This window comes from Strix aluco, chromosome Z (assembly GCF_031877795.1).
Source record: "Strix aluco isolate bStrAlu1 chromosome Z, bStrAlu1.hap1, whole genome shotgun sequence".
NCBI lineage: Eukaryota > Metazoa > Chordata > Aves > Strigiformes > Strigidae > Strix > Strix aluco.
Window position 1 is genome coordinate 34,093,612 of NC_133971.1, and position 72,089 is coordinate 34,165,700.

Genomic DNA, 72,089 nt, shown 5'->3' on the forward strand with positions numbered 1-72,089 from the left:
AAATGTAATCAGTAGTGAGGATGAAATGTTGTGACAATGTATCCAACTTCCCACGCTTAGCCTTGTTCAAGGCTGAGAACCCAAGTGTTTGGCCTTGTAGAAATTCCCTTGGTTCTCCCCCCGCCCCGAGCCCTGGCCAGGCTTTGGGTGGAATCCAGCAGGAGGATGACACCAGATGTTTCCGCTCAAAGAAAAGAGCAAGTCATTATGACTTGCTGGTTTTTTGTATATAAGGCTGGACCCTCTTGCCATGACTTTGGAGGCCTCACCTACGGATGGATGCGTTGCATAGGACTTCCCACTTGCAGGGAAAGGTTCTCCAAATCCTTGCTGTAACCGGGACTCCCCAGTGACTGTGGGTCTGGATGTTGGTAACGTATGCAGGTGGTGATGTATCTTTCTTAATCACTATTCTCCCCATCATGTAGTAAGGATTAGGTGTATTGCCTTGCCTAAATGTATGTATTAATAACTAAGTGTACTATTCTGTATTTTTCTTACTGCTTATTTTCTGTATTACTTAGTTATATCCTTTAGTTATTAACAGTAAAATCAGCCTACTCTTTTCACTCTGGTGTCTGAGTTTAATTGGCATCCTCAATGAGCAGAACATCTGGACACAAGAATCAAATGTACATTAAGTAAGTTTGCCAGTGATATTAAACTAGGAGGAGTTGTGAACTGCCTCAAGAGTAGAGAGGTCTTACAGAGAGATCTGGATAAACTAGAGAGCTGGGCAATCATCAACCACATGAAATTTAACAAGAGCAAGTGCCATATTCTCCAGTAATCCTGGTTATACCTACAAATTGAGGAATGAGAGGCTGGAGAAAAGCACCAAGAAAAGACATCTGGGGGTCTGGGTTGATGACAAGTTGAATATGAGTCAACAGTGTGCCCTTGCAGCCAAAAGGGTCAACCATGTCCTGGGGCGCATCAAGCACAGTATTGCTAGCAGGTCAAGGGAGGTGATTGTCCAACTCTACACTGCACTGGTGCAGCCCCACCTCGAGTACAGTGTGCAGTTTTGGGCACCTCAATATAAGAAGGACAACAAACTATTAGAATGTGTGCAGAGGAGGGCAACCAAGATGGTGAAAGGCCTCAAGGGCAAGACATGTGAGATGCAGCTGAGGTCACTTGGTTTGTTCAACTTGGAGAAGAGAAGTCTGAGGGGTGACCTTATCACAGTCTACAACTTCCTTAAGGTAGGCAGTGGAGGGGAAGGTGCTGATGTCCTCTCTCTGGTGACCAGTGACAGGACACAAGGAAATTGAATGAAGCTGCAGCAGGGGAAATTCAGACAGGACATTAGGGAAGGGTTCTTCACTGAGAGGGTGGTCACTGGAACAGTTTCCCCAGGGAGGTGATCATGGCACCAAGCCTGTCAGTTCAAGGAGCATCTGAATTATACTTTTAGACATATGTTTTAGTTTTAGGTAATCCTGTGAGGAGCAGGAAGTTCCACTTGTGATCTTTGTGGGTCCCTTTCAAACTGAGATATTCTATGATTCTAAAATCAAGACAGAGGATCTGTCCCACAGGACAAAAATACAATTTAGATAGCTTCATGTACATGTTTTTGTTTACTTAAAGAGAAATCTATTTCCCTGAAACACAGATTAGTCTACCAAATCTGGCAACCCCAAAGATTCAATAGGGTGGCCTTAACATAGGCATATTTTTTAATATTTGTAATTCAAGAGTAAACCCATTGACTTGCATGCTGTTATACTGATGCAAAGACTGTGGGAGGTGAGAATCAGGCCAGCAGATAGTAAAGCATAAATTCGTGAATGCATAGAGTACATTATATAATTTATTTTCTGGATGTTTCTCATCTGGAACAACAGAAAGATCTTATTTTCATTATGTTTATTTACAGTAGGGTTCAGGGAACTTTTTTAGCAATAGGAACACTTTTTTAAAATTACCATGAATTTTTGCATTATTTTTTCTTACATTATTTTGAAAATCTTAACAATTCAGGCAACCTGAAATCTTAAAAAAAAAAAAAAAAAAAAAAAAAGCTTTCAGATCTTCTTTTTAAAAAGTCTCTTCAAAAAGAAAGTTTGAATACAGTTGAATCATTACCTTTTTTATAAGGTGTTTCTTGTATAAAAAAGAACTCTCCTTTTATAGTTCAATATTGCATGAACAGTAATATAAATGTAAACTTTTACTTAACAAGCTGTTCGTAGTTCGCATAGGAAGAACTTCAACATGATCCTTGCTAATTTACAGAATGGCACAAATCAATATTAATTTGAGGTTATACAGAAGCTGTCATCCAAATATTCATAGATTAAAATAGAACTGTAGGACACATTTGGGGGTAGTGGCAGTGAGAAGGATTGTGATTTTTTTGTGTATGGCTTCTTTTGGCTTTCTTTTCTGACAAGAATAACAATTTTTCTTTATCATCTGCACTAAACAGTCCTGGGAAATATGAGAGACACAAATGCCGTTGCATGTGTCTCAAGCAAAGGACTTCCAGATGGTCTGATTATATTGACGCAATAAGGATCCTGGCCTAAAATCAGTGGACCTACGATTATCATACATGTCTCTGGGATTTTTGCTTGACTGTACAAAACCCTTGCAAAGTTCTCTGATCAATAATGCTTAGCTTTTAAAGTACTGATGAAATTATTTCACGGAGACCTTCCGGTTTGCTGTAACAATATCTTGTTCTCCCAAGTTCACCACACCACTTTCCGTGATTCTAGTTGCTATAAAGGACCTGGCACTGAAACAGAGTGGCTGGCCTCACTCTCTCAACCCCCTGACATGCGTCAGCTGCAGCTCCGTGGATGGACTATTCATACTCTAAGTTTCATGCCTAAAAGCTTTTTCAGTGCTGTGACAGGTGTATGCAGCAATACCCTGGGCCAAAGAGCAACAGGGCACTTCCAGCACTGCTATCTGCATGGCCAGCAAGTGACTTGCTATCAGAGTTACAGCAACTGGCTCAGCTCGCACACTTTGCTCTTTAAAGAGGAGGAAGGGGTATAAAAATAACAAAAATAATTGGGGGGGGGGGGGGGGGGGGCGGGGCACAAGAGGGGGAGAATCAGCGTGCCTGCAATAAAACCTGTTTGACAAGTGGGAATAAAATTCACACTGTACGTATACTCCTATCCCTGTTAGAAAGTGATCTAGGGTCACAGAGCTCTGGAGACTACTTTATTTCTTTTCTCTTTTTTTCCATTGCTCTTTTCTCTTTTTCTCACTTTTTCTTTTCTCTTTTTCGCTTTTCTTTTTCTTCTCCTCTCCTCTGCTCTCCCCCTCCCTCTCCCCCTCCCTCTCCTCCTCCCCCGAAGGAACACGCTGCTCTCAGGCCCCGGCCGGCCGCTCCCGGGCGGGGGTCGCATGCCCCGACGTGCGGGGCCGCCGTACCGCCGCCGCCGTGCCGCGCCTCTTCTCCAGGCATTACGGTAGGAGGGCCGCGCCGCGTCTCTTCCACCTGCCAGCGGGCTTTAAAGTTGCAGCCGGCCGCGACGCGCGGTGATTCGGATCCCGGTGCTCGGGGCGGGCGGCAGCTGCTGGGCCGCATCGCGGTGCCGCCGCCGCCGGAGCAGGGCCGGGGCGCGCCCCGCCTTGGCTTAGGGGGAGTTTTTCTCCGTCGCCCCCGCCTGCCTGCTTTCGTCTTTGCACCCGGTGGCAAAGGAGGGCCGGGGAAGGGCGGGGGGCTGGTTCGCCCAGGAAATCCCCATGTCTGCGCCGGTTCACCTGCGCGGCTCGGCCGCCGGTCCCGGCGCTGCCACGGATTACCGCGCCTCCGCGCCCCTGCAGCGGCCGGGCGGCCGCGGGTAGTGCCGGCGCCGCCGCCGCGGGCCCCTCCGGGGCAAGCCATGGAGCCCAGCGCCCCGCCAGACCTCCGCGACGTCGAGCAAAAGCTGGGGCGCAAGGTCCCCGAGAGCCTGGCGCGGCCGTTGCGCGGGGAGGACCTCCCGGGACGCCCCGGCGCCGCCGCTGCGCCAGCCCGCGGCACTGCCGCGGCCCCCGGCCCCCGCCGCCGCCGCGCCGCCGCCCTGGCCAGGCTGGAGACGAAACTTCACCTCCTGAGGCAGGAGATGGTGAGTAGCCGGGCGCTGGCCGGAGGGCCCTGCGGCAGCGCTCGGAGCGTTCGCAGCCCTCCCGCACAGCTGACTCCCTCCCGGCGGCACCGGCCCTCCGTGGGCAGCGCTCCCCGCAGGGTCGGCCGGCGACGCGGAGGGCTTTCCCCCCACCCTGCGACCCGGCGCGGACGCAGGAAGGCGGTGCTGCCCGCCGCCGAGCGCCGGCGCCCCGCATCCCTCCGGTGTGGCCACGCCGCGGCCGCCGCGGGCCGGTGCCGCCGAGGTGGCAGCGGGGAGGCGGCGACCTCCGCTGCTGCCCCGGTAAGGAGGAGGCCGTTCGGGTGAGGGAGTGCGACTTGGCGCTCTCTCGCAGAGTGGCTTCTGTGGAGTGGACTCGTTGCTGGCTTCTGTTCCTCTGTCAGCTCGTTAAAAGTACTGAAAGCTGGCGTTTCAATAAACGAAATAACGCACTAACCGCTCTCTGTTGTAAATGCATTTTCTGCATCGCACCTGTTTCCTGCTGGTGATTAATACCAAAAAAAGACGCTGGATGTTTTGGGGGTGAAAATTTGGCCTAGTCTTCAGTGACTCTATTTCTGGGCATTGGTCTTCAGGGACTTATTTTGTTCCAGACTTTACAGAAGTTGCACTGTAATTCTTGAACAAACAACTATTTATAATTTGGCTGAGAGGTTTTTTTTGCCAGTGGTCTATGACGGGACCATGCTGTATTTAGTTCTGAACTTCTGACTTGTTTACTATCTTAATGCAGGTCCTTGTCTTACTTTGTATGTCACCATCTCAATTTTTTGATGATTTATCTTTTGATGATGCTGTAAAACTGGCTTCATTTTTTTAAAGCAAACCAGAAAACCACTCTTTGCAAGCAACTAGTGAACACTCAGCAGATACGATTCTGACAATGCAGAGTACTTCAGATGTGTAAGCATAGTTGGCTTCCACTTGTATTAGGGTGTAATTGTTATGTGAGATCTCAAAAGACTCTCTTTGGTAGCAGCCCTTTCCATAACTCTTGCCACTAAGCTTATTTGAAAACAGTATGGAGTTTGATCTTGTTGGATGACGATTTTGCTGGCAACATGTTGAGATGACTTTATGCAACTATCTTGGAACTCAGCATTTACAGCAGTCAAAGCAATCTTCTACTATGTGAACAAGTATAATGCCATACAATCAGTCCCTGTGCAACCTTACATATATATATATATATATATATATATATAAGCAAAAGGTGGGTGGATTTGTAAAAGTTTTCAAAGAATAAGCTTGATAGGGGAGAAGGAAAGTCAAGAATGGATATTCTGAAAGTTAATAGCCAAGATGATGACCTTAATCTTGAGAGGTAATTTATAAATCACCCTATTGTTTGGCTTCATATGGTTTAAGAAATCGTCACAAATCAAACTGTCAATGTATTTTGGTGTAACAATCACTGTGAATTTCAGTTTTAACACCAAGTTCCACATCATCAGCATATGTCATGTTTATTTTTGAATTTTAAACTTGCACAAGGGTTGTAGAGTGACCTGCAGGTAGCTTATAATGTAAAACTGTTAGGAATGTTGGACTACATAGGAAACAAATATGGTAGCCAGAGTTCTTGGCATGACTGTCTAGACATATCATGACAGTTAGGCATATTAAAGGACGGGGGTGAACAAGTGACTTGCCCCCATCACCTATTCCTTTCGAGTTGGTCTCTTCACCGGCTTTACACTTGCAAGTTTCATGTCACAATCTTTACTTTGCCTCTTCTTCCTCCTGCCATCCAGTTTCCCTGTTTTCCCTCCCTGCCCTCAGCATGAACATGTTTTAGTCCCAACATCCTTGACCTCTCCAGTTCTTTGTCACTTCGATGTCTGACTTTCACATCTGACCTCATTGATCATGCTACATAAGGGGAGTTCTGTTACACGTCTCTTCCTGTTTGACTTCTAGTCTCTGTACGCTCATTAAACCACCAATATAACGACTGCTTGTAAAAGGTGAAGTATTAGTACTCTGTCTATGTATTTCATATGCTCTCAGCTATCTTCTGTAATCCAGAGCATGAAAGTGAACTGTCTTCCTGGGGCTTTCCTCTACTTGCTTTAGCAATTTAAGGATTTTCCTCAATCCTTCAAGTTTTGTCAAATTCTTAATCTGTCACTTTCCCATATGCAGTTTTCTTTGTGACATTGTACGGATCTGATCATTTAAGAGCAACGTCAGGTTTTTACTTTTTCTTTCTATGTTTCTTTTTCTTTTTTCTACACATTACTCCTAGAACAGAGCCAAAACTTCTATCCAGCTTATTTCGCACCTCTTTGCAACATATTAGCCTTTGCCTTGGCTTAAAGGCCTAAGAGACCTTGAACATGTAGAAAAGTAGTTTATAGCTGCTGCAGTAGTAAACAGATGCAGAAAATGGAAAAGATTAGAAGTTTAGAAAACCAAGTGTCATTCACCAAGCTATCTTTTTCTAGTTGTGCTATGATGGCAACATCTGCAGCCCACTTTGAATAGACACATCTGTGAGTTTTTTGCTTGGTTGTTTCAGACTTGAGACAAACATTTTGTAAGTATTTACAAAACAAGGTTATTCAGGCTTTTCTATCCACATATAAAAAACTTGACACTGGTTACTGTGCTGACATATGCTAAGCGTTACTGCTTCATTATCTTCTTGTATTCTTGTTTTTGTTAATAATATTTTGGACAGATGTGGATATTTTCTATTTAGTTTTTTGTTTTAAACTTGGCTTTATACAAATTGTGCAATTATGCAGCTCAACTTGTGTCCTTTCCCACGGCTATTTGTCACAATGACTGCGTCTGTGCTGACAAATTTCAACTAAATCTGACAAACAAAGCAATTTTATAGATACTGCCTTAGCATGTTTTGACTTACAATTGCGTTTAAATCATGGTGTTCCCTTGACATCCTATTGTTTAGCCCCTGACAGTAAAGAACAAGGGAAGCATACCTGAACCTGTTCGTAAAGCTTGGGAGTAGATACCAAGTCAGCTCAGGCAGCATATAATCTGTCCAGTAGCCAGAGGAAATTAAAACATACAGGAGTGGAAGTAGGCAGAAGTTTTTGTTCATTTAAAACTGTAGGGCCATCTCCTTTCCTGTCAGTGAATACTTTTGTCCTTCCAAAGAAACTGATCTTCTCTTCTTACGTCCATCTTGTATATGAGAAGTTAGGGCTTATCTCACTTCAGAACAAAGTAGCGATATCTGTTGGACTGGATACTTCTGAGGAAGAGAGAGATGGTGGAAGCTTTGAGAACTTTTATCTCATCCAGTTGCCATGTCCTTGGCCTGGAAAAGCATGGTTGAAATGGTGGAAGTGATTACCTCCCCTGTGTCATCTGCTGAAGGGGAATGTTAAGAGATAAGCATATTATCGTGTCAATATTTGACTTGGAAATGCTGTGAGTTAAAGCACCTGACAGATCGGTGGTTTGTGTGTTGTGTGGGTGGCAATTGTACATCTGGCCGAAGGCCTGAAGGCTCGCATCTTGCTTCTTCAGATCCCTTTGCTGTTCCCAGTGTGTGGTTCTTTTCCACTTAAGCCTAATTTTGCTGGTAGTCAGTGGGATTACACACAGAGCACCACGGAGTATCTTTCTTGAAATGTGGACCTGTTCAGCCAGGTGTCCTTCCCTTTCTTTACCTTCAGTTTTCCCCACTACAGTAATGATGGAGACTGTGTTGGATCCTGTAAACCTTTGAGGCACAAGGCCATCAAGTAACAGGAGAAGCAAGATGTAATTGCTAGTGTGGGTCAAAACACTGTGCTCTGGCCAGCCTAGGATGTGATGACTGCCTGTTACTAGCCGATGTGCCCTTTATTCAGTATGAAATTTGTCGCAGTGTTAATGTTAAACTCTTTCTTTCTCTGGTATTTTAAGTGGAATCTTCCACTGGGGGATTAATAATAACCCTTTATAGCTGCACCACTGTTTCTGGTGTATCATGCTCCTGAGGTCACCATTCAATACATTTGACTTCAACAGCAACACACTGCAGTAAATAATCAGTGAGGTTCATTCTGCAGCCCGAAATGATACTGCTTCAGAAGCCTCATTTCTCCTTCACAAGTTCTGGGATTACTCAAAGGGAGATTTTCCTTAACACTTGAAGAAAAAGAGTGTGGTGGGGTATTTTTCCTCTTTGTTCAAAAGTTTCCCAAATCAACTCTTTATTGCCTCTTTGAAAGCTGAAAAAGCTAAACAGAGTATAGTCTGCATGATGTATAATTAAAAAAAATAGCATGCTTTGCATGAAAATATTTCAGGCAGAAAAGCTAAACTGTGTCTTGGAAGTGAGGGGTAAATGGCAGTGCTGGGACTTCTAGATGAGATTCCTTCCAGTGAACGCCACTGAGAATCAAATATTGTTAATGAGTCTGAAGGCCAAACTGGGTATTCTGAGTGCAGCAGTTTTTAGGGTGAAGGGATAAAGAAATGGAAACAATCCTATTGTTAAGAAGCTGAGCTTGTCAGATTTACGCTAAAGCTATTTGAGATAGAGGCATATTCCAATTCTCTCTCATTAGTTGAGATTTCTCCCCCTTTGCTCTCCTAGTTCTATTTCAGTATAACTATTTTTAAAAGACTAATTAACATGGAGCCCAGACAAGATGAAGCAAAAGTAAAAGTACTTTTTACTGATTGGAATTAAGGCAAATAGGATCATTATGATGCCAGTCCTTTTCCTTTCCCTATTCCTAACCCTTTACCTATCCTTTCCATATAAATGAAGTTGCAGGGTGGAGGGCAGAGCTGCTATAACTCTATTTTACCAGCTCTTAAGAGTTTGAACAATTTTAGATTTGCTTAGATTTATTAGAACCACAGTTGTGGGGAGGTCTGCCTTTATTAGTTTCTTTAAACAACCTCTTTTAAAAAAGTCAACAACTATGAGTTGAAACATCTCTTTAACAGATGCTGTAGGTACAGGCTGCTACATTCACTGTTTTGTATGATAACATCAATTGACTTAACTGAAGCCAAGATCTGGTTCAGTGTGTCTAGTCAGCAGTGCAAAGCTGTGTATCAGATGCTGGTTTTTCTGTTAGATTAATTGGAATTTTTGCCTAAAAACTTGATTGAAGATAAAATCTTAAATATAAAATTACTAGTGGCTAAGCCTCAAGCCTGTGTAGGAGGGTTTGATTAACCTTGGTTTCTTAGTGCGCAGTTATTCAGTGAATCCCTAAAGTGAGGCTCTTAGAAGTAGAAAGAAGGCATACAGAAATAGAAATCAACTTATTTCCCCAAGCTCTCCTGAAGTTCACTGACGAAGCTGGTAATCTTGGATCTTGCTAATGAATTCTTTCCTTCATACCCTCCAATTTGCATGATGTGGTGAGGAGTTTGTAATTTTTGCATATAATGCAGACTGGGCAGTGATACCAGGATACTCAGGTTAAAAGGGATTTGTAGATTGATCCTTAGGGAAAATGGACAAATCTAGCAAGAAAAAATTGCAATCTAATTATAATACCAGAACGTTGTCAAGCTTTCCATCTTTTCAGATCATCTTTGGAAGGATGAGGTGAGCAAAGTTATTTAAATTAATGCGTATTTAAACATGGCAAAAGGATTTGAATTGTGGAACATCTCTATGTTGCACTCAGTCACTGCTTCTGGCCATTCTCATTCAGCTATAGCAGGCACTGAAGGTTTTAAGTCCCCAGGAAGTACAGATGAATATGTGCTATACATTATTAGCTATTGCTTGACCAAAAGTCTGTGAAACATTGGTGATACCTTACCTAGCAGCATCAGTGTGAAATACTTCAGTACAAGTGCTTCTGTCTTGTGTATGGATCGTCGCAGCAATGTCAGGGATACTTCACTCAAGACTTCCATTTGGACTGGCCATGTACAGTGAGACTTTTGCCAGCCATTATTTCGAAGAACATATATTATGGTTTCATGATGTTTCTTTCCTGAATACTTTGTTTCAAGGTAGAGGAAGCATTTTGCCTTTGAAGTTGCTTTTTAAAGTCTGCTGACAGTTTGTAACAGAAGACGTGAAGACTAAACCCCTTCTGCATAGAGCTCTACAGTTTAAGTGACTAATAATAACTTTCAGCAAACAGATTACAAACTTTCTGATTAAATCAGCAGAACAGCATGATTTTCATAGAATAGCCTGGTCTGGAAGAGACCTCAAATATTATCTCGTTCAACCTTTCATTGGAAAGGGAGCCTGGATGAGATTATCAAACACGCTGTCCAATTGCATCTTGAAAACCTCCAGCAATGGGAACTCCACCATGTCCCTGGCATGTTTTTTCTGGTGATTGATTGTCCTCACTGTAAAAATATTATTTCTTATATCAAGATGAAACCTCTTGCGGTACAACTTGTACCTGTTGACCCTTGTATTCTCCATGTGGCTCCACGTGACCAGGGGGAGGACAGTGGGATGGACAAGATCTTGGGAGGGGACACAACCAGGACAACTGACCTGAACTGACCAAAGGGATATTCCAGACCATATGACGTCTGCTCAGTATAAAGCTGGGAGAAAGGATGAAGGGAGTGGGGTTACCCTTGGTCTTCCGAGGCAACCACTACGCGTATTGGAGCCCTGCTTCCTGAGAAGGCCCGACATTGCCTGTTCATGGGAAGTAGAGAATAAATCTGTTTTCTTTTTTTTGCTTCCGCGTGCGGACCTTTGCTTAGCTTTGCTTATATTAAATCTGCTTTTGTTTTACCCACAAGGGTTGGGGGTTTTTTCCTATCTTATTTTCTTTCCCCTCTTTGCCCTGTTGCGAAAAAAAAAAAAAGAAGGGGGGGGAAGTGATAGAGCGACTTGGTGGGTACCTGGCATTTAGCCAAGGTCAAACCACCACACTCCTTGTGAAGGGAGGGCCTCCATCCTCTTTGTAGCCACCCTTTAACTACTGGAATAATGTAATGAGGTCCCCTCTGAGACTTCTTTTTTCTAGAGAGAAAAGATCTAACTCCTTCAGTCTTTCCTCACAAGGTAGGTTCTTCATCCCTTTGATCATAATCATTTTGTATGCATAGTTTGTTTTTTGTGGATACTTCTGTTTAACAGTAATTCAAAAGTTTCTTTCGTGTGTGAGCAGGAAAAACTTGAAATCCACAGTACCAAATACATATATTGCACAGAGGTGATGGCCAACAAGTGCATTTCTACTCTTCAATACTTTTTTTTTCTTCCTGACAATAGTTAATAGTTAAAGTAGTAGTATAGTAAATAGACAATAGTAAATAAAGAAAAAGGATACATTTTCAATTCATTTTTTAAAGGTTACAAGATCCTCTGTCTATTCTCTGCCTTCAGGCTCAAAACCTAGTAAGCTTTCCACAGTGGACACATTTATTTCCTGTGTTTCATTTCTGTCTGTGTCCTGGGACAGAGGCTGGATACTGGAATCTGGAGCAAATGAGGATGAAGTTACAGGAGTGAAAAGGCAGAGGATCTGAGCTGTTGAAAAGAAATTGAAATTTAATTAAATTGGGTGCAATTTCTCTCTTGGATTTTCACCATGGAAGTTGGGCATCTTATATCCAAGCAATTCCAAAAGATGGTTCTCTGATTACTGTTTGTAAAGATGAACAACTCTGAAGAGAAAATTATGGGCAATCTCATAACAAAAGGGGAACTTTTTTGTTAAGAAGGCAGACTTGTAGCCTTTGTTTTCCAGCCCTCACTCTCACAAGCAGTCACAAACATTTACCCGTGGTGGATTACATTTTGATTTCATGCCAGTTGTTCTCTCTGTTGAATCTTGGCTTCAATCACCCACTTGTCCTTACTGATGTGGAATGGGACCTGGTATCTAGTCGGACAACTGGAGCCTGAGGTGGCATCCATGTATCATTTAGTTTCTTAATCTGAGAAGTCAGTAACTACTTGGGCAGCAATTCTAGGCCACCTCGGATCAGAGGATCTGTCCCCTACACAGTCTGTAATCTTCTGTATAGATACTTTTAAATTCTTACTGAAATACAGGTAACAGGCAGTGCTTGAAACTTTAGCATGGTTTTTGTGAACGCTAACGATCTGTACTGGAGATATATAGAAAACTGATGACTTTATAAGCTGTGATGGCTCAGAAGTAACTTGACTAAATATTGCTCTAAAATAACTGCAACAAAAAAGGCTTTTTTCAGGCTTGTTGGAAAGGTATTACATTATTTACAATGCTGAAGAAACTGTTAACTGCAGCTGTTAAAAGCAACTGAAGAAAGAGGCAGGAGAAACTTGAATTTGGACTGATGTGTGAGGGTTTCCATCAGCACAGCAATTCTGAAGAACAAGATTACTCAGTTTTGGCTGATTAATATTCTGAATGCTAAGGGGAAAGAAAAAAAAAAAAAGAAAGAAAACAAACAAACAAAACCAACAAAAAAACCAAACTCTGTTAGACATTATGTCTGTTTTCTTTCTTGTTAAGAAAGTCCATATGTATTTTGGTCACTTAAGCTGTTCTGTCTTGCTGACCTTGTACAGTTGTTTTCAAGTACAGTTTTGAAATATCATCCTTGTCATTGGATAACTTTAGTTAATGCCTAAAGGGAATCATAGAACTAAGAATTTTAAACCTGTGAATCTTGGTCTTTTCGACCACTTAAGAAAAACATTAACTTTTTTGTGGAAGACAGGATAAGTTGTTCAAGGACTAGAGAAGGATTGGAGAAAGAACTGAATAGAAGTGACTGCTACAGAGTTTGAGGAAGAGGTTGAAATATCTGTTCTGAAACATATGGCTGCAATAAAAGCAAAGGAGGAGATTAATAATTAAAATAGTGATGTTTCTTTAATGTAGAAGATAAAACATCCCTGCACATCTGTACCTTGCAGTTAAGGATATGACTGTGAGAGGCTCTTCCTTTATCAGCTGAATGGATATAAACCAGATCTAACTGGAATTCCTTCTGTGCCTATACTCACTGTAGTAATGCTGTTTATGAAATAGTAAGCCTTGACCCAAGGGTAAGTTGCTTTCTGAACTTGATTTTACTCTGTACCATGACTCACAGAGTATACAAATGGTCTTGGTATTCCTAGAGCCAAGTATACTCTTATTTTGAGTCTGTAGCAAGCTGTAGCTGGGCTAGGAGTAAAACCTACAATGACAGAGACAGTATTTTTTAATGCGTCCATTGAAACACTTGCATTGTAATCCACATGGTATTACTATTTGTTTTTCTGTAGTAGATAGGTACCGGACTAGGATATTTAATTCAGTAGTTGTTGAATTCACAGTTATGTAGTGGCTTCTGTCAAATTAAAACATCGCTAAGGATTGTGCCTGCAACATGTCTAGGCTCTATTTTGTAAAGTAACCAGTACTCAAGGATGTGGTTTGGAGAAAGATTTTAACTATATCAAAATAATCTTCCTTCTTTTTTCCAGCTTTTAACATGCTTTCTCTTTGTCATCAGTCATTTGCAGCTTAGCTGTCAATGGATGTCTTTCTATCACAGAATCATCTAGGTTGGAAAGGACCTTGAAGATCACCTAGTCCAACCATTAACCTAGCACTGACAGATCCCAACTACACCATATCCCTCAGCGCTATGTCAACACACCTCTTGAACACCTCCAGGGATGGGGACTCCACCACCTCCCTGGGCAGCCCATTCCCATGCCTAACTACCTGTTCTGTAAAGAAATACTTCCTAATATCTAATCTAAACCTTCCCTGGTGCAACCTGAGGCCATTCCCTCTTGTCCTATCACTTATTACTTGGTTAAAGAGACTCAAATGTCTGTCTCTAGTGAGAACTGAGTTGTGTCCAAAGTGACCAGTGGGTCCAGTCTCTTCAACAAGTTCTGAAAAGCTGTTCAGCCACATACCTGAGCAGTTTGCAAGCTTCAAGAGATGCTGACTGTGTCGGGGAAGTGTTCATGATAACCAACTGAAAGGAATCCTAGACTGGAGGGTGACCAAAATACATACGTATTACACCTTTGAAAGGTATAAAAAACACAGCTCAAGTTCTTTCAAATCTAGGAGCATATTCAGATGGTCAGTTATTTCAGAAATACCCTGTGGTGTCTTCCAGTGGTGAGTCCCACTAACTGCCTACCTGTGGATGAGCGTGTGGAATAAAATGTGTCTGAGGATTCGCCCCTTGAAGTTGGTCCAAAGGAAGTTTCCTTCCTTCATAAAAGGAGATAAGGAGAGGACACTAGAGAGTATGTCAGCTGTTAAAGTTAGCTACTGTTTTGTCAGAATATGCAACCCCTCCCAGAGCTTTCATAAACATGGAGAAGAACAATAGTGGCACAGCTGTGCAACCCTGCTCTCAGCAATCCTTCTGCCTCCCCACCAACCTGGTGTTTCTTAATACTTGCATTTTGTCAAAGAAATGGTATGGCACATTTTGCTAATTAACAGGAAACACAAACTAGCTAAGTTGCTAGGAAAAGTTACCGGAATGTTTCGTTTGCTATGCTGTAAAATAAACTCCTTGCAATACTGTATGGCCCTGCTGGGTGCAGTGCCAGGTGAAGTGAAAGCATTTAGTACCTGTAAAGCAATGCTAAATTGCTCTTTAACTACTTGGAGTTTCAAATTTTATAAACACTGTACTGGCTTAATTTGTAATTTTGTTCACTGTTGTTAGATACCAGCTGCATTCATGACTGAAATGCTTCCTGAAGGAGCATCATTTTACTGCATTGCTGCTTTGGCTATGAAACCTACCTCTTTCTAGATAGAGCAGGAAGAAACGTCCAAGAAGTACAATGTAACAAATGTGCTGAGCATTTCCAAGCTCCCATGTTTTTACCCAAAGGTACAAAGGTAGAACAGCTCTGTTGCTTTGCATTTTTCTTTTTTTTTTTTTTTTTTCCTGACTTCCTACAGAATTTCCACTGGTTTAAAGAAATGTTCTCTTTTAAATGGTTGCACTGCATTTTGTAACTCAAATATGTGCTTATGAGACATAACATTGGACATGACTCTCAATACTGTGTGGTGAAAAGATTTTTTTTTTTTTAATTTACAAAGCTTTAGATTCTGACCTTGACCCTTGCAATAATTATAAATGGCTAGGAAAAACAGTTCTGACAGCAAAGAGAAAACTGCGAAGCATTTCTGTGTAAGCAGAAATAGAATCTACATTGGTTTGCCACCTCTTCAGAAAACTAGCGAAGTGAACATCTAGTGTCCTTCCTGGGATGAGACTGCCACAGTTTGGAAAACTGCCTGGAGAAGACCTGTTCCAGCAATACCACAAGCCTGAATTTGTACTCTAAGTTTGGCTGCTAATACCGACACTTTTCTCTGTTGGACAAAGCCAAACAATGTGTGTTTAGAACAAAGTACCTGACAAGAAAACAGTGGCAATGTAGTGTTTTTATGTAGTTTAGTACTGAAGAATCTTTTCCACGGACAGTCAGGTTTTCTGACTAACAGAATTTGGATGGGTCTGCACAAAACCATGAAAACTTCAAGAAGGCATTCAGGAGTCACTGTAAACTCTGACCTTAGACTATTGTTCTAGTCTTCTCAAAGCTATACAGTAATGAGAGGAGCAAACATGAAGCCAGAACAATAATTTTTAGAGGACTTTTTCTGATCTGTGGCTGCAAGTGGATTTTGCCTTCACAGGGCCACTTGAACCATTGCAACCATTAATAGCTAGCCATATATCATGAGATAATTGTGCCATACACTGAAATATTTCAGTCTCAAGTGGTGGCCTGTGACAGGTTCCTAGTGTTACAGGATTTGTAGGAGAAAACTGTAAATCTTGCAACAGTAGAGGAGAAAGCCTCTTTGCAAGAAAAGAGCAGTACTACTAGCATGCCAAAGCAACAGTAATTTTCTTCAACTTCAAATATCCATGGAATTTATCTATTCCTTTAGCACCTACCAGTAGTTGCTGTGACTGGAGCAATGCAGTGGAAACACAGCACAGTTGCTATTTTCCCCATAGGCAGATGAGGTAGCTCACAGTGGCCATCAATTCCTGTAGCTGGTTATGCATTCACCAGTGCAGAGCAGTAGTCCTCCCATTTCAGAGGAGAAAGAAATGCAACCCAAACAACAATGTGATGTTTAAGCTTTTGTCATTTCTCTCCTTAATTTTTATTAATTTTTACTCTGTTGAAGTTTAATGTCAGACTTACTTCAGAAGAGTCCTAACCAGCTCTTTTCAAATACAGTCATACTTTTCTAGTCCAACTCTGTTCTGTCCCAGATTTCCTTGTCTAGTTCTCTTGCTTCCCAGGTCACTCTTGAATGTTGGCAAAGGTCATATTTGTCTTTTCCTAGCCATCTAGTGCAAGTCTTGCACCTTATTTCTGCTCCCCAACTAGCTTAGTAGCTAGTATTTCCTCAATAGGAGAAATGGGAAATTTAACCAATGACCTTGATTCCTTCCCTCTCTACTAATACCTCTTTTGATAGTTATGATTAATACTCTTTTCTGAACTAGGATCAAGCCACACTGCCTCAGTAGTTTGCTATGTAGAAATCTTTGCTAAGAGCAGTTTAGGTATAAAAAGAGCAATATGACATGAGCTAGAGTGATGTAGGAGAAGCTGATGTCTGCAACACATGGTGTGGATGATGGCTATTGATCAAAGGAGGGATCAAATAATATGGAAAGACTGGTACCTAGAGTACCTGGTTTTTCCCTGAAGTTTATAGTTCATGACTGATTACTGCTGCTGCCGTCTTATGAGATGCCCTTGGCTAGAAGCATAGGATTTCTGATTATTGAGTTTTTAATATATGTTTTCACTTTATTACCTGGATAATCATGCCTCGTGACCTTCAGAACAGATTACTGCAGTGTGTTCTGTAGGAGAAAAAGGGGCTTTGGGCTTTTTGAGCCAAAAGGGCTCAAAAGCTGCAGCTAGTATAGCCTGCAGCAGCCTGCTTGGCTAGTTGTGATGGCCAAATTGAGTGTTTCAGCTTGCTAAAAATGGTTCTAGCCTCTTGTTTTCTTCTGGCTTTTTAACTTAGAGATCCCAGATGCAGGTTAGCTGCTAGCTGTTTGATGCCTTTTTAGTGAGTGAAAAAGAACTATTTATAGGTATCTGGATCTATAAGTTGGATGGATATTTTTGGTTGAAAGACTCAAAATAGACAACTTTGCTTCATTTTATCTGATAGATCTCAAATTTGCTAGTACATTCAGGTGGGCACAAAGCCTGTGTATGAACCATATTTTAGCAGCATGGTAATACACCAATGGGGAGATTTGGATGGTTTTTCATTCTAAAGAAAAAATAAGGCTGAATCTGAAAGACACACAACTTCAAATAGTGCACAGATTAAACTTAAGGAAACAAAACCCCAAAACTTATTTGATAAGATGTTGACTCATGTTGTGGTTTAACTCCAGCCAGCATCTAAACACCACACAGCTGCTTGCTCACTCCTCCCCTCTCCCAGTGGGATAGGGAGGAGAATTGGAAAAAACAAACAAACAAAAAAGTAGAACTCACAGATTGAGATAAGAATGATTTAATAATGAAAATAAAATAAAATATAATAACAATAGTAATAATAAAATATTACAATAATTGTTATAAAAGGAATATAACAAAAAGATAGAAATAAAACCCAAGAAAAGACAAGTGATAATGCAATTGCTCACCACCCACTGACCAGTGCCAGAGCAGTCATCCTCCCCCCGAGACAACTCTCTACAGTTTATATACTGAGCATGGCATTTTATGATATGGAGTAGCCCATTGCCTAGTTTGGGTCAGCTGTCCTGGCCATGCTTCATCCCAGCTTCTTGTACACTTGCTTGCTGGCAGAGCATGGGAAACTGAAAAATCAAGACAAGGTTGTCTTGAAGTTCCTTTTTATTCATACTCAGATAAACCTTCAGTAAATTGGACAGGAGTTTGCCGTTAGTAAAGATTGTGTTGTTAGATTAAAAGTATGCTTTTAACAGGACCTACCCCATCTACAGAGCCACAGAAGTATTACAAGCAGAATCCCATTTTGAAATCTGGGGAGATTCAGGCAAAGAATTTAATTTTTTTAAATCTTACGTTTCTCTCCAATGGTATTGTGAAAGCAGACTTGAATTTCAAGCAAGTACAGATTTGTCTTCAGTAGTAATATTGTAATATTGTTGTGTCTTGGCTCTGATTTAATGAAACAAGTTGGGGGGTTTTCCCTTTTTTTTTTTTTTTTTTCTTTTTTTTTTAACAGTAATAATGAGGTGAGGATCACTGTTGTCTCCATAAAAACAATGTTTCAAACTTTGAATATAGCAGTAAGCAAAACCCATTATCTTCTTTCACTTTTATTTTAGTTCTGTGCTTTTGAGTGTACTTACATAGTGCCAATATTAAAACTACTTCATTTTAAAGGGATGAGCAGGTCTGGAGTGCTCATTAACCAAATCTAATTCAGGAATGAAGAAATATTTTATCCATTTTTTGCACTGTATTTTTAAGAGCGTGTATTGGTCAAGACAAGCATAAATAAGCCAGAAAGTGAAATCAATGAAAAAAAATCTAAATATGCTATTGAGCCCCAGTGCTGTCTCATGTCAGTAGGGAAGACATGTACAGTCTTGTGTTGTGGCTCATGTCCAGAACACATTATAATGATGCTATGATCGTCCATCTGTTGTAACACTTTCTGACACCCACAGCCGATTGTTACCACTGCATATTGACCTGAATGTTTGCAGTGGTATTATCTTGTCTGTCAACATATGTGAGTCCATAGTATGGATTTTTCTGGACATTTTCACCTCTGTCATAGTAGATACGTTTCTAAGGTCAGACGCTGCTTTTATGACAACAGTATGGGATATTTGGAAACATTCAGTAAAAACTTCCCATAGTATTAGAAGCTTTTTGCTTTTCTCAAATGCCTACATTTCCTCACTGCTCCCTTTCATGTTCATTCAACTAAGCTTTAAATAATCAGGACCTTCGTTTTATATTAATTCATCCTTCTGAGGCTGGATGTTTCTTTCCCTGAATTCTGTGATGCTTCCATATTTAAAGAGCTGATTTAGCTTTTATTTTGTTTGGGCAGGAGGTGATGAAATAGGGACTTAACTAACCTTTATTTTTTTCCTGCTACTTGTTCTCTGATCTATAGCATGTTTCTCTCTGATAATCATGATCATATCTACTAAGTAGGTATTTAAATTGTTTTTTTCTTTTTCACAATAAAATAAAAAGATGGCCAAAAAAACTAGAATAAACAAGCAAAAAAAGATTTTTGGCCTGAGAATTTTGTATTATGCTTAAGCATACAAGATATCTCAAATAGTATAATGTTAAAAAAAAATATCCTACTGAGTGAATGATTCATCCAAATCATTGAGATTTTACTAAGCATTAATAAAAATGGCTGGCTGCCCACAGATACTCCACAGGAAAGGATCATGCACATTTCAGTGACATGGAAAAAAGCTTTAAGAGCCACGTTTTTATTACAGATATACAGAATCACAGAATTAACTAGGTTGGAAAGGACCTTGAAGATCATCTAGTCCAACCATTAACCTAACACTGACAGTTCCCAGTATAATGCAATTAAACAAGTGCACAACTTGGTGGCATGTATTTTCCTTTCAAGTCTGAAGGGGATCAATTAGTATGTATAAAATCAACATATTAAAATATGGTGGTGTAAGAGAAATGTAAATCACCAATACTGTAATTTCCTATACCAGATGATAACCATACTAGCATAATGTTTTGTTCATATATTTGCAAGAAATGTCCTTGAAACCTGTTCATTAAATTATTTACACTCATTGCTTACTGAGCTAACCTGCTCCCTCATGAAGTTGCTCTGTCTCCTGATTATTCTGGTGGTGTCTCAGATCTGACCTGCCCACTTCCTTGATTTAGCTAATGGGTGTTTAGTAAGCTCTGCTTACAGAAGGAGAATCCTCTTCTGGCTGATGTTGAATTACACTGTCTCTCCTTCGTAGTTAAAAAACGCTCTTCACAAAGCTATGTTATGTTGCTGCCAAATTTTACTAAAGGACCTGTAGAAATATTTGTCGTAACCATTTGGTGGAGGATTGCACTGGAACTGCAGCACATTGAAACAAGATGACTAGGCTAGTGCTTCTTTTTAAACTAGCAAGGTCAAGGGCGCAGACAGAAGCTGAAGACTTCAAGACTGCTTGCTTTCTGAACAGCTGGGACTTCAGTGAGTGTAATGAACACTGCCTAAAAATCTACTATGAGGGTTTTAACAATTTTGGAGTCTTCAAGAGAAACAAGAGTATAAATAATCTCTTTTGCAAAAGGCGGCAAAAAGTAGGCAATCAAGACTGCTTCTGTAATCTGCCATAATGTTTTTATTGTGACTCATTATGGACGTACAGCTGAAAAAGGTCAGTGTAACTTGCTCAATTTGCAGAAATAGACTAGATCAGTAAACCGCAACTACAAATCAACATAAATTTAACTTTTGTTTATGTAGCTTTTGTATGTGCTCCCTAGTTGTCTGAAGATTACCACAAGCCTAAAAAACATGAGGAAAGAAATGGGAAAATGTCCCAGCAGTACATTATAACACAAGTACATGCTGAAAGAAACCAGATGTGCAAAAAGCTGTTGATCTATGTATGTCGCTGTTGTCTGAAATTTAATTTACCTAAATAAATGTGAGGTAAATCACAGTCAGACACACATGGTAAAATGATGAACACCAGATCACCTACCTTGACTCACAGACAGTCTCATCTCCGCCAGACTTTTGTCACCACCTCCATTGTTTCTGCTTATGAAGAAATTGAAGAAATGAAAGAGCTCACATACAGTGTCAGGTTGATTGGTTAATTTGAATTATTGGTAGTGCCTGAATTAATCCAAGCTAGTGGACTTTGTGGTGGAGTGTATGTGAAGCATTCCCACAAGCAGTTGCAGTTCCACCTGTGCATAGATGATGCCTTCCAGCTAAGGATAGTAAACCTGTGTTCTTATGCTCTGTCACATAAAAGCTCCTTGGCTTTTTGACAGGTGATGCTGAAGATTGTGTTCAAATTCAGAAGTCAGTCTAAGCATTCTGCTTTTTCACCTTGATCCTGAAATACCCGTGCCCAAAGTGGCTTATTTATATGAAGAAACCAATGCAAACATTCTGAACCAGGGGGACAATTTTGAGTAGACAAGAGGTTTAAAGTCATGCACATGCATATGTACTAATTAAAGTAGGACAAAGCTCATGCACAGCCTATTAATCATCCTGTGTATTTAAGGAGCAGACATTTGTCTCTTATCTATCATTTGTGGGTTTATTTTAGACATGTTAAATGGAAAAATAAGTATTTTTTTATTCACTGGTGTTGAGAAGCTATTGTAATATCATTCTGAATTTGCTAACCTCCATGTGGCATGCTTCATGCTTTATGGTGGTTGCTTAATAAACAAAGCCTGTTTATGTGACTACACTCACCTCTGTTGTAAACGTGTTATCTAGTCACTCCAATTAAACAATGCTTACATTCACAATTCTGAATTTTGGACTTTAGGTTGCCTATGGTCTTTTTAACTTGTAATGTATATTCTCTCACAGAATTGGTTGACGAAATTTTATTGATGAGCTTTATATCCTTTTATATCTGCTTACTAAATCGGTATCTTCCTAAGACTCAGATAATTCAACTTTGCCAGCTAATGTTTATTTTATTTTTCACATTCTCACCTTTCTCCTTGGGAATTAATTTTCTTAGTTACTTTAAAAATTGTCAGTCAGTGTTTGTAATAGCAAAAGTAACACCAGAATAAAGTGGCATAAGGTTAGCTTTTGTGAAGAAAGAGACTTCTCAGAATTCAAAACAAATTTTTAATTGATCATTGATTGTTAATTTTTAATTTTGTTTTTGTTACATCTCAAATGAATTAATGGAATTCATTATTCCATGGAAAACTGAGGTAATCTGCCTTTAAAAAAAGAAAGGAGAGGTAGGCACATCTGGGTAACCATAAAGCTCTTTATCCTGAATGACATGGGAAATAGAAGAAATTTAATGGAAAAGTGGAAAGTTGTCTCTGACACACCCTAGAAAACAGAAAACACCAGTAGCATTAATACTCCTAAGCCATAGTGGTCACACACACATCTGTTTGGCATGGAAAGATTCTACTGGTTTGAAATTCTGTTTGTAAAATGGGTGATAGAAAGGGGTATGGCAGTGTGTAACAACAGATGGAATCAGCACAAGTGCCCATTTCATCTAACCTCTTCACATGTTAGCTCTCTTCTGCAAGACTGCTCACATGCTAAACCTCTTAGTGGCTTTCAATAAGGCACTGTATTTTGCTACTGTTTCCATCCAACTTCCATTTATTGTGGAATATCTGTCCAAAATTATAAAACTTTAGAAACACAGATTCCACAGTAGCCAACCCTAGATCAGTGTTTGAGTCCTGTTCAAGATCCTGTGCAGAGCAGAGCTTCTGAGCTGAGTGACTTAAATAGCTCCCTGAATCCATTAACTTGTAAGTTTAAGATTTTGTGTCTCATAGTGATTTATTTTACTGTCCTCTGGCTAAAAGATTTATCTTGAAGGAAATACCTTGTTATTCAGGCTCACTCATTTTCATTCCTTTTACTAGTAGGCTCTTTACAGCACACAACATAAAGGTATTGAGGAAAAAACAAAACTAATGTCTTTTAAATAAACTTAGGATTATCTTTTCCTCATACCGTGTTTTATGGTTGCCATTAATATCTCTGCAGTCTTCTTGTAGTTAAAAGAAGCAGCAGCAGCACATGACCCTGGGAATCGAAAAGAAAGTAATCTGCAGAAGGGAACTAGAGTTGCAGACAGCTTTGATACATTAAAAGGATATATTGAAATAATTTTTAGCTATGTTGAAGCTATATTGAAATAATATTTAGCTATGTAATTTTTTGAGGGGAAGAGGAGCTGTGTTTGGAGTTAACTGGAAGCTGTGTCTGCAGAACATGCAGCAGGAAAACACAAGTCCATTCTGCCCATAGTCTGAGTGTAAGTGTGGCTTTGATCAAAAGCAAAGTGACCAGGCTAGGGAAGCTAATGCACCATTTTGGGTGACTGCCAGGAAGCGATAATTGTCTTTGTTAACAGCTCTAGTCATTAAGAGCTTTATTCTAAAACCAATAACCTAGTGAAGTCCTTTTATAAAAACACTGTGTATATAAAAATAACATGAATATTTGTATTTATCTGTGTATATGTATATGTACACAGATGTCCATATGTTTTATTTATATAAATTCTCTTGAATAAATTATGACAATATTGTACATATTACTATGGAAGACCATAAGCAAGGCTAGTTGTGTAAGGAAGAAGTATCTTGTTAGAACAGTATGAGAGGGAGGGAGGCACAGACAGGTGTTTAGGCCAGTTATCCCATCCAGACTGAAGATCTGGTTATGTCTGAATGCTAATCTGTTCTGTCCATCTATGCTGCCAGACTGTGTTACTTGAAAGGTGCTGTCACTTTAAGTTCATTATTTTCTTTGCCATGACTAACTGTTTAATGTTAAACATTTACAGTCCTTCATGGTATCTGCACTATTGTGATCATACAAACTAAGCAGAAAGATATATAAGCTAGTCTGTAACCAGAATTTCTTTTTTGCTTTCTAGACACAATTAATTTCCTCTGTACAGCACAAGTTTGTGCTGAGGACTGATACATACTCACACACACCTTCCCTATGGTGGTGCTGTGCTCAACCTTTAATTCTAAGTGCAGCTGTAGAAACTGTTCTGAAATACCTATATTACCTATGATACACCCTGTTTAGTTTATTTCTGAAATGCACCTGTTACTGTGCATAACAAATGGAGTTGTCAAACTTGATGAGATTTCATTGTGTTTAGTCTCTTTAGTTGGACCATTTTGGAACTGACTCGTTTACTCCAACAGTTACATGGATTGCAGCTACATGAGTACAAACTAATGTGATTGTGTCTGGGCTAAAGCAGATAAGAGGCAAGAAATGTTGTAGTGACATCTTTGTGTTATCAAGCAGATGATGAAGTAAAGCATAATAAAGAAAGATGATGCTTGGTGGACTACATTTTAATGTTTGCTTTAGGAAAAGCACATTCTTGATACGGGAGGCTTAGAACAAGGTAGCTTGGATATGGGTAGCTTGGAGGACAAGGACTCAAGTACGCAGAAATGCAAAGATTTACTCCCAGTAAGGCCGTTCCACAGAAATGCTGAAGTTGTGGGTTTATTTAGAGCAAAAAATAATTTCCTGTGAACTGAATCTGAAATATATGAGATACCTACTTTGTCTAAAAGGGTCTGTTTCATTAGAGCCCTGTTGGTGCTAGCTCTCTTAAACATTTCCTTAATCAGCCTTTTGGGAAATTTGCTGTCTCCAAGATTGCTTATATGCAGCAAGTTGCTGAAGTCTGTAGTTGCATTTGAGAAGTCAGGTAATTTACTGCTTTCATGACAGCCTAGTTGCTCAGCAAATGGTTTATAGTGATTTATGGGTAGGGGTAGAGGAACCGGCTTGAGCAGGAGGGCTATGAAATGGTCAATCTGTTTTCAGAACCTCACATCTGGAACAATGATAGATAGGCAGTATTATTAAAACAATGAATGGTAAATCTATTTTGCACAGTACCAGGTTAGCTATGTTAAATCCTGTGATACTGGATTGAGGATAATTTAGAAATCATTCTGGGGACTGGGGAAGGAGACTGAGAATACATATGAGAGTTACACAGATATTCTGTTACGAGCAAAGCTTGAAATATCTTTGTGTTGGGTTGACCCTAGTCAGGAACTAAGCACTCACCAGCTGCTCACTCACTTCCCTCTCCCTCTCCTGTGGGATGGGGAAGAGAATTAGAAGGGTTGTAATAAAGACAGTTTAATAAGTGAAAGAAAGAAACAAAAAAACCCAAGTGATGCAAATTCAGTCACTCACCATCTCCCACCAGTAGACTGATGCCCAGCCAGTCCCCAAGCAGCTGCTACATTTGAAAGATCAAACCCACATGTTTTATTGCTGAGCACAACATTAAATGTCAGGGAATATCCCTTTGCTCAGTTCTGGTCAACCATCCCAGCTCTGTCCTCTCCAAACATCTTTCCTAGCCCCATCCTACTCACTGAGGGTGCAGAGTGAAAAACAGAAAAGGCCTTGGTGCTGTGCAATCACTCTTCAGAAGCAGCTGACACACTGATATGCTATCAACACTGTTTTAGTCCCACATATAGATTGCAGGACTGTACTAGCTGCTATGAAGCATCCCAGCCAGAGCCAGTACAGTCTTCTGCAGTATCTAATAGAATAAAATACATTAAGAAAACTTTTTGAACTGTACCAGGTCAGTGTAATTTAGGATTTTGAGAAGATGGCATTTGAGCATGGAAAAAACAATGTCCAGATTGTACTTTTGGCAAAACAAGATGTAGTCTTTGCTTCCTTGAGAATACCGATTCCATTCCAGTCCATTTTGGATGAACAATACAGGTGCTGTTTTTCTGTACAATGGCTGTGGACTTGGAGAATAACACAAAATGTCTGTTGTCTGGCATAACAGATCTTCCTTATTTCTTAACTGAGTGAGGATGTTCAAATTTTCAATACACTGTATTGTCTTTTTTGAATTAATGACCTGAAAGTTAAGATGTTAGTGCCCTATGGAAGAAAAGCATGTAATATATGTGTATATATCAGACATTATGGCACACATTTTTGTAGAGAAGTACACTTAAATTATACACAAGGGAAAGTATTCTCAAAATGCATGTATTAAAGCAGTGACATATCTGCATGTATTTGATTAATACAGTTAGAGGATGTAAGAACATGTGATAAAATGACACAAATTACATGCTAGACTATCCCTATGGGTTAATCTAAAATGAGTAGTGTCTTTTCTCCAATGGTATTAAGCATGCATGCCCTATGTTGACACTATGGCAAAAGTTCATCTAGGTGGAGGTCTTACTGTGGCAGTGATGAGACAGAAAGTGTGTCTGTTGTAATGTACAAACATTTAGCAGGGCTGAGGTGCTGTTGGAAAGGGCTGGATAGTTGATTAGGTCACAAACTATCATTATCTTTTCACAGTATGGGTGGAAATAGCTTCTGGCTTTCTACACTTTGTTATGGTCAAACCTGGAATCATCTTCAGTTTGCCAGACTGCCTGTTCAGTATTTTCACTTGTTTCATGTGATGAATAGGAAGTCACACAGATTTTTTTTTGCCAACACTTGTGATGTTTCAGATGAAAAGAAAGAAGCAACAAATAAAAGCCTCACCTTCATGTGTAACCTCATTGTGGAAATTTGAGTAAAACAGTGGCTTATAAAGTTTGTCTGTTAAGTAAAACATGAAGTCAGTTAACTTGTCTGTGAAATGCAGCACTGTAATATTCCACTGTGCTTTACCATTAACACTTTTGTGTGTATGCGTCAAACACCACAGCTAAGTTGGAAAGTAGGACTTTGTGCTTAATGTGTATTTTTTATTTAGTTATTTTTTGCAAGTTTTTGTTCTTTATGTTAATCTATAATAAATGGTTGACTGTGAACTCATCACCTTCATCTAATATGGGTTTAAATAATTTGAAATTTACGGTTTCAGTAAATTCAATATTTCAACTCTCAGAGATTTATACAGCATCTTGCAACATAAATTCAGGTGTAGTGTGAATAAAAGTTAAAAGTCCACAAGCCTTTTTTCAAATGATGCACATCTGAAAGTTTTGGGTTACCCAAGAAGCCGTAATAAGGATAATTTGGTGTAAATGCTTAGCTGCCTTGATCTGCTAAGTAGCTTAGGGTAATTGTAAATGGAAATAAGTTTGCCTCTTGCTTCTCTGAATAATGAAATGCTATCCCCAAGAGCTGTCATAGCAGCTGTGTTTCTCATCTAAATAGCATTGTACTATTTTGTGTACAAGTCTTGTCATTCACTAGCATTCCTGTTAATGAACTGCTTAGGTAGCCTGATCAGGTTCACACTTGAACTATATTGAAAGTATTAGTATAGCATTAGGTTTTTGGGTTTTTTTTTACTAATTATTTAAATAGATTTGTCCTACCTGTGAAAGGTGGATTTTTTGTGTTTTTCTTTAACCCGTTCATTGCTTTCAGCCTGCTACCTCGAGTTTGATTTGAAGAAAATTAGTATTTTTTTAATCACTTTTGCCTTGTAGGTTAATCTCCGAGCCACTGATGTGAAGCTTATGCGCCAGCTACTCATCATCAATGAAAGTATTGAATCAATCAAGTGGATGATTGAAGAGAAGGCCATTGCCAGCAGAGGTAGCAGTTTGAGTGGCAGCTTGTGCAGCTTGCTGGAAAGTCAAGACACATCCCTCCACGGCAGCTGTAACAGCTTACAAGACTGTAGCGATGGACTGGATGGAATATCAGTGGGGAGTTATTTGGACACCTTAGTGGATGATGTCCCTGGTCACCAAACCCCTTCAGATATGGACCATTTCAGTGATTCTTCTATTATGGAGGACTCACAGCCTCTGCATAAGCATCCCAAAATTGATTCTGATGAGTACTACTGTTTTGGATAATAAAAACAAGTTCATGGGACACAAATGCACTTGTACTTATCCTTTTTCTTTGCTGCTATTTTGTTTCATGTGCAAAACCCCAAACTTCTTTGGAAGGAAAATATCATATGATACTTTGATTCCACTTCATAACTTTTCTGTTGCTTCTAATACATTTGCTCCTTGATGGGTTGGGCTTTCCTCCTCCTCACCTTTTTTAATTTATTGTTGCAATTTTTCTTTTTTTGTTTTAATGTTTTACAATGCTGTATTTACAGGTCTTTAAAAGTGGTGAAGGAAAAGCTTTATCTTTAAAATGAGACACTGAGTGAATGACAGCAATAATTTTGTATTTGTTGGCAATAAAATATCTTCTGATAAATATATGTTGTGGTAAATTTTCTTGACTACCAAGTTTGGCCTTTCCAAAGACATTGATCTTACTGAGCCTTAAATATGAACCTTGAAAATACCTCTACAAAATGCTTTTTCTTTTGTAAGCAATGATATTTGATTCTGTTAAGCTGTCTTAACTTGGAATATAAAGTATCTTAAACTTTTCTGTGTGGGGTTTCTTTCTTGTTGAACGTTCTCATCCTTCTTTAAATTCTGAGCTTCATTGTAGTCTTGCATTGATGCATTTCCATACTGGAAGCTCTACATAAGAGTATATTTTATTTTTGTACTTTCTACCTTTCATTTGCATTGAACCTGCAGTTTTATAGGCACAGTCTAGATACGTAAAAAAAAAAAAAAAAAAAAAAAAAGAGACATCCCACATTAAAAATATAAATTCTAACAGTGTGAATGCTGAGCCAAAATTCCTCAGCAGTTATTTTTTAAATGTAATTTAAAGACTTGACAATTTTTATCTTGAAATTATGAGGGATTTAGAGGGCACTGGTGAAATGTTTTACATGAGACAACATGCTAGAAGGAATGCCCTGTATTTTGTATGCATACCCTTATCCTTAATAAGTTTACTTTGCTTTTACTAAATATTATTACCAAGAGAAAATGCTGCCCTCTTGTCTTTTTGTTTCCTGTTTTACAAGTAAGAGTTTGCTTTAACCTTTTTTGTGCCTACTGGTACAGTTGAGAGCTATGGCTAGTCATTCATGTTGGAAGCATCTGAGAAGGAACAAACTGCTGTGGGGAAACTATCTGGCTTTGAGACTCCCCTGATCCATGCTTTTGTGCTGAAGACTAGGAGGCAGATTTTTCTTTTAATTGCTTCAGAAACATAAAGAAACAAGATTTTATCCTTCAACAGTAAAGAAAAAATAAGAATAAAAGAAATAGAATTGAACTGAACACTTTAACAGATTAATGAATGTGTATTTCTAATTTACAGATAGTGAAAAAGATATTGATACTTACACATCATCTAAAAGTGTTCTATCTTGCCATGACTGTATTCTGGCTGCCAGTAAAGCATGAAATTCCATCACCAAAGAAACTAATGTTTGCCAAGTATAATACAGGCTCCCTATTTAAAATATATTTTACACATTCTGAAGGAATAAAGCTAGTATATGAAGCAGTCAATGTATGTTGGTTTGGTTCATTTTGAGATAAAGTAATAGGTCCAGTAAGGTTCTGCTCTTCTAAGCCATGTTTCCGTGGATCTGTCTTGTCCAGTCTTGATCAACATCAAACGTGGAGAAAAAGTGAAAACTCAAGAAATTGAAAGTGGCAATTTCTGCTTTGTGATTAGCTCCATTGCTTCTCAATACAGTAGATGTCTGTGTCCCTCAGAATTAAAAAACAAGATATGTGTATTTTCCTTCAGACATCATGATTTATTCAAATAGAATGAGAGTGAAGAAATGTGTGGTTACCAGGAATGAGGCTTCCCAGTTCAACTTCTGAGATCAACCAGGGTATTGCAGATAGCTTGAAGGAAAATGGGGGCAAGCCCTCAAATGAAAATGCTGTGCTGACTTAACATTCTTAAGCTTTTCAGTTCCTTCCCCAGTTTATGACTGCTGGACATAATTTGAAAAAAGGAGAGTTTGAAGAAAAAATTATTTCTCAGTGTACCATTAAGTGCAACATCAACTGTGAATTCAAAATAGGTTTTATTACTTTATATTATTTGAATCTAGGGAATAGAACTAACTCCTTGGTGTAAAACTGTGACTATCTTGAAAGTTTGTCTACCTTTATTGCTTGGCATGGAAGTTAAATATCAGGATGTGTACTCCCTCTGAATGTAATGAATGGGCAATATATACAGCCTTTGCTTCTGCAACTGAGATTTTGGGCAGAGGGCCAAGACACATAAAATTTTTCTACTATGAAGGAAATTCAAAAATATTCTTAACATACCTTCTCAAATATCCCCTAGAGTTATGCTGAAATTTCTTCAAGGAAAATACAGACTTTAGCTGTCACCCACCCACCTACAGCTGTAATACTGGATAAAGAGTAATAGATTTATCATATTATGATTAAAAAGTTCATTTAAATGGGAATCAAAGCTGGCAGAAAAAAACCCTGCTACTAGAATTGGTGAAGTAAAAACTGTATGTGATTAGAAGCTTTTATTCCTGTGTGTCTCTTGACTGGAAGTGGAGAAAGAGTACAAATGACAAAATAGAGATGCTGGGAGACTGTTAGAAGGAAACAAGAATTTCCAGGTGTTGTGTTTCTCATATCCAGGAACATGAACACATTGGGTTTTATTTTTGAAGCATAAAAACCTCAGATATTTAGGTTTGACTTACATTCCTTAATTGCATTAACTTCATAGCCAAAAGATAGTAATTTACTCTTTGTGCTTAAGACAGACCATGAAATTTTATTATCTCCTAAAATGAATCCAATAATTTACAAGTGAACTACAACTTCACTATTTAGACAATGGAAAATGTTCAATGTTCCTTAAAAAATAGTCCCATTGGGTATTTAATTTTGTTTTTAAGCGGTTTACATACTTCCTGCAGCTTCCTCTTGACTTGATTGATCTTGTAAAATCTTTGTCTGGTTAAAAGGGGTCTGGATGTCCTCTTCTAGCATTTTGCAGACCTGGGTTCTTTTTTCCCTTGGGTTTCCTTGTAACTAAAACCAATAACTAAAAAACTATATTAGGGCAGAGTATCTGAAAGCACTTTACAAAGCTATGTCTGTTTCAAATAGATAAAAGCAACAGAATTTAAAAAAAAAAAAAAAAAAGAAAAAAAGTGGAAAATAGCAAATATAATTAATTTATTCTCTGCCATTTTCTATCATCTTGGCTTTTCTGTCACTTAGCTTGCTTCCAGGCATGACAAACAATTTCAAGACAATTTGTGAAATCATAGACAACAAGCAACACCCAGTCCACTCTTATTTCCATACTGCTGAAATTTTGTCTTTGAAAGACATTCCGCTATGTAAGCTGTGTAATTCAGAAACAATAAGGGACAGTCTTTCTGTTTTAAAATAACTGTTTCCTGCTAATAATAGGAACCATGTAGTAAATGGATGTGCCCTCGTTCACAAACAAACTATTAAAGATTAAAAAAAAGATTTCTGCCAAGACAGTCTAGCTGTGAAATTCTGTTGCACTTTCAAAAGAGCAATTAACATTCTTTGAAATCTCTCTGCCAGCTGCCAGGTCTAGTATTGATCTCAAGGTTTCATGACTGTGTCTCCACAGATGCTGTGAGAGGATGAAGAACAAAGCAGGAGCTCTTGGATCCAGAAACATTGTACTAGGACACAAGACAGAATAGCATCTCTGCCTTTGGAGGGCATACTACCATTATCCTGCAAATTGGAACAGGATGATAAAAAAAAAAAAAAAGGCAGAAAAATGGTGTGTCTGTCTTGTTAAAATGAACCCTGACTTTTGAAGGGAGTGGTAAAATGCTGGAAGTACTGTCAAAATGCTTGAAGGTTTGAAGTTTCAAAAATCCTTCTCTACATTTCCTTTTGAAAAAGAGAACTGGGTTAGTCAAGGTGGGTAAAGTACAGTCTGTAATGACTGGTTACACCATGTAGCTGCATCTCGTATAACCCTACATAATCCACGGAGAAACTGTGGGGTTTTTGTTTGGTAATCTTAAGCATTTACTAAGCTGCCTAAAAAGTCTGTTCTCATATTTTTCATGTTGCCAACACCTCTTCTGAACCAAGCGTAAAAGGTATGTCTTTGATATCAAATAAACATGAGATCAGTAGAAAGCATGTATCACCTTACAGGAAAGGAGGCTTTGTTTCACTTTAAGTGTGCTCTGTTACAGCAAGTTTGTCTTTCCAGAATAGCTATGAATTTACTATAGAAACAGTATAAGAGCATTCTGCCCTGAAACAAATAGATTTTCCCTTACATAAATTAAAAAGACATTAATACTGCCTGCACTTTACATTTCCATTGGTCAGAGATGAAATTTCCCTAGTAAGTATATCTACAGTGAAAATAAAACAATTTCTTTTTTTTTCCCCATGTGGAATTTTCTATGCTATGGCATACTACTAATAAGATAAACGATCTTCATGGAGTCTTTTCAAAAGCATGCTCTTCCAGCAAACATGTCTGGTCTTCAGGACTGACATTTCCCTATAGTCTTTCTTGGTTTCATTGACTCAGTCCTGAAAGAAACATGTCTGAAAAGATATTTCTGTTAGTTACTGTTAGGGGACCACATGATACAAATGTCTGAGATAAATACCGGTAATACAAATTATCTTTTTTTTTTTTTTCCCCCCAAAAAAAGTGGCTGCAGAAACTATGTTGGCATTCCCGAGCAATTTTAATTTTTTTTTCCTTTTTGTCTAACATCAATATGGAGAGAAAGCAGTAGGTTGGCCCCAAAGGTCTGAAATCATGCTTTCACCTGTAGACTGTAGAGCACATTTATCCTCAGTGAAAACTTGTCAGCATTGCTGGGTCCAAAATTTTATAGCTAAGAGCTATAACACTATAATACATTAAAACCCCTTCATATGATCACTGTATTAATCATCTTCTGGAAACCTGAAAGACCACTGAAACCTTTTTAATTTACAAAGTTTACAACTTTGATTTTGTGAAGGAAAATATTGTTAGAACAGCGTAAATGCTGGTGTATGAATGATGAACTCAAAGGACAAAGTACACAATAAAATTAAAAAATCTTTTGTGTTAGGTCTATCTTGTAGTAAACTGTGTTCTCTTCTATGTTGTTGGAGACAATTTTTCTCTTCAATGTTTATTATACCACTTGAAAACAAAAAGAAGTTTACTTTTTTTCAGATGGCATTATGTGAGGTTTTGTCACAACTGTTCAAAGTTGTAAAAGCAAACAGTTGTAGTTCCTTATTTAAAAGAGTGCACTAAGATACTGAGTTAAAAAATAGATTTTGAGCTTTAGAAATTTTCATTGTAACCTATTTATTGTTGAGCAATATGGCTATCCCTACTAATTTCATTTTAAAGAAAACAAAATCTCATTTTTGACTCAAGTTCTTTTTTATTTACATTCCAAGTCATATTCCAAGAATCAACACTACAGAAAGAGAGCAACAAATCCTATATGTGAAAGTATTTGTAGAAAATTACTTGTTTAATTATTTGTTCAAGTTTTGCTGTCAGAAGTGTTACCATCATCTTACCAGATGGGGTCTAAACAATAATGTATGACTTATCAGACAAATCAAAATTAAGCAATACAGCATAAAGTAGTACTTGTAATAAAGCAATTGTGCTGCCTTTTTAGAAAAGAAAAAAACAAACAAAAAACCAAACAAAAGACAAACACAAGAAGCCCCACATTTCTCTAGGAGTGGAAGGAAGAGAGACAATAATAATTATTAGTGCACCTAGTCCTGTGTGCATTCAAATGATAGTGAATCTCAATATGTTAAGGACAGATCTGACCTTATGACTAAGCTTGCAGGAGACATCCTAGAAGTTTTACACATAGAAAATAAATCTGAATGCCTCCTCTGCATTTTTCATCACAAACTATTTTCTGAACTCTCCCTAAAAGTATTTGTTAAACCAAGGAAAAAGAAAATTTGAGCCTAGCATTTGGTAATCTGGCTTCCTAGATGGCTCATTCTAGCCCTAAGACATGCTGATTTCCAGGAGACTGCTCGAATGTTTAAAGACAAAGTCCTACAGTTGTCTTAAAGTAGTATATGAATATAAAAAAAATATTTTACAGAAGTATTTGGTATTTATTTTTCCCCTATCCATTGTTTGTGAGCTATATCTTACTCATAGTTGGTACCTTTTTTTCTAAAAGGTAGGTTTTTCCTGTGAACATGAGAGGACTCTCCCAATGCTTATATATTTCACAATCAAATTATTTAGGCAAAGCTATTAGCTGCCCAGTTGATATCACAAATGATCAAATTAGGGAGAACCTTTTTATCTTTTGTGCATCTCAAGAACTTTGATTGCTCAGAAAACCATCTTTTCCTCAGGAATACAGTGCCTTTTGTTTCTTGACAACTGGCTGTCACAGTTTGCACAGTCAAGTAATCCTAAAAATATTTCAATAACGAGGTAGGAGAAGGGTAATTAAAATGCTCCACACTTTTTGCACAGAGAGGCTGTGTTTAGAACACTGATATAATCCTTAGGACAAATATGGCTTTCATTCTGCCACCCCACCTCCCCGTTGCCTGAAGTAATGTAAATATTTGCTTCAGTCCATGAAGCTACCCAAAGTCATTGCTGGGTCACTTTCTTTCTGTTATTCAACATGCTGATATCAGCATGATATCAGCAGAGATTTCCAAAATGACTCATAGTGCTGTATGGGAAGCTACCAACTTGTTTCAAACACTTCACGTAGAACAGGAAAAATAGAGTTGAGAAAGGCTGTTAGATAATAATTGTATTTTTTTCAAAAATAATGTAAGCCTAGGGATTTCAGTCTTATCATTCCACTTGTCATACTGTAGCTTAAATTACTTTGACAACTGAAGAAAGCTGAAGGGTAAGTTTCAGCTTGTAACAGCAAAACTGGTATTTTATTGATGACCCTTTACATGGAAGCATAAGTAAAAGAGAAAGATGCCAACAAAATTTTTATGAAAATGCTATCATGATACTTGTTCCTCTGAAATTAATTCAAATTCAGAATATACCCTTGGATTTTCTGAAAGACAATTTATTCTTTTTTTTGAGATGGAAAGAACATACAATCTCCAGGGGCTGTTATTTCTTGGTGAACTGGGACACACAGATGAAGGTGTGAATGAATATGGAGAGAATAATTTGAATGAACAGAGTAGGCCACTGTTCCTAGTGAAGTATGCACTAGCAATGGTCCTGGAAGCCAATTAAAATCGAATGGATTTCCAGAGGTGAACCTTACAAAAGACAGGATATTTGATACAGTATTTGTGAAGACTTCCTTCTGGATAAAAGTTTGGGGCTGTGGGTTTTAGGGTTTGGGTTGGGGTTTTTTTCATTCTTTTGTTATTGGTTTTTTGGTTGTTTTTTTCTTCCTTACTGAATGGTAAGGTAAAAACCTTACATTCCTACCAATCCATGGTTTAGGAAATCAAATACCTTCCCTTTTTCTGTCTGTATTTTCAAGTGCTTGGCTATCAAAGACAACAAGGCATTCACTGAATAATGCTGATCTGTAACACCATGACAGGAGTTGGACTTTCTGTTAAAATGCTGACATGAAACATGAAACAATTTAGTACATATTTGAATCTCCTCAGTGGAAAATCAACTTGAAGCAGATATACTGAGGAAGTTATTCTTGTACCAAGGTTTCCTTACATTTCTGCACAACATGAATTCTTTGATTTTTGTAGCTCTCTTTTCCATGATACAATAAATTATAGAGCTTTTTTCTGCTTCCCTTTGTCATTTGGGCCAACAAAATTCTAGCAAGACTGTTAAGCTCTTGCTATTACCTAAAGATGTAAGAATCATTTAGAAAGACAGAGAAATTTACTGTGTTTTTTCTCTAGGAGTTCAAAAATTGTGTAAGACTTACAAGGCAACATCCATGTCCTCAGTTCCTTTATCATGGCAATTAGGGCAATAAAAAGTACAAGTTTAGTTTACTCCACATATCTAAGTGGATGTTAATCTTGATATTATGACAGAAATATTTAAAGCCTGAATTGCCTGTTTTGCCATGTCATCAGGCTGAGGAGCCATTGACAATGTAAACATGATATATTGCCATGATTTAAGACCAGGTGGCATATGATCTAGCTTGGGAAATGCTTTCAGTGAGGCATCCTAGGAATGGCTGATTTGTGCTATCAATCCCAAATTGATTCTTATACTTTTATACAGATGTATATTAATCAGGTAGGACCTGGGGTGGTATCTGGAATGTACAGTACACAGACGACTGTACCATTACAGTCTGTCATGAACAATGTGCAATTCATTCAATTTATTAATGCTCTGTTTCCCCTTCAGGCAAATCATTTCACCAGTGTGTGATAACAAAGGGCTTCAGTCAGACACTTTTGACAAACTTGACATGTTATTGGACAGAAGCCATGTTCTCAGATATAAACTCACAGCTTGCTTTGCTGGGTTTTCTCACAACCAGGCCTGGAAAAGGAACACACGTTTCCATCAGTGCCAGATTATTTGATGCAAATCTTCAGAGGCTGTTAGCATGTGTTGAAATTGAAAAGAATTACTTAGCAAGAAAGACTGGGAGTTGGACAGAGGGGAAAAAGGATTATAACACAGCCAATGACAAAAAATGCTGGTGTCGTGTAGATTCCATGTGGTGGTTGAGAACCAAGAGCACAAAGTAGGATCAGTCATGAAAGACAGGAACAGCAAGAGTTGCATCTCATTTGTCCAGTCTATCTCCTTTCCACTGTTGAAGATGTCATCGCTATGTACACTTGTAGGGCAATCATAAGCCATCAGTCCTCTTCACTGGCTGTTTCTACACATCTAGGGGATAATTTCGTGAACACCTTAAAATGCTGCAGCTTGCTTGCCTTTTCTACCTCTTGTCCCAGACTGCTTTCCTTTTTCACCTTGGGGAGAACCTGGAAGAAACCTTAACCTGGACCTTGTAACACTCAGGGAAGGAAACCTGGCAGAGAGAGAACTGACCACTATTCAACCCACCTTCCCTTCTCAGAACTGCACTTCAGGCTTTGCCTGCTGCTGATTTGTGTTAGCCAGTACTGTAAATAGAGCTTTATTAGCCAAAAACTAGTGGTGAGAGGACCAAGTCTGTAGGTTTGGTAATTCCTTAATTAAGCAACAGCCTACATTTCGTTTATGTTTCAGCAGCTTGTATACAAAATATTGTGTCAAAATATCACAATAGCAGGTAAGAAAGACTAGGCTTTGTCATAAAGAAATTTTTTTTTAAAAGCAAAGAGAATTATCTATAATTTTGATATGGAGCAATAAGGTACAAAGGTTTGTCACTTTTCCCTGATAATGACGGAAGTTCAAAGTACGGTTTGGAATAAAGCCCAGAGTACCTGAAGTCACATAACTTTATCAAGGACTACCTTTTCCTGTTGACAAAATACTGTTCTCTGCTGTAGGGATCTCATTTTCTAACATGGCTTACGCCTTTCATCCTCTAAGGGAAAAAGTGATGTACACTATAAAGCTTCAAGTTTTCTAAGTATTTTATCCTCTATGTGTAGAATTTTATTTTTTTTCAGATAAACAAGTCATAGTAATTCCTTGGACAGTTAACTTCATCTTGGAAATTAGACAGGTTTGGGTTTTTTTTCCTGTGTACAGGCTCATTGTCCTTTTGGTGTTTAAAATTATTTTAACTGAATCAGTCATCTATTTTTTTGGAGCACCTTGTTTTCATAACGCTAAAACATAGAAATTGGTTTCTCTCTTTTGTTTCTTTAACTGAAGTTAAATAAGAATAATAGTACCATCCTCCTTTTCAGCTTCAATTTCTTTTCAGCTGAGAATGCTGATCATTGACAGTGATAGGGGACTTCCTTTCAAACTTCTGGAGTAATGCTGTTGGGATATTTTGGCCTTTTTGAAAAACAACCAAAGTGAATATTTTCAAGTCTTGAAAATCAATCAGCACTTGTTCTTTAATTTCATTTTAGAAGTGCTTCCCAGGAGGAAGATTTGCTACAGTAATAAGCTCACTCACTGAGACTCAAATATGAGAAAATCAAGTCCAGAAAAAAATTGTCTCTCTTGACACACAAGGTAATGTGGAAAGAGATTACTCTATGCCCCAGCATAATCTTAAAGAACAAGGCAAAGGACTATTTTATCTGTTTTACCTACTTGCCCCTAGCTATCTTAGCAGTTCAGTGGGATGGAGAAATGTACCTTTTCATGGGAAAGCTCTGACAGACTTTCCAAACAAATATTACAAGGCTGATTTTTAACCAGTCTCTGGCAAACCAGTTTCCTACTACTGTTCTGTAAGCGTAGGCGTCCATTTCAGAAAGATACTTAAGTATGTGGTTAACTTCAAGTAAGTGAGTAATCTCGTTGACTTCAATGGGACTATTCATGTCCTTAAATGTCTGGCTGAATCAGGAACTAAATCTTCCTGGTTATCCTTCAGCCTGCACAGAGCTGACTCTGTGCAGACACTGAATCTTTCCAAATGAAACTTTACCAAATGGTCTTCACTTTGTATCCACAGTTCATTGATTCACTGCCTCTGAAATGCCTCTATAACCATCACGTTACCAGAAGATAGTTCAACTTTCCATTGTTTCCTTCTTAATCTTTAGAGAGATCATCATGTAGCAATATTCTCTGAAACTCAGACCATACCAGGGTTCAGCCAAAAAGTAGGGAGTTTATTAGTCAGAGTATGAGTTAGTTTTCTTTTTTAAGAGCAAGTACTTGTTTTAAGGGATGTGATAATGTAGGCCAATTTTTCAGTCAGTCTTTCGGAAAAAATAGAACATGCATTGGGCCAGGAGTAAAGAAAAATGATAATCACTCAGCCATTGCTAAATCAGTGCTACTTTATGTCATGGCACCTGCTTAAGATGTTTAAAATTTATAACTTCTTTGTAGGTTTGCCAGATATCTTCAAATTAGCCCATGAAAATATGAGCTATCAACAGCTTTCTCTTTTTTGTTAAAAAAAAAAAAAAAAAAGGGAAGCTGTTTCATCATACTAAGACCGCACTTCTCAGTTCTTTCACTGAAGAGCAGTCCTACACATTGCCAGTATGTACTTCTGTGTACCGTGTGCTAACATACTGTAGTGTTGTGCCTGAAGACATTACATGTGTTATTAAAATCCAGAAAAGTGAGAGCAGGAGAAGGAAGGATAAATCTATTTGTATTTCTCTTAACTGTTCTGTATGGATACTGTTGCTAGGTCCTTATTATGTTTTTCCTGATATCCTCATTCCATGAGTTGTCAACTGGTACTGAATTAGGTCAAACAGTAGGCAAAGATTTTTGGAGGGTTTTTTTTGCTAATGCTTCTTTTACTACTGGAGTTCCACTGTTGTCCATCTATGCAAAACAAGCAACAAAAGTCTCTTCTTTTTTATTATCTCCTAAGAAGCCATGGAATAAAGACTTAAAGAGCCTATGAAGTCATGAGACTATCACAGACAAAGGAAAAGAAATGCAGCAGAAGGTATAGGGATATACAAGAGAAGCAGTATCACTGTGGAGGACTGTATGTGTCTTATGATTAAGAAGTTCAGACATGTTATTGGACTTTTCATACAGTGTCTCTGGAGCTGGGTATGGATTAACAAATGGGGATTCCTTTTTTCTCTAGTTAGGTGTGTCCTAACTCTTCATATTTTCTCACACACCCCATAAGCAGCAAATAGGTAGACATGGTAGTTCTAGGGATGAGGAAGCAGAAATGTATAGAAATAGATATCATTTAAAATGATGATATGAGAATAAGATCTTAGTGTGAACTACATCCTTCAAAAATACTCAGGGACTAACCCTCTTTCTCACAATAGCTACACATTTGCTCAGATTTACTCATACAAATAGTCCCAAGGACTTCAATAGAATGACTTGTGTGTAACAATAAGTGGCACACAGTGTACCAAAGCTTAGTCCCACACTGTGTAACCAGTGTAATTTATTTTTTTCTATCTGATATGTTATCTTCTCCTTTCTTGTGTACGTTGTGACCTCCAAAAATCATAGACCTGGTAGGGGAAATCAAACCTTAATCTGAGATCATAAGCACTTAAAGTAAATCCAGAAGATGTTGGTAGACTTGGAGCTGCCAGTCTTCTTACAAGAGAAAGGAGACACAAACCCTTATTTTACAGAACACATCCATTTCTATAATGCATTGGTTGTTTTATCTTAGAATGAAAGTTCCAGTTATTTAGTCCTCATTTCTTTAATATCATTCACATTTTAATTAAAAAGGTGATTCATGCTTGCCGGAATCTGCATTTATTTTGTTTTCAGTGGAAGTGGAGGACTGTTCAGGGAATGTTCATTTGATTCACTGTGAAGCTCAAGGACATTCAGACAAATGGTCGGCTGGACCACATGTAATGGATTATACCAAATAGAATGCAAGAACCAAGAAATCTGATTAATAGGCTGTGGAATTAAATAGGTATTGACCAGTGCAGAAGGAATCAATGGCTGTTGCAAAAAGAAATATTACAGTAGATTGCATCCCCAGGATATAAGCATATAAGCACACTCAAGTGTTTGAGCTTTTGAAGCTTTATTCTGTTTAAGCACTGGAGCCCAGAAATAGAAAAAGACCTTGGAATTATTATCTGATCTGATTGTTGCTTTCACTGAGAGACAGAAGCAGTACGGGTAAAGTTATTCTTGTCAAAATATGACAATATCTTTGTGGGAAAAATATGGGTGGCATAAATTCTTACAGAATTGTCTAAGTGTTTACAAGGGCCTGATCTAGTCTGACAGCAGCTGGAATCTCTGTAATCACATTAGAATAAAAACATCAATTTATACTCACTTCACTCTGAAAAGCTATGTAGTAAAATGGCTCTGGAGGACTCCATGGTGATTACACAGGAAAGGCTTCCAGATCATTGTGGAAGAACACAGAAATATTTTGGACCAGCATCTCAAAGAAGTGTAGGACTAAATCATAAACCGTATCAGTACAGATAGACAAAACACAATTTGCTTGGCAAAAAAAAATAAAGTGAAAACAGAACTATCATACCCTCTTCTCAAAAAATTTGGCATAGCAGTGTTCTTGACATATTTGTACAGCTTTTCAGAGATATTTCTATGTGTGAGGTTCATATTTATGTTTTCCCTGCAGAAAGTATGTAGCCTGGTGCTTTCAAAATATTATGCAGCTACAGTCAATTATTTTTCAATGTGAATCTCTTATATCACAGAATCATCTAGGTTGGAAAAGACCTTGAAAATCATCTAGTCCAACCATTAACCTAACACTGACAGATCCCAACTACACCATATCCCTCGGCGCTATGTCAACCCGACTCTAAAACACCTTCAGGGATGGGGACTCCACCACTGCCCTGGGCAGCCCATTCCAACGCCTAACAACCCCTTCTGGAGAGAAATACTTACTAACATCTAGTCTAATGGTTGATTGACTTCCTCTGTCAACAGAAATAGACGAATATTGATGTCATTTCCAATATTATGAGATACAGTTTAACTGTTTCTATTGAATTCAGTGAGAGTTTATATTTTACTTCAATAAGTTGTAGTAAAATACAGGTCAACAGCTTAAAACTGTATTGCCTAAAACTCAGAAAATAAATCCACACTTAGGAACGCAAGGAAGTGGTCCAGCTTCCAAAACACTGAGCAGCAACGTGAAACTACATGCTTACACTTTCTGCTCAGTGGAAAGTACTGCCAACACCTTAGGAGAAAGGTACTAATTTTAAATTCTCTGTGTCTGGAAATGTGTAGCAAGTACACAGATGAAGTGCACGTAGTGAAGTCCTTGAAATCTGTAAAGCAGGCCAAAACGCCCATTCTTTGCAGTTAGCTTGGAGATTTTGGCTCAATTGTGTTCATTAGGAGTCCTACTGATATGACTCTGGCTACTTATTTAACTATGGCTGGCTGCATTACACATACCCAGAGCAAAGATCTTTCCACTAAGAAAGATTAATTTTACTAGCACTATGTCCCCAGTGGTGAAGCTAAGTTCAGAATGCCTATTAACTTGATATTAATCAATTAACCATGCACATGACTGAACAGCTTCATTAATGATTTAACTCCATCAAATTCAGAAATGACTCGGACTTTATGAGCATCAGTTAAGCTGTAGATATGATGTGGATAAACACATCTTCACAGGAATTATTTATAGCCTAAATGAGTTCTATGGTAGAGATCTGGTTTTGTTTCCTGGCTTGTTTTATAGTCGTTTTTGCTGAGAAATGCCACTTTGCCACATTAAAGCTATTTATAAATCCAGCCCTAATTCAATTAATGGTTTAGGTTGAACTAAAAGGAGAATTATTTTGGAGATCTCAAGAAAGTTCACTGTGACTTTTTGTGAACATAGTGTTTAAAGTTTTCAAGTCAGCCTTAGAAAGGGGACCAAAACCCATCTTTCAAATGATTAAGGAAGTTCTTCCTACAGAATTTTTCTTCTTGAAGTCCATTATTCAGACTACTGTTCAGATGTGAAAATCCTGATTCAGATTCATTCTATCCCTGATTTTAATTCCTTTGTCTCTAGGTTGAGTGACATGGTTTATAGGTTAAACCGTTCCCCTAGGAAGTGACACATCTGAGTCTCAGTCCTGCTCTCAATAAGTATATATTTATTTTGTACAAAATGGAACCACATTATCAGGAGAAATTGAAGGACTCATAGAGAATACCTCCTCACCTGCTTCTAAGGGCATTCTTCTGTGAAACAGCAAACCTTTGTCCTAATGTCTTCTCTAAACCAAGTTGAAAGTGAAATAAAATTAAAATAATATTTCAAGCTAGATAAAATGCTTAATTTGACCTAAAACACTTTTTTTTTTTTTCTTTTTTAGTTTGACCTCTATACTAACAAATCCATTTCTGACAGGGAGTTGAAGTAGGATGAAAGAGGTCATCTGGAAGACAACACAAAGTTTTTTCAAGCATATGGACATTATGAAAGTAGATGTAGAGCCAGATCTTCTGTACATCCTATTTATCTTCTTCTTTGATGATAACAGTCCTGAAGTGTTTGAAGAATGTAATCATATCCCCTCCTAGTAACTATTTAGCCAAACCAAGGTATTTATTTCATCTGAGCTTTCCTCATAAATTAATCCCTACAACCACATGTTTATTTCTGTTGCTTTCTCTGAACTTCCTCCAGCTTGCCGAAATTTTTTGGCACAGGGGTGCTTCTAACCATAAGCAGTATCTGTGGTGTGGTCTCCTTTATACTACACAGACTGGAGCTATCTTATCCCTAGTCCACAGTATTGTGTCTCTACATGTATAGCCTAAATTTAAACTGGTGGCTTTTGTTGCTGCGTTCCTTTGCAAGCTCCCTTATAATTTGCTATCCAGTGTCACCCTGAGGGATTTTGGCTGAATCCCTCTGCTGGTAAATGTCTGCTTTTCAGGTTATTTTTCCCCTAGATGCAGTAGCCTGCATATTTTCCAGACTGGATGTCATTTTATTTCCTGTCCAAATTTCTAACCTTTCTCATTTCTATTCTGGCTTCAGTGTTTTTCTTTTACCACAACAAATCTTATAATATGGAAATCTCATTTACATTCCATTTCTCATTGCTTTCAGTTCATCAGTGAGCAAGTTAAATGAGACAAAATTTAAGGTAGATCTCTTTTGTGTCCACCATCCTCTCTCTGATACTGGCTGTTCTGCCTATTAAAGCATTATTTTTTTAACATTTTTACTACAACCCCTAACAAAATCTGAACATGTGCTATCAGACATCTTTTTCTTGCCCAACTTCTTTCCTGTGGTAGCTGGTAAAACAAGAATTCAGATTAGTAAAATGACTTTGGAACTTGGAGGCATAACTGTCAGTACACTCTACCTTGAGAATTTATATGTACATATTATTTTTGCATTTGAGAACTTCAGAATTTCAAATTTAATTAACTTGTCATTATTATTGTATTAATGCAAATGCAGGACTATGGCACAAAAGACTGAAGCTATGACTAACAGGAAATCTAGGTTTGCCATTCCTGGACTCTACCTACTACATCATATTAGTGAACTGTAAATCCTTGTCCTAAGTAACTCTCAGAGAAATTTAAATCAATGTAGAGAATGGATAATATGATTTCACTGAAATGAAATAATGAAGCAGTTGAAAAAGATGCCCTGAAAACTACAAGAATGAAGAATTTTCATTTCTTATTATAGAGAATTATTCCCAATGAGGTAAAAACTATGTATACATATGCAGAAAGAACAGTAATGTTACAAAAAGGTTTAATTTTCCCATATAAAAGTTAATTCCAAGGCTTGCTTCAAAGTATTTACTCTGTAATCACTCTGTTGAAAAAGGAGGCTGGGGCAATGCAAAATCACCACTCTGAGCTATTCTGAGCAAGCATCAAAAGGAGTTTAATAACAGTGCTTGCAAAGACTCTGTGGATGAATAATAAATGTGGAAAGACTTGTTATTTCTTAAGGAATGAGAGATGGTTGATATGGCTTTACTTGGAATGTGGAAAGGCGTCAGCTTTATTAAGTACAGGCCTGGATTCCACTTTCTTGTTAATGGAGAAGCACTGATGAGATGGGTGTCTATGATCTGAAGAGGAAGTAATATTTTATTTGACACCCTGTTACAAATAGGATGGAGAAATGTGCCCCCAAATGTTTTAGAGGTTTACTTAATCAGCAAAGAACATAACAAATGGTTTTCATGAAGAAATAAAAGGAAAGGGTGATGCTTTAAAGTTAAATTTTTGAAGTTTAGATTTATTAGATAAGGGGTTTTGGATGGGGGGGGTGGTGGGGCAGGGCAGGAGTTAAGGAAAAAAAATATAAAGCCTTGGAAATTTAAAGCAGTACCTCTAAAAACTGTAGTTCGGACACCTTTCCTTAACTGCTACCATGCAATTTGGTCCGAGGTGCCATGGATATTGCCAAAAACCTATGACATGTCAAAAAGGACTTCAGGAAAGTGGAGATTTATTTCCTTGAAAGGCATTACTCATAGGCAGTTAGATGTTAGTGCTACCATATGCTGTTGAAGGTATTCCACACCTTCATGTTTAGTGGCAAAGTCTGAGTTCTCCTTTATGGGGCAGCAAATTGCTGTATATTATTTTATCCTGTCATCTCACATGGTCTCTTCTTTCAAGAGATACCTTAGGAATTCCATTCCCAAGACAGTCTGGAAGTAGAGATTTTTCAAAATTCATCAATCCTGCAAAACCTTATGTAGACATAGAAATATCACAACAGATCCCTGGACAGGTCTTCACTGTTCTTGAGAAATGGTTTGCATGCTGTACTGCATGTCATAGATTTTAAAGTGTTTCGTATAGAATCTAAACATAATGATTTTTTTTGTCAAAATGTGTTAAATGTTTTTTCAAATATCCCAGAGTGATGATCTTTTTCCCAAGGAATTAAATCTGAGTAATTTACAGTCCTGCTGATAGCTCCTAAAAGATTGAATGCATGTGTAACCAGCTCTGTCCTTAACTTTATTTCAGATCATGGACAAGTAGTTCCATCTCCAGAGTTTCAATGTGGTGATCCATGTATAAGAGTGCATATCTATAAAGCACTATGAAGTAAAATTCAAAAAGCACTTTTTGTTGTATTTCCACACAGATTTCCTCGTTGTTTTTTGTGGCCTCAAAAAAACACTTGTGCTTGTTTCAGTGTCATTCTAGGTGTGCAGTGAGGCACTACCTCTTGGAGGATGCAACATACTAGTGCATATAATGAGAGGCTTCTGTCTGATAGGCAGAGGAAGGAAGCTCTTACTCAGTGCCATACAGCATCACAGTCCAAGAACAACTGCTGTCAGATTCTTTTACCCCTCTTCTCACCCATGAGGCAAGATGGGATTTATTTTGGTTTAGTTTCATTTTCAAAGGAAAGGGAAGTGCAAACTGTTTCCTGTGGTTTTTCAACTATGATAGTGCAGTGTGTAAAATTTCAGGCCCAGTGCTTTGTGCTTCAACTCCTATGTTTCACTTAGCATGCAGAGAGAAAAGATGTTTCAGGGAACAATTGCACCAGGTATGCTTACTGACCTGCAGTGTGTTGGTTTTACCCTTTCTTTGAATAGCAACATGAGGCTTGGTTGGACAGTTTTTATTTCCACCTCAAGGGAGTGACACTTGTGTATTCAGTAAAGCTCTGATATGAACATTATTGTGTCTTTCTTTCTGTGGCTCACATGTGTCTAGAGTTGCAAAAATATTTACAACCTGCTTGAGAAGAGCATGCTACAGAGCAACACTGCAGTCCTTTATGGATTTAAGACCTTATTTTTTAATACTTAAAGCAGTTCTGCAGAGTAGGATATCTTCACTGTAAAGGAAGTCAGACCAAGAATGCGTATGGCTCAGTTCACATTTTCTGATATTAAAAACATACTATACAGTAAGTATAGCCTCTATTGAATGGGTAAACTCAGTCAAAAAGATAAATGGGAAATTCTCATCCAAGGATGGCATGCTTTCATTAAAGGTCCATATTTTTTTAAAAGAGGTGTCCTTTGATTTCAAAAGAATTTTGAGAAGCATGTCTCAAATATGATCTGAAAACAGAGCCATTGGAGAATACTAGGAGGAGAAGGAGAATGTTCTTACCCTTCATAACATCAGTGAGGTTATTACTGTGTCTGGCAGACATATTTAAAAGTAATATATAAAATTGGAAGAGGTCTGCTGAGATGGTCTGAAGTCTGAATAATGGACTATATAGCGTAAGTTTTAAGATCCTTCTACTGTGGAAGATTTAAGGTAGCAATCCATCAAATAATCCAACAGGAGGTTAGCCCATGACTTGATCTCATTTTCAAAGCATCTACATAGGAGACATTTATGGGTTTTAGCAGAAAAAAAGCATCAAAATATCAAGAGAAGAAAGCTGGTAGAGGTGAATGCAAACTAAAAATAAGGCACCATATTAATAGTGGAGTAGTTTCTGTGTCACCTGAAATTATTAAATCAATACAAGCTGTCTTTTCAAAAGATACATTGTAATTCAAACAGAAATGATAGGTTTAGTGCAAAACCACTAGTGTTATACAGTTGTTCAGAATTTAATTTCTGCTACGTGGACTGGGTAAATTTCAGATTGTACTTCGGTCTTGGCCTGTTCCACTGCCTGTGTCTGAGATTTCTTTACTTTTGGTGTGAAATAACTCAGGAGACAGAATGTCACAGGACAGAAGTCCTACAGATTTTTTCCATGCACAGTGGTGTTTCTGATGTCTACAAGCTAATACTGAAGGTATGACATGGATACTGGGTGCTTTGCTTCTTGCATGTTACCTAGTGGGTATATCCTCATTTTCAAAGAAGAGACTGGTCAAGATATATGAAATTATTATAGGCACTAAGACATCCCGTGGGATTTGCTCGCTTGAACTAGAGACAACCTTAAGAATTAGCTCTCAAGTCATTCAAGCTTGTATTCCCTGAACCCCGAAGCAGAGATAATGGAGGTGAAATTGTGGAAAAGCTGCTCTGAACATTGAAAAACATGGTTTGTTGTAGTAGCAGGAGCATTGTATCCCAGGATTTGTGTCTTTCCCAAACCGCTATTTATTTCCCCAGCAATGTATAGCTTCTTGTTGTGTCTTAACCTTTTGAACAGCCTTAGGCTCCTGAGTGTCTTTCGGGAGGATTTATCATCAGTTCTTCCTTCACAATTAAGACATTTCTGATGTTAAACAACCCTCTATTGTTGTTACAAGAATAACTGCAATATCACGCATTAGAGATTTTCTGTTTATTGGTAGAGAGCCTAGACATCATAAAGTGTATGTCTCGAGTGTTAGGAAGACTAAGATTCTACTCTGTAATAGCTTTCTTCAGATACTGCTGTGTGGACATTTTGTATAAATACAGATCATTTAGACAACTAATCTTGATAAATCAATTTTACATAGTTTTGTTTTGGTTTTTTTTAATCTGTTTCCAGAGGGCCTTTCTAAATTACTCAATTGAAAGAGAAATAAAAATGTTTTGAAAAACAATATTCCATAGCCAAGACATTAAAAAAAATCATTATATCTCTTCTTTTATAAAGTATTTATTATTTAAAAGTTTGTGTTCTTAATCCTCTTTTTGTGTGTTTATATTAGAAGATGTTCTCTTTGTAACAGTTTTGACAAGAAGACAGTAAAATGTTCCAAACTAGTAAGAATTATTGAATTTTTGTTAAAATGTGCTGGGTTTAAGTCCACTGAAAATTTTAGTTATATCGTGGAAGGTGAAGGAATAAGTAACATATATAGTGAATTAATACTGTATTTCTGGTTTACTATGTGCTTGGTGTTGACCTAGTATTCCAAATCAGAAATAAGGATGTTAAAAAATAATAAACTATAATACTTAATTCCCTATGCATTTTTTCATTATCAATGAATGCTTGCTTGTAAATTGCTTTAATACATTCAATTGAAGGCACAATTATTCAAGTCAGTACACCAGATCTTTACCTACAAACAAGAACATAGAGAGCAGAAAGGAAGGACTGGCAGATAACAGCGGTCTCATGAGGCTGCTATCACAGCTGTTCATCAGTGAGCATTAGGAAGATATTTCCTACAGTTAATAAAGTATAATTATCAAAAGTTGGCATCTTAGTGGCTGGTGAAGGATCTAAACAAATCAGGTGCATTGCATTCCAAGGTCCTAGCCAGGAGTTTTTCAATCTTATGAAAGTCATGATTTTAAGCAAGGTTACTTCAGACTGGGGAGCAGACATAAAGGTACTTAATGCAGTTCTGCTTCTTGTTTCAAGGTTTATCTTTTATCTCTGTTTCACTTAATTGGTTTGATGTCACATTTACTTTGTCTTTCTCTCCATTAAAAAAGACAGAAGTCTTATGCAGAGTGAGATGAGAAACAATATGGAAATAATTCTTCATTTTAACAGCTCCTTTGGCTTCCATAGTGACAAATGTTTCTGTTTCCTGCCAACACATTGGCAAAAATTTTGCTGCCAATTTGTTCCAAGTTTGATCAACATACTTAGGATGAGATAAAGAATTTTTTTAGAGAACATTTTATGGAAGTCATTCATCATAACTCAGTGGAGAATCAAACGTTATTTACGCATATAAGAGCTTTTCCTTGATAGTCATCTAATAAGGGAGCAAGGGCAACTCCATTTAACAGTTATCTGTCTACAGTACTTCCTTCAACAATAGATTTAGAACAGAAGAAAGAAGAGGCCATACTCTCATAAACAGTTTCTTCCCCGGTCTACATTCTACTGGCAGCAACAGGTATAGTTTTCAGATGATCTTTACCAATACGCATGATGGTTTCATTTTATGCTTGCTCAAAACTAAGAACAAAGCCTCATCTTAATAAATGATCCTGTTATCATTTAATAGTATGAATTTAGGTCTTTCTTCCTTTCCTTTCCACATTGAAATGATTCACACGTTAACTCTGTCACCATGAGAATCCTTGGGGAACAAAGTTCTGTAAACATCTCGATGAGGTCAACATTACACTCATATCTGTCATTCAGTTTACCTTATGTTTCTCACAGCACACGTCTAGGTGATATGAGGATTTTGAAATCAACCATAGATTGAGATAATGTTACATATCTCATCTGTCCCCATGCCAAAATAAGAAAAAAGAAAGAAGATCCTTCAGGTATCCTGAATGCTGTGCATTTTGCAGTAAAGACCGAGACAAGACAGTAAGAGTAATTCCTGAGGAAATGGAAGCCTTCCCTGATGGAAGATAAAGAAAATTATAAGCTTGTTCTGAATCTTTCTTAGAAACAATGCTTAGGTTTTTCAGAATGTGTACAGTGTGACACAGTGGCCTGACAGTTACAACCTTCATCCCCAAATTGCTGCATTTAACTTCAGTTAGAGTTACTAGTCACTTGTAAACAGGACAGGGCTATTACAGTATTGTGATTTTCATTAACAGGGACTAGTCATATAAATCTTAGCTATTTCTATAGGATTGAGGATAATAAAATATATAATAAATGGTATCTAACCTTATTACTTGCTCCTTGCCCTACTTTTCTTCTTGCACACTATTGTTCTATCATCCTTACTGTATTTGTGAGTCACTAAGGCTTTTTAATGTAGACAGCATTATGCTGTGAATTGGCATAGTTCTGGTTAAAAGGACTACTGTTGATCCATGTCAGTTAGATGACATCTAAACACATTTCAGTTTACAGCATCTATGTAGTAAAGGCAATTTAGAGTTGATAGATGTTTTACGTGATATTTTTTGTTTTTATCTGCAAGAAGCAGAACAATTCTGAAATTGTTATTATTTAAAAATTATTGAAACATACCACCAGAATCATCACTGTGTGTTTACCTGCCCCAATGCAAATTGCAGCAGCCCTGAATGGAAATGGGACTGTTTATACCCCAAGGAAGAATGCTTAGGAATGTTTAATGGAGAGAATACCAAAGACAGAACATGCTGATAAATGAGTGTCCTTCCCTCCTTTCCCTCATTTCCTTCCTTTCCTCTTTTTTCCTTCCTCCTTCCTCCACTGTCTCTTATCCCCTGTCCCCCCTGCCCCCTTGTATTGCTTTGCTATAGCTATATAAATCAAGGTGAAAGAAAAACTGCAGACCTTCATGCTTCAAAGTTATTTTAATACAGGTTGAAACAAAATCTTGGATGTCCACCTATGTGTTAATCCTCACTTCTGAAGCTCACTTGTGATAACCTGAAGAGACCAGATTTGTTCTCCCCGAGTAACTATTTTCTCTCTTCTGGTTTATATATCTGTTTGTGTCTATAATTCTTAGGGATTAGCCTAAACCTAGGGTAGCAAGTAGTTTTAATTAAAAATAAATTGAATAGACCAATTAACTATAACACAAAATCCTTGTGAATTAAGACCCTGAATTCTGAACCTGAATAATGTTGTTTCCTGTGCAACTTTTAAACAGGAATGGTTTTGCTCTTACCACTGATCTTTGGTTTTAGAGCACATAGAATGCATCTTTATTATATTTTACATTTTAGAATTCATTCCTAAAACTCAAAATGTTTTGATCATCCTCTGGAAGGCTGAATATTTAAATCCCCATATGTCACCTGTCATCTATAAAATTGTGTTTATTTGTCCAACCCTGTGAAATGACAAATAAGATATAGGTTTCTAATGCTGCACAAGGATAAGTCTATAGTATAACAACTAAAGCATCATATATTGCTACTTATTCAGAGAATTTTACAATGTTAGAAATTCCGTCATGGTAGATCCTTGAGTCAAAGTCTCAAAATACAAAAAATGACAAGATTAACAAGATTCTCCAGGTGATAACAACAGATACATGTCTCTTCTGCTTCCTATGCATATCTGTATGTATCACATTTCATAAGACAATCATGTAAGAACATGATGAAAGACTTTAAAAGTAAGTAAGAGTTATTCAGCTTTCTCAAGACAAAACAGTTGTTTTCCTGTTCACAAAGCTTTTATAGAACTATTCTTCTTACTAGTTTCTGCTGTCTGCAGTTTCTTAAATCATAAGTCCTGGGTCACTAGACTCAGAAATTAAAGAAGTCAATAGTAGTATGAAGATATGGTCTCAAAATTCACCTCTACAGAATGAGTAAGAATATCTTGACCTGTACTTCAGCATTGCATCTGAGTTAAATGGTCTGTGTTTAAAAAAGAAATCACAGGCTACATTTTGGCTGTGATAAAAAATCATGGTTTAGGACAGGGATCCTCCTTTTAAATGTAATTTCAGTCTCCAGGACCTTTGTTTTTTCCTGCAAAAGATGTCTTTTTTTTTTTTTTTTTTTTTTTTTTTTTGTAGCAATGCAGGTTTTGCGAATTCAGACTTGTAAGCAGCAAGTTGTATTCCTATCTGATTTTCACTTTTGTAAGCAGTGAAGTTTGGTATTTGTTGAATGTCACTTCCACTTTTTCTCTATCTAAAATGGATAATAGTATGCATTAGGACAAATTTGCTGCTTTTCATAATAAGAGTCTGCCTTTAGCACAGGAGACCCTGTTACCAGTTAACTGCATTTTCTGCAGGATGTCATGTAAATTACTGCAGCTCTGAGGTAGCAGAATTCTGTACAGCACTTTCCATGTTTTGTCTCATCTGGGCAGTCACTAGTGATTAATGAGTAACAATTTAACTAAATTTTTGAAATCGTTGATCAACAACATATTCAATTAAAAGTATAGCACACCTTGATCTTTCTTGTAACATAGTCCTCACCTGCTAGTTTAGATATTATAAAATTTAATCTGATGAACGAGAGGTGGGAATGAAGAATGTAACCATGATTCTGAAAGTAATGAGTAGGAAGAGAGCTAGAAGTAAACAAACTGACAAAAGCAACTGAAAGTTGATGACTGCCCTAGCTATAAAGCCTTAGCTGTGTTTCAGACACAGTTTTACAGCTTTCTAGTCCTGGCAAGAGTCATTACCTTATATGCATACTGTGTTTTGTCTCTTTTAATGAATACAATACTTGTAGAATGCAAACTACCCTTTATCTGTGAACTCCAGCAAAACATCTAGCTTTAAAATACTCGAGAATTTCATTTATTTCCTCAGAAACCTGTGAACTTCCAGGTGGCTCTTGCTGTTGCCACTGTTAATGTCCCATATCAGTCAACCCAGGAAACCTCTAGACAAGAATAACTGAAATAATCCCTTCCAAATCAAATATATAATTAGGAAAAAATCATATAGGCTCCAATTAAAACAGTTCTTTCTTTCAGAACTCATTATCATACATAAAGAGGTAGATCTGTACATAAAATTGACAAGGTTTTAGTTTCCATATTATGATTCAAAATGAGTCTTTAACCTCCATGAAAATTATTTAGTATTAATGTTTTTCAAACTTTTTTGTTCCTCTGGATTTCTTCAGGGCTGGCCACACTGATTTTAAGAGCCAGTGACAAAGGTCATGAGATTCTCATGTTTATAGGCTCTCTTAGAAGATGCTGGTGTCATTACACAGGGAATCCACATGGATTACTGCTGGTACATGAGTCATTGACACATGGTTGGTACCTTTAATAATATGAAAGAAAGGAAAGTAATTTCTAAGCAAGTAGATTAATTTACATCCATTTTTATACAAGTAGATTAATTTCAGAGTTTGAGAAGCATCTTGGTATGCATATCTAAGAGGTTTCAGTGAAATTAAGGACAACATTAAAATCAAGTTAATCTTGAACACCTTCATGAAGCTAGTCTGCACAATTTTTAAAAAGTCACTATCCACTTAGATACATCTTTGAGTATTTAAGCACCTGGTAAACATGGCCTTTAATTACTGAGTAATAATTGGAGGGAAAGAGAAAGCACTCAAAGTTTCCTTTAATTCTGAAACTACTTTTAATTTTATACATAAAAACCCCTCCTCGAAGATAGAGCTTTGCACCATGCGTGAGCAGCTTCCCTTTGCAGCCCCATGAAACCCATCTGCCTACCACAGTACCATGAAGTGTTCCAAAAAAACGGTGACTTCAAGGAGCTCTCACATGCACTTCTTGCAAATTTACTTCTCTCCATTTTTCTCCCTTGTCAGAAGCCCCACAGCCACACACCATTCCCCAAAACATGCAATATTGTAAATGATATTCAAAAGGATTGAGCAAGTGTTAGAAAGGTAAATCTTTACCAAATGTCTCTTTAAGGACTCCTTCAAAGCACCCCTGTGTTTAGCTGTTTGAAGGTGCACCAGCCTCATGGCTTGACAATGTAACAGGAAAAAAACTTGTGTCACTAGGATAAACGTGTTGTTTCTCTCTTCGTACTTTGGCTTTAGATACCTAACACTCACAGTTCACTGCAGGAAACTGGGAGTCTGAAAAGCACACAGCCTTGGTACTCTTTTTTGTTGAATCACATGGACTGAAACTCCTCTCTATATAAACAATGAAATACCAGAAATGCCATTGCTGAAGAAGCTTATCCATCCTGAGTTTTACAGTGTCTGTCTGGTATGTCAAAGAAATTTGCAGATAGAAGGAAAACAGAACAATTTTGATGCCAGGTTTCTCAAAACAGCAGTCAAAGCAGTAGGGATGTATATGAAATAAATCACACTGTGAAAGGTTCCTAACTTTTCCCTTTTCATTTTTTCCCATTTTCTTTTCCAGTTCCTTGGCACATCTATGTCTCCTGAGAAAATTGTTTCAGATTCTTCTGTTTACACCAGAGGAAAATCTGAAATTTTCCACATAGAAAGGAGTTTTTGCAGTCTGCAAATGATGTGTATGTGACATAGTTGGTTTCTCCATTGCTGTGACTTTGAGAGAAGCCTAAATTTTATGAGTATTTTTTATAATGTAGCATTTACCAGGGTACTCTAGTTTCCCTAATTATTGAAAATCTGGAACAGAGAAGCAAACTTTCAAGATAACTCAGAAGCTAGTCTAAATCTGTGAAGGGAATATCGACAGTGTCTGAGAAAGGGGAAAGCATTAGGAGGAAATAAAGGAGTAAGCTAAGGAAACTCATTTTTGTCACTCAAGGCTGTCTAAAAAAATTAGCTTAGTCTCTGATTTCACACAGTGGCATATTTTGTTATTGCACTGAGATAAAACCAGAGCTGAAAGAGTTGTCTGGGTCTCATGGAACAATAAAGTAGCCTTTGATTTAAGAAACAAGGAAGAAGGAGCTGAAATGCCATGGCTTCAGAGAGCTGATAAGTGACCGTGATATTGTAGGAAAATGTAGGATGGCTTATTCAGACTTGGAGAGTGTGAAGCAAGAGAGGCACTAGCAACAAAAGTCGGACAGTTGATGTGGATGGCCTGGCTCTCTGTGCTACAACAAAGGGCATTATAGTCAAGCTCTTCTGCCTGACAGCTAGTGAATGAAAGACTTTAGGGTGAACTCAGGTGAATACATGTGGGAAGTATCTAATCCTCTAATAAATATATTAAGTCCCATGCGTTTTGATCTCATACTTTGTACAGCAGTTTGAAAATACAAACTTCTTGTGTGATTCTTTCTAAATTCCACAAGCAATATCCATTAATAAGCATTATTTTATTAATATTCACATGCAGAAATGTTTTATAACTCTTTTCCTATGCACTTGTCTATTCTGGGCTTAAGGAATGCAAACATCATTAAGAGAACTTTTAATTATTGTAGTTAAAATTATAGCTACATATAAAATTCATCTACATAGCATTCACTGTTCATTGGCACAAAACTAATCATCAAGGTCAGGATAAAAGTGACTTAAAAAGGATAAAAAAGGTGATGTGCCTTTTCCACTTCGGGGTGAATATTCAACATCCAGAGTTGAAAATCTAAAGGAAAAAGACAAAGTTTTACATCTGTTATGAAAGAGCTTTTCTTCTAACATTCTTTAAAAAAAAAAAAAAAAGTGGGGCATTCATTGAAAGTAGCAGAACCAGAATCTAGGACACAGCAATTACTGTGCTGAAAGAGCGCTCATGTGGATGAAATGCTTTGCCTCCATGTGAGCCAGTAGTGAAAGCACAAACATAGAAAGAAACGTCTGAGTAGAGGCAAGGTCTGAATAAGCTCTACGTTTCTCTGCAGTAAACATCTTTAAAGTAATCTTGATTCTTTGCTCACAATTAATTTTAATGCTGCTTAACACAGATGTTTCTCTCCATTTTATATTATGCATTCTCCTTGTAGAAAGAAACATTACTGTTGGGTATTAACCATCACAGATCCTGGTGAACCCAAGAGATTTCTGTGATTTAAGAAAAAATATTCTGTGAAAAATTTTCCATTCATCTGGAGTCCTTTCTCATCCACAGAACCACCAAGTCCAAGCACACAAGGATCTTTAGCACTAAAAAAAACAGTCTTAATACATGATCCTGTTAAGATACCTCTGATTTTAGTGTTAATAATGAACATGAAGAGGTTATGATATAGAGATATTTACAGAATATTTGCAGGCTAAAACCACCTCCTATGAAATCAGGCATCACCCAGTTAGCAGATTATAATAGATACTGGTTTAATATATTTATTTTATGATACAACAAGCTATTATATTCAATTCCTTCAACTGCAGTGATTTCTGCACATATTCACAAAAAAATTTTTGAGTATTTACCTAAATTTTTGACTATTTGTTCATTTTTATGGAATAATCTAGAGCTTTATTTGTCATCAAGTTCATCACAGATTAGCTACTCTTAACGTTTTGTCTCAGTACAGAGTTTTCAATGATAACAAGTCTGCAAACACTAATTGCCTCCTACAATATATTTGACCTTTTATGCGTTCTGTATTTTGACTATTGATGTTTTCCAGTTCAGTGTGCTTCACTGAGGCTATAAACAGAGCAGGAAGGATGTACAGCAGAGCAAATAGCTAAGTGGAATACATAATCAAAACAAGAGATGTCCTTTGAAAGTATCTTGTGTTAAGTACTATAGGGGCACCAGAATTGGATAGGCTTAATATTTTGCTTCAGTTTCGTAAACGGGAGCTGAAATTATGTTGTGCATGCACATACATATCTGCACTACACAGGTGAAAGACAAATTTATGCCCATATACTATGAAGATTTCAGAACTGTGTTTTATTACATACCCATCCTTTTAGTCAGCAAATTGAAAGAGTGTAGGGGAGCCTTTCAGCCTGACAGAATGCATTCTTTTTTCCTCATAGATTTTCTTCTTTAGTAGCTGTCTACACCATACTGCACAAAACCAGCATACCTTACTGCAGTGTAGCTGTGAAGTGCCTGCAGTTTTCCTTAGCTGGCCACAGTCCCCAGGTTATCTACATGACACCGGGGAAAATGGCAGGCAGTATCAAATCTGTGAAAAATATTTGTTCTGCTTAAAGAAACTTCAGTAACTTTTGAGAGCTAGGGACTGCCATATCAACTAGTCTACAAGATGCTGATACGTAAATCATTTTAGTTCTCAGCACACTGGAAAGGTCGTAACAGGGCAAGATCAACCTATCCTTTGTATTTGTGGATAGGTGTCCTGTATTTGGGGTCAGGAGAGGCAGGAAGATCTGATGGGGCTGAAAACATTCATACTTTTGGACAATTACCAATCCCTTGAAAAGTATGATGAAAGATGAAGCTATCTGGGCATCTTGGTGGACATATTTGCTACATGAGCATCAGCTCTTTTATACTAGAATTAGAAGAGATTTAGGACTTTAAGTGGACTTCAATAATTGCTCTTGATACCTTTTTATACTGATATTCACAGCTGTCATTACTAGGCATACCAAAGTTTAATTTTTCCCAGGGAGCTTATTAAAAATAGTTTTGTTCTGCTTTCTCGGTCTTTTAACAAGGATGGCTAATGAAACAATCTTCCTTTCTCACTGCAGAAATAGACTTTCTGTGGTCAGATATTCATCAGAATCACCAGCTTCATTGTTTCTGTTTGTTTTTGCCAGGTTTTATCCTGAGTTAATTGAAAAATGTTTTTAATTACATTTCAGAACTTCTGCTAATAGACTTTTCAGCCAAATTCATAATGGCCTTGAAAATGTTTCTGACATCCAAGAAGAAAAAAATAAGTAATCAAATACATGAAAGCTAGGAAAATCTTATTACTTTCAACATGAGGGCCTTTCATTTTCAAAAATTAAAAAAATCCCTTTCTAATAACAATTCTTATGACCGTCAACTTGAAAAAGGCCAGAAAGAGTTTGAATCTGGCTATACTTGTATATAAGCAGCTTTACTCTTTGGGTAATACACATATAAATTTGTATTTTGTCTCTTCTTAAATGCAAAGACATGGAAGACCTAGACACATTTTGGTTTTAGAATACTAGACAGTTAGAATAAAGACATATCTTAAAATTCTGCCCATATTAACATCATTACTATTTAATCTTACTTCTTTTTTCCAGATTATATATGAAAGACTGATGTTTTTCCTAGTAAAACTGCAGAGATTAACATAGCAAACTAAATGAGTTTTTGTTCTGGCCACACAAATGCAAGGTCGCAACTATTGAGATTTTGAGACACACTTTCGTTTGGTTTCAATTTATCACTGTCACATACACTTATACAGATCCAGAGCATAGCATTAGCAGGACATATGTAAAATTATCATTGATAGCTGTCCTTGACAGCCAAAACCAAGCAGATTATAAGGGGAGTTATGTAAAGTGCCATTTTGTCAGAGAAAATCTCCTGAATAGAAGTGATTTTTTATGTAGTTTGGGGGCAGAAAATACTAGAAATTAAAATCTTTTATCTTTTTCTTCATTCTCTTAGTCATAACTGCATGGAATATAATTGCCTCTAAGGACCAGATTTTGCCAGGAAGATGTGCAGAAGAAGGAGCAAAGGCTCCATGGGGGGCGGGGGGGGAAAGTTATCTACATTTTCTGGCAATTAAAGAGTAGTCTAAGCTGTAGATTTTGATCTGTAACTACTTTTATATTCTTTTTATTCTTCAGTATAAGCAAATAAGCAAATAAGCATATAAGCAAAATTGCTTTCACATAAGTTTTGCCAGTGCTCCTCTTCACTCTACTGCCATCCAGTCTGTTAGCAATCTCTTTTACAATGAAGCATCTGGAACCAAAATTAATACTGTTGTTGACTGAGATATTTATGACCACATTTAACTATGCATAATAGCCATGCTGACCATGTTGGAGAAAAAAACAAAATCCATTTCTTACACACAGGTGTTTGTTAGTTATACTTGTTTGCTAGGTATAATGAGAAAATGCAGTGGATGTCTACTTTGCACCACAGTTTTGCAGTTTTATTGTTTAACACTTCATAAGGAATTCTGGTTTTAGGATTCTCAGAGTCACAGATGTTATCCAGCTTACAGTTTTCACATGCAGTGCCAAAGTATGCAACTTTTGCAGAAGTACATATAGGAGTAAGAGTTTTGTATGTGCAGAACAATTATTCTATTCCTCATGTTTCTTTATTTCTGTCTTCTGCAGCGTTATTTATGCTAGAACACTTGGCAATAGGGACACAACCTTGCTTTCTGGTTTGGTCTCATTTATATAGATTTCAGTTTGGTGAAATAGGAGAGCTAATGTTAGCATTTATCAGTGTTTTTCAGCTGTCTTGGAGCTCTATTTATTAGATTTCTTCTAGGCAAAGTGGAAAGTTTGTGCACAATCAATAAACATTTAAGCAACGGTAGTTTATATTCTTTTCTTTTTCCCCCAACAGTTCATTTAACATCTGAAGGTGATCTGTTGTGGAATATCCTGATTAATAGTATCTCTGTTCCTTTGGAAATACGGAGCTCAGCACAGAATGAACTGCTTAGAAAAAGAAGTTAATGAGCTATATCTTCCTCCAGAGTTGATTTTATTTGGAGCAGCCAAATTCCTCTTTGCCTTTTTCTGAAAGGACATTATGGATAGATAGATAGATAGATAGATAGATAGATAGATAGATAGATAGATAGATAGATAGACAAACAGATAGACAGACACATATATAAATGTACATAATATTAATATATGAATTATATAGTCATTACATATGGTTATATATATGTTTATATACATAAGTGGGACTGTATCCTCATTTCCCCTTTCCTCCTGGCCACCTACTACATTCTTCAGGAAGGCTGCCAGCAGGAAATTTCCTTCAGAGCCAGTGCTGGAAGAAGCTTAAAAGGATTTAACACAGAAGCTGATGCTGTCAATTTGTTAAAGGTTTGAATTGTTGGTTCATTTGAAAATTGAACTCTGACCCTTAGAGTAATAAATGTCTTTTAAAGTATTTTTTTCAGTAGTTCATGGTTCAGTGGTCCACATCCCTAGGCATGAACACTTGTATTATCCATTACATTCCTTTTGTTCTTTCTTCCACTTACCTTATCTCTATGGCTTTCAACATTATGGCTGAAGTGGCAGCTGATATCCAAATTAATTTGCTTATGGAAGTAGAGGAAGTCTTTGTTTACTCTATTCGTGCTCACCCAGAAGCCTAACTTAGTTTGACTTCAGCACAGATCAGGGTTTCTGATCAGACTGGGAGATAGGACACTATACGGTTATGTCGTCTAACCTTCAGTCCTTTTTCTGTTACCCTTTTGGCGATCTGCTGTTCTGTAAAATATGGCCAAGGGTGAATATTTCTTAAATGGCTTCCTCCTGAATTATTTACTCTTTCCAGGTATGATTAGCACGTTGTTAAAAGTAGTTATTATTAAAGTGTTTTCCTTTCCATTCGAGCTGAATTTGTTCTGTTCACATGAAATAACCTGTGGTGCTTGCCACCTGATATTTGATGTATAGTATTTTGTAAGTCAGCTTTGTAGGAAAACAGTCCCATAATCGTGCAGTTGCCAGCACAATTCTTTACTGAAGTTACGGCATTTCAACTTGGGGCTGAAAATTCTTGAGTTCTTTATCTAAGAAACCATGAATATCATTCAGTTAAAATTCTACTTGACTAGATATTTTAAAATTTCAGTGTAATTTGTGATATTACAACAATCTTATACTTAAAGAAACTAGATTTAAATATGAAGGGAAGACTTGCTGAACATGACATTTGAATACTGGTAAGAGTATAAAAATCTGTAAATGTAAATAAGAACATGTTATAGATTTGGCAGGCAGGAGGGATGGGCTGTGTGATCTAGCAGTTTACCTGGATCTCGGATAGAGGACAGTGTTTTGATAACATTGTTTAACATAACCTGAAGTCCTATGTTTAGATGGCTCACCAAAAAGGACATGTCTTTTGGTCCCTCTTTAATGTGCTTGCTGAATTTCTCAGCTTTGGAAGAAATAACTACTGTTTGGCCATGTTTTGTGTGTCCAGCTCTGGAGTTAAGATTGAGTTATATCACCTGTGACTAACTTTTCCTAGTGCCAGTGTCCTACAGTGCAATGAAATCAGATTTCCTAGATAAGCAAGAGATATATATATTATGTCAATATCTTGCTTTTTCCAATTAATTTATGTGTTTAGTTCAGCAATATGCTTCTAAAGAGTCTCACTGACTCTACTAAGAAGTTCTTTATATGTTTGGAAGTGTATTTTCTCCAGAATGGTGGAATAAACAGGTTCATTTGAAGTGCCTTTCTTTTTTTTTTTTTTTTTTTTGTAGTATGTGTGTGTACATATATATGTGTACACACTACAAAATATTTGGTTTTATTTATATATATGTTTTGATACATAATGAGTTAAAGCTGTAAAGGAGAAACCCTAATTCATATTACAGCCCGAACACCTGCTGTTACCTGCTTTCTCTTGCTCCTCTCACTTACCGCTGTGTTGGGATGGTCTTTTTGTTCAAACAAGCCCATCAGCCTTTCTGGCTAAAGTATGAAATGTGCAAGGTGAAACTGAATCTCTCTGATGTACTTCTGCTGGGAACTGTGCTGTTCAGTGTAGGAACTCCTATAGTAACTTTAACAGATGTCAGCCTTGCTGAGGTAGAGTAGCATTGGTGTCAGTGGCATGGATACGGCCCTGAGACATCATCTCATGGACATACCCTCAAACTACCTAGGAAATTTATGCTTAATTGCTTCTCTGGTTCTCAAGTTACAAGCAAGTAACTTGCTTACTAGTTTTCCTTTTAATTAAGTCTCTGATATTTACAGCCCTCCACCTAGCTAGTGGCAAGAGTTGATATTTTTTTGATTACAAACTTCATTAAGACAAGCCAGTGAAAGCAAGCAACCCTGCTGTCCTGTAAGTCTGGCTTGAAGATCTTTGCAGTGTGGAAAGTGTTCAGCCCTCTGCAGAGAGGAGGACAGCTGCTACAAAAAGCTTTTCAGCACAATCCCTACCAGCATGACTGATACCACACCTGTGCCTGCAAGCAAGTGCCGCAGCTGCAGAGATACCTCTTGATGCGTCCAGTTAAGGCTGACCTTTCTGAGCAAGTCAAAAGCTGATTGATGTCAGCAGTTGTAAGCATAACAAGAGTCAGATGACTTTCTCAAAGTAAAAACATGGGGTCAAACAGATTCCCTGAAGTCAACACTACAACCTGCCTTCACTCTTTATGAACAAAAATGTTTCTTCTAGCAAGAATAAATAGAAGCTCTTAAATTTTGTTCCAGACACTAAAGGCCACAGTCACTGGATGGTTTATGAGAAGCAGTCCCAATCAAGACACAACAACTGTCCAAAATTATCTCATTATTTCTTTAACTCCATGCTTACCTAGCAGAATGAATGAGGAAGAGGTTTTCCTTTGGATACACTTAATGACCTTATCACCTGATCATCATTTATAGCTGAAAATAATGGAGATTTTGAAGCTGCATATCTACAGTCAAACAAACACCTATGTTGACCCAAATACCAGGACCTGAATCCATGCAGCACCAAATCCTATCTTTCTTTAAGTTAAACTGGCAATAGGTAAAGCCATGGAATAACATAAGATGCTGATCAGCCTTTTGGGACTGTTAAACCCAGTTTTCTGTCAAATTATGGCAAAGAGTGTTTTTCATAAAGCTGAATGCAGACTGCAGGTTGAGCTATGATATCTTTGCTGAAGCCACTCTCTCCTCCAGATTCAGTTTGTACATAACAACAAAGATAAATGAAGGAGCAGGCACTGAGGTGTTCAGGGAGGATACCACCTATTTTTTGATTTTGCACTTACTTACTTTTTACTTTCCATTCTGTCTTTCCTCTGCATTAATACCATCTTGGTTTACCCTTAGCTTAACACCAGCTATATGGTAACATAATCATCTATTAATATATGGTTTAATTGCTCTAATAATTTACAACACATACACCAGGGGTTAGTACTGATTTCTCCTCAGTGGCATCCCAATTACCTGTGGCTCTGTTTTATAGGGCCTGAACTTAGCAGGTTGGATTTCTTTGATCCAACACTTTGCACTAGGGATGGAGTTGATCTCACCCAACTTCAGCTGTGTAAAAGGGAGTTAACTACCTGAGTAGTTTCCCAGTTTAGTCATTGACAAACATCATATTCAGGATCCTAGTCATCCCAGTCTGAGATAAATCAGTCACAGGAAGCACTAATCTCAGAGATCATCTCCAAACAACAACAAGATCTCAAGGTTTGGTATCACTGAGAGTATCTTGTCATCCTGGAAATATTCCAGAGTAGGAAGAAACACAGGTCTGCAGTGCCTTTGCAGATTAGCTTTGAGACATAGGTCTCAATGCACAGAATTTGTGCTCCATCAGAAGGTCTGTGTCTGACAGTTTCTCCTCCTGATGCACCTATCCTTAAAGTAATCTATGATAGCTTAAGTAGCATTCAATTTCTAGGTTTTCAGCAGCTAATAACATCTAAACATAGGGGCTGAAATTTTTTTCCTCTGAACTTTGGATAAGTGTGAATTGTGTTTTGCTCAGCTATGATCTCATTTCCATAACAAGAGCTATTTTTTGGTGTCAAGAAATAAAATAAAGTGGCAAAGATCCAATGAAAGGCAAAGGTTTAATATATTATTCCCAGCATAAGGTGGAACAACTCCAATTGATTTATAAAATTGTATTTACAGAGAACAGACTGAGTGAAGATTGTCTTTTTCTGTCAATATATAGAAGATCTGTATTAACATAAAAATATAAACATTTTCAGCATGATGTAGTGGAAATTTTTTGAAAATTATTCAATTATTTTTATAAGATTTTATCTAAAAAGACCGGTGACAATTGGCAGCTAAAACATTTTTAGATTAGCAAATAAATTTTCCAGAAAATTGAAGGAAAAACTAAACAAATATCCTGAGGAGATTTCAGCTGCAGACAAGGAAAACGTGTCAACAATTAAAGTCTTATGTATGGACTTTGGAAAACAAGAAGCAAAGCAATAAGTGGAAATTTTAAGTAGCAACTAGACGTAATATATGCAGAGAAGAGGCTTTTGGTTGACTCAGTAGAAAGAACAATGGTTTGTTTACCCGGGCTTTTGGTCTCAAAATGTTGACTATGGACATATGTCCTTCCAGCTAAACTTCACTGACGAACTCCCTGCGTTCTGGAAAGGTTCAATATTTTAAGTCAGTGTCTTCTAACAGCAAAATACACAAAAACACCTTAATGAAAAAAAATCAGGAAAACACTTACCGATAGATCAAGACTTGAACATCATAGTTTACACACAAGAGCGTGACAAATGGTATTTGAATTTTCTAAATGTCATGAGTATCTTTTCATGGCTGCCTTAAAAAGCCATACACTAAAAATATTGGAAAGCCATAAACGTGGTGGAAGACATGATGCTGGTGTCTTCAGATTAAGTTTCTTGAGCACTGAGATGCCTGGCCAACAGCATCGGCCTCGAACACACATCAAAAATGCTAGCAGGACTAGGGCACAATACATCAGTGTTTCCCAATATTCTGTTTTCTTTAGGAATACATGTTTTTAGTAAGCTGCTTCTTGGTATTTACTTTTGACCTTTTGGGCTCTTTTGTCATTGGAACTGCTTTAGAAAACGAATGCTGACAATAAGATCAGCAGACACAAGGTCACTGCCTCTTACAAGAGCTCTTCTAACATAAATGACCCTCTTAGCTGACTTTTCCTTTGATATTGACAGCTAATGTAGTACAGACCAAGCTACTGGAAAAGAAAACCCATAGGATACACCAGAAGCTAATTGTAACAACTGACATTTCAGATAAAAATTAATTTTCTGATAAACAGCCCAGTTTGTAATCTCACCAGAATGTCCCCTCTTCCATCCTAACAACTCACTTGTAAACAATCCTCTGTCACTACTGTTCCATCAGCTGCTGTTACCCATATGTGTTTTTCTTTAGATTTTACCAGGGTTTACTTCAAAATGTAAACCTGCATAATGGGATCAGGGGAGGAATATAAAATTATTTATCCAAGAAGTATTCCTTCCCATTAACCACTTTCTTACAATGAATATAGTTTTATTTACTGATGTCTGGAATAATTTCAATGAGTCATGAATTGTTATCTAGAATACTATTTGGTAATTTGAATTATATTTCAGGACAATCTGATAATGTTCCTTTAATCTTCATGTATTTTGTGCTTAGAATAAGTATGAAGACGCCAAACTGAGCAGGCATACTGGGGAGGAACTAAGACACATCCTGACACTGCTGTCAGACAGACAGACAGACAGACAGACAGACATTCCAGTAATTCTTTAATCTCCACTGTTGTAATCCAGAAAACATTTTTAGGAACCAAGTTCGGAAAATTCCTAATATGTAACTTTCCAAAGGTTGTGAGAAATTGATTGATGGGTCTCTTCAACAACCATCTTCCTCATAATGCTTACTATAACCCATTGGCTAAGATGGAAGACAATTTGTAGCAACAGAATTATCAAGCCTACAGAAGTAATGGTCAATCTCTGATTTTCTTCCCTGCAGCTTATTGAGGAACGTCACATGAGGGCTAGGTCACTTCTCAGGTCATTTTGCTGAAGGAGTTCACCAACAGTTTCTAGATTGTGATCTGCCTTTTTTTCAGCCCTAAAAATAAAACTGGCCTTTGGAGCAGTTTTGGAGTGACATTCTTTGGAGCTACAGCAAACTCTAGGTTGACAAAATGGGAGGGTTCCTCTAACAGGCTGAGATATTCAACTTACTTTATCAGTGGGTGAGGAAGTCATGAAAAATAAGCTTTGCTTGAGGGTTTCCCCCACATACTTTCTTAGCATCGTCCCTCAGGTTCTCATTACTTCAGACCTCTGAATCCTTTGTGTCGCTATCAGGGTGTAATCAATCTTTTCCCTCCAGAATCACCTGCTGACTGCCTTCCCTTCCTCCAGAAGCTTAATGTGCCAGCACTGTATTACCAAGAACAGAGAACATGCACCAGAGAGAAGCCATCACACAGAGAGGCTCACAAAACCAGAAAACAAGACACTTCATCACTTCATTTTGTTTTTTCAAACTGCATTGGAGCATGGTTCTTGATAGTTCTCCTGACCTTCAAAATGTTAAGCCTTTTTTAAAGTCTTCAAAGTGACTGAATGCCTCAGCAGTAAAGTTTATACTAAATCTTTATTACAAGTCTTCTTTTCTTTTCAGGGCTCTGTGTCAGGAGACCTTGAAAGCCAGAAAGGTACATCTACATATCTCAAAAAAGGTTAGCTTTTTAGAAGACGGGAGGCCTTGCAGTGTTTGTTGATGCTCTGATCTGAAACTATGTAAAACACTTCTTCATTGCAGAGTACAAAATTTTCATTCAACCAAAAATGATTCATTGTCCATATTTGTTGAGCCATATGGCTACACTCTTAGCTAATTGTCTCACCTAAGGCTGATTTATGGTTAGACTGCTAACATTAATGATACTGAACTCTCAGGATATAACTCGTGAGTTGATGGAGCAACGTAGGGTCAAAGCATATGCTGAACTTCCAAGGCAGCATCATCCTTGACATCATAGGTTCATTTTAGCAAATGAGAAAGTTAAAAGTTTCCATGCTTGGCAGTTTGCATGAATGTGTGAAAATCTACATTAGTGAAAATGTTTCTTCTATTTCCGAGAGTTTGTGAGGAAAAATGAGCTAGCTGACCTGATTTACGTTTTGGCCCTATATATTTAAGTCATTATCTATCTATCTATCTATCTATCTATCTATCTATCTATCTGTCTATCTGTCTATCTATCTATCTATCTATCTATCTATCTATCTATCTATCTATCTTTTTATCTATGCCTGCATCTCTAGATATCTAGATAAACAGATAGATACATACCTACGTGCATACACACACATATACTTACATATGTATGGCATCTGTGGCATCACCTGTCTCTCAGTCTGTCTGACTACCCATTTGTCCATTGTTTATCTATAAATATAGAATACATTTACATAAAACACATATTCAGGGCCTTGGTTTTGAAGCACAGACATGCAGTTTGCTAAGGGTCAGATGCTTTCTCTGAACATCTTCTTCATCAGTTTTAAGACTAAATGAATCTGATCCATTCACTCTCTAATCATTATACTAGATACCTCTTAAAATAGTAAAGCAATAGATGATAGAGGAAATATGTCCCCCTTCCCCCTTAAAATTTTGATGATGTGATGGAGAAGAAAGAGTGTTAATCTCTGAAAAGCTGGTTAAACATATGCATTCCAAAAGCTATGTATAGACTGAAGACATGCACATTCAGTCCTGCACAAAAGGGTTATGATGCTATTCTATTTCCATTATTTTAGTCATGAGTGACTATTAACCAGCATTAATTTACCCCTTAAAGACATGGTATGGCAAGGAGGGCAGGATGGCTGGAGAGAACAGGGAGAAAAGGAATTGCTGCTTTTCTAGACAGAAACTCTCTGGTCACATAATTTTTACTCAAGTTCATTGTAACTATAGAAATGAAGGCTTATTCTGAAAGATGAGTCTGAAGGACACATGCGGAATAAACTGCTGGTCCAAAATGAATAAAACTCATTCTTTTCTTTTTGAGTCTAATATATGAGGTACTGATTGCATCAACATGAAATCCTTTGTTTAGTGCTGATTAAGCAGATACAGTCCTTTCCTTACCACCGCCACTTAAAAAAGCTTAAGTTTACCGGAGAAGAGGGAGAGAAAAATGGACTTCAAATATCAAACACACAGTGGTTTCTAGGAAGAAACAAAGGAAAGTATTAAACATTACAAATAATTATTCATTTTATAAATTTACCTCTGATGCTTTCCTAGAATCCAAAAGACCACTGTTCACAGATCAGTACAAGCAGTCAGATGAGAAGTCTCCAAATGCACTTTCCTTGATGATGGCAGGCAAAGGATCCCACACTCAGGAATATAAAAACTTAGCTATCAAACTTTCCGGCATAAAAAAGGAGACTAAAGTTGATTTTGTATAAGCTATCTTAGAAAGCAGACTCAGGATGTCCAAAGGTAAAGATAGGAAGACAACTGTTTCTTCCCCATTGGAAAGATCAGAAAGCATCACAGCAACTTTTTTCAGATATATTTTATTCTTTTGCTGTTCACAAACAGCTACTGTGATATATAAATCTTGTTTTCAAATAAATAATCCTGAGCCTTGCTTGGCCTTATATACAGATGGTTTGTTATTGCTTTGTTCTCCCGAGAACTGCGTTTTGAAACTCTGAGCTTGGATAACATGTGGGAGTTGGACAAACGCAGCTCAGGCTAGTGGATCTCAGTGAAGGAAAGGATAAATGTAATTTATAATTTGGAAAGTTAATTATGAACTGAATGTAGTGTAAGGCACAGACAAAATGAATAAAAAAATGAACAAATTTGTTTGCATGTAGCATTCAATTTACCATCTAGATACAGAAGACTTCTGGGCTTGCAATTCTCTAAAGAAGGAAGAAAAGTCATCAGCTGAGCCCAAAGGAAGACTGAGTCCGAAACAACCAGAGCTCAGTTAAGCTTGCTGAAGATAAGAGGAGGATCACACAGTCATGAGAAGTTGAGAATTGCAGCCTAAGTAGCCACCCTTCATCAGTACGGCCAGTAAAAAGTAATGGATTTCAGCCTTTTAGATTTTGCACACATTTTAATTTTCCTTGTAAGAAATATGCATCATACTTGTTTTATACAGAAGCAAACCACAATGAGATACCTGCTCACAAACCTAAGGGTCAGTAGTGTCTAAACTGTTGATACATATACCCGTGGTTTTGTTTATGTCTCCACAGGTGTAAACAGGACTGACCTACGCTGTTATTGATGCATTACTATGTCATCGTGACATGAATTAAGCCTCTAGAGTGGAATGGAGTTAGAACTCTAAAATTTTTCTTGTTCTAGGCCTCAGATATTTCTCATGATGATTCAGAACATTCTCAAACTTTAAGATTTTCTCTGTCCTCACAGCCAGAAACAGTTTTCAAATTCCCCTCTGCAATAGGATGTACAGTCACTGGAAGTCCTGAGGAAGTTAAAGGTGTTTAAATAATTATAGTAACTCCTATGCTGACAATAAGCACTCACAAAAAGGACAAACAACCGATGTAAGGCAATATAATATTCACTGATTTCTTATGACAAACATGGGACAAAGCCTCCATTAAAATGCAATTACTTTGTTTATTCACATTGGGCATTTGGACCCAAGTTCTGCTGTGGATTATACTACTATAAATTTAAACTAAATCCCATATGAGTGTAGTAATACAAATTCACAGAAATGCAATTGAAGGTGAAGTTTACCTGGCCAAACAGATTTATTTGGCCTCTGAATTCTGGCTGTCTCCCCAGATCCTTCACTACGTGTGATCTGACTGGCAAAATCTCATGTAAAAGGCTGTCAAGAATACAGATGAAGCATAGGGAAGAGATGACTACTTAAATTGTTATACCTGCCAATATCTTGGGTTTGCATGCAATTTGGAGTAAAGCCTAATATTTTGAAGTTTGTGACAAAATATGTTCCTCCCCCAAATCCTCCCCCAGCTTCAATTCATCATAGTGACTTCCATGTAAAAACATGTATTATATTTTTTATTTGCTATTATAAGATTAACTCAACTTCAGAAGTAATAACCTTTTTAATCTAGAAATTTTATTTCAGCTCGGAAAACAAGGCTAGGAAATCAATTCATCTGCCTAGAGAATATTTAGACAATAAGTTCAGGGCTGACTGTACCTTCTGCTCTTTCCTTACCCTTGCAAGAAGGGAATGCATAAGGGATTTATGTGTAAAATATGATTTTATTATCTCTTCATCAATAGACTTAGCCAAGGCTACTTAGCTGCAACTAGGTCTCTTGAAAAACAGCTTAATGAAGTTCTATTTCTCTTTTGGACTTATAAAACAGTATTTTCTCCACTGTATCATGAAATCCATCAATCCATATTACCAAATACCATTAGTGACATTAATAGGTATAAGTACCTTAAACAAAGAACACATCCATAAAAGCTGCCAACCTACTTTATGGTTGTGCCTTTGCACCGGTGTTTCTTCCCCCACCAAACATATCACCATACTGAGCTGAATCTTCTTTCAGTCTTCTGCTGCCAATCCTGCCAGAAGACAATAAGCATAGTGTTGAAATATCTTACAAGTTACTTGTGACTTTTTATTTTCTTTTGTTTCATTTTTACTTTGGGGCAGTGTCTGAGAGCAATAAAATACTTTTCTAAGAAGGAATGTCTTCATTTCAACATAAGAAATACCAAACTATCAAGTATGTAGTAAGAATGTTTTTGCTGTATTGAGGTAAAAAAATACTAAAGTCATTGAAGTAATTTTGTAAAAGCTGGTGAGTGTTTAAATAGCAATTACTACTTAACCGCCTGAAGTATCTTGGATAGTTTAAAGACTTACCATATTTCCCAGCCTTAAGCTATTTGAAATTCAGGATGTTTTTTCTCATTACAGTTTACCATAGGGTGATTGGTGTTCAGCTCTTTTCCTATAGGACACAGGAACTAAAATTAAAGAATGCTCTGGCTAGTTTGGAAAACAGAAGTGCTGTTGCTCCTTGTAAAGCTCTGCTTACTAGAGATAGACTGTGAACTTAATTTACTGCCTTTTCTACAGATGGTTCTTTAACTTATTTTCCACAATTAACTTACAGAATCTAGAGACAGAGATTAGTTTTAAACTTTGGTGTTTCACTCTTAAACACACAAAGAATAAAAGAAATTAATCTTAAATAGGGTCTAATTATCAAGTCCCAGTGACAGAATTAAATCTATTTCACAGTTTGCACAACTGAGAACTTCTATCTTTCCTAAGTGAAAAAATGATGCCGAAGGTCTCTGGTTACTTTCATTCATACTCGTAATTTTCTCAGCAACATTTGCTGTGAAAAGTCACTTAAAACTCACTTTCTAATATCTGTAAAAGAAAAAGCAAGCTGAAATAAGATTCTGACTCATGTTTAAGGGATCATTTGATTTAGAGTAATTACATATTTCTTTTCAGAAGTTTTCCAGTATCAGAAAATTGTCATGATAATGTTGCATGGGATCTTTGTAGCAGAAGTCTAAATTCAGTATTAAGAAATCCTTAAGTAACAGAGCAGAAAAATTTGGAATGCCAAGCTATTTCTTCCCTTGTTTTCTCCATTTTGTTCCTCACCCTGGAGTGGTCCACACCGTATTCCTTTGATCCCTTTTTTCAAAGACTAGATGTATGCAGTAAAAAATCTTGAAAAATACTGCTTTCTTCATTGACCCGTATGCTGACTAGTACAACCTCATTTATCTCCTGTGCTTAAAGGAGAGGAAGAATTAGAATCTCTATTCCATAAATTAGGATGATGAATGAATTTGGAAGAAATCTGAACAAACCATACACTTTCAATTTGTTGCATTAGTCACTGTTTGCAGTTCAGCGCAAGCTTTTTCAATCTTATCAGAGTAAGTGAACCATAAGATATTCACACTTGGGAATGAATGAAGAAAATGGAGATACAAATGAAAAAATATAAATCTCTGGTAAATTTAGCTCTGTCTTTGCTCATACCTTTTATCCCATCCCAGTGATATTTAAAATGTTCCACTTCATCATAAACACTGGAAAATGAAAATTGTCAACCTGAAAATACACATTCTTTATTTTCTGCAGTTTCAGGTGTGAGACAGCAGTAACCCTAGGCCAGTAATATATTCAAATCAGCTTCTCTTTTTAGGCACATACCTAACCCCACTGAAACAAGTAGAACTACTTGCATATTTAATGCCTTGTTGGATTACCTCCAGTATATGGTAGTCATCTTTCATCATATACTAGCTAAAGGAATATGCATGCCACTTTAATTCTAACTAAATTATAATGTTAGTTTGATTAACCTAGAAAAAAGATTAATTCTGATGTGTAAAGAATGAAGAAGACCTAGGACCATTAGTGAAGACACCTACTGATACAAGGCAATATATGAAAACTTTATATTTAAATATCTGTCTCTTCCTTTGATCTCTGAGTTTAATTATCCCTCCCACCACAAACCCAGAAGAAACATCTGGCTTTGTAGTTTCATAAGTCTTCTGACATCTTAGCATTCTAAACATGAAAAAAGTGCATTAAAAACATAGAGAAGTTATTTCAAGTCAGTTCAAGCTAAATATTAGTGTCCTAATGAGTTTTATTTGCTTCAGTTTTGAAATACATAGGTATTTGAATTAAATAGCTCCAGGATACATGCATAGTACTTCCCTTATCTAACTCAAAGCCACTGAGCTTCCAAACTGGGCTCTTAAGAGCAAAACTGTCATACATCTGTCCTTTGGAGTTTTGTGTGGACTATCTGGGATTGTCTCAGCTATGCCCTGTCCTAGAATCATGCCTAGCATTTCTTCCATCCTAGAGAAAGTGGAGAATGACTCACAAATTCTTTGAATGGGCAACAGAAGGTCATTTCACAGTTGACTGGGCCAATTGGCAAAGGGGTTCTGCCCAAACATGTGAGACTCCATGCATGCACAGATAATCTGGAACTGTTTAGGTGGTCTATGATTGTTCTGTGTGTTGGTCTTCATTGCCAGTGCTGTTCAACCTTCCAGAAGCTACTGTTTTGAGGAACTGAGACACAGTAATGAGCAAGTTGCAACATGTTTTGAGTAAAGCTATACCAAATTTTTCACAGACTGTAGG

General features: G+C 37.4%; 1 protein-coding gene across 1 annotated transcript; it reads left to right on the plus strand.

The window, feature by feature from the left end:
* The first annotated feature begins 3,512 nt into the window (after positions 1-3,512).
* Positions 3,513-28,121, plus strand: LURAP1L (leucine rich adaptor protein 1 like). Its single transcript, XM_074812303.1, has 2 exons — positions 3,513-4,079; positions 27,208-28,121. The coding sequence occupies exons 1-2, from the start codon at positions 3,855-3,857 to the stop codon at positions 27,580-27,582; spliced, it is 600 nt and encodes a 199-aa protein (XP_074668404.1). The 5' UTR covers positions 3,513-3,854; the 3' UTR covers positions 27,583-28,121.
* The last annotated feature ends 43,968 nt before the right edge of the window (positions 28,122-72,089 follow it).

Excerpts from the sequence above, each read along its gene's own strand:
- LURAP1L (XM_074812303.1), top strand. The coding sequence starts at position 3,855 with ATGGAGCCCAGCGCCCCGCCAGACCTCCGCGACGTCGAGCAAAAGCTG. Across the intron at positions 4,080-27,207 it reads ACCTCCTGAGGCAGGAGATG|GTTAATCTCCGAGCCACTGA; the intron begins GTGAGTAGCCGG and ends TTTGCCTTGTAG.